The sequence below is a fragment of the Mastacembelus armatus genome, chromosome 24 (assembly GCF_900324485.2).
Source record: "Mastacembelus armatus chromosome 24, fMasArm1.2, whole genome shotgun sequence".
In the NCBI taxonomy this organism is placed as follows: Eukaryota; Metazoa; Chordata; class Actinopteri; order Synbranchiformes; family Mastacembelidae; genus Mastacembelus; species Mastacembelus armatus.
The window spans coordinates 11,447,499-11,519,036 of NC_046656.1; the positions used below are offsets into that span (position 1 = coordinate 11,447,499).

The 71,538-nt window shown below is 39.9% G+C and overlaps 4 protein-coding genes across 8 annotated transcripts in view; 3 read left to right on the forward strand and 1 right to left on the reverse strand.

Annotated features, from left to right (window-relative positions):
- Positions 1-8,536, forward strand: part of tmem63a (transmembrane protein 63A) — an 11,863-nt gene extending 3,327 nt beyond the window's left edge. For both annotated transcript variants that reach the window (XM_026318641.1, XM_026318640.1), the window contains 17 exons: positions 157-208; positions 339-447; positions 595-665; positions 793-873; positions 1,404-1,518; positions 1,750-1,883; positions 2,454-2,597; positions 3,228-3,381; positions 3,473-3,579; positions 3,667-3,753; positions 3,928-3,993; positions 4,673-4,835; positions 5,319-5,424; positions 5,621-5,788; positions 5,952-6,067; positions 6,155-6,205; positions 6,612-8,536. In XM_026318641.1, the coding sequence (XP_026174426.1) occupies positions 157-208; positions 339-447; positions 595-665; positions 793-873; positions 1,404-1,518; positions 1,750-1,883; positions 2,454-2,597; positions 3,228-3,381; positions 3,473-3,579; positions 3,667-3,753; positions 3,928-3,993; positions 4,673-4,835; positions 5,319-5,424; positions 5,621-5,788; positions 5,952-6,067; positions 6,155-6,205; positions 6,612-6,749 (1,862 nt within the window). In that variant the 3' untranslated portion in view covers positions 6,750-8,536. The remainder of the gene's footprint in view (positions 1-156; positions 209-338; positions 448-594; positions 666-792; positions 874-1,403; positions 1,519-1,749; positions 1,884-2,453; positions 2,598-3,227; positions 3,382-3,472; positions 3,580-3,666; positions 3,754-3,927; positions 3,994-4,672; positions 4,836-5,318; positions 5,425-5,620; positions 5,789-5,951; positions 6,068-6,154; positions 6,206-6,611) is intronic.
- A 2,986-nt stretch (positions 8,537-11,522) lies between these two features.
- On the forward strand, positions 11,523-16,733 carry rsph9 (radial spoke head component 9). Its single transcript, XM_026318992.2, has 5 exons — positions 11,523-13,560; positions 13,646-13,814; positions 14,152-14,281; positions 14,448-14,594; positions 16,423-16,733. The coding sequence occupies exons 1-5, from the start codon at positions 13,334-13,336 to the stop codon at positions 16,581-16,583; spliced, it is 834 nt and encodes a 277-aa protein (XP_026174777.1). The 5' UTR covers positions 11,523-13,333; the 3' UTR covers positions 16,584-16,733.
- Positions 16,734-16,817: 84 nt separating this feature from the next.
- On the reverse strand, positions 16,818-19,409 carry mrps18a (mitochondrial ribosomal protein S18A). The gene is made up of 6 exons (XM_026318993.1): positions 19,233-19,409; positions 19,008-19,039; positions 18,189-18,293; positions 17,963-18,086; positions 17,443-17,515; positions 16,818-17,332 (listed from the first exon to the last, which is right to left on the reverse strand). Exons 1-6 carry the CDS (start codon positions 19,378-19,380, stop codon positions 17,188-17,190), a joined length of 627 nt encoding a protein of 208 aa, XP_026174778.1. The 5' UTR covers positions 19,381-19,409; the 3' UTR covers positions 16,818-17,187.
- Positions 19,410-59,135: 39,726 nt separating this feature from the next.
- Positions 59,136-71,538, forward strand: part of vegfab (vascular endothelial growth factor Ab) — a 14,383-nt gene continuing 1,980 nt past the window's right edge. Inside the window, exons 1-7 of one of the 4 annotated variants that reach the window (XR_003296317.2) lie at positions 59,136-60,648; positions 62,547-62,589; positions 63,550-63,746; positions 64,632-64,708; positions 67,030-67,062; positions 69,533-69,607; positions 71,198-71,341. Coding sequence is in view for 3 of the 4 variants with exons in the window: in XM_026318166.2 (XP_026173951.1) it covers positions 60,595-60,648; positions 62,547-62,589; positions 63,550-63,746; positions 64,632-64,708; positions 67,030-67,062; positions 69,533-69,607; positions 71,198-71,341 (623 nt within the window). In the remaining variant the exon portion in view is untranslated. Of the gene's footprint in view, positions 60,649-61,938; positions 62,072-62,546; positions 62,590-63,549; positions 63,747-64,631; positions 64,709-67,029; positions 67,063-69,532; positions 69,608-71,197; positions 71,342-71,538 lie in introns of those variants that run through there. The other 3 variants (XM_026318166.2, XM_026318168.2, XM_026318167.2) reach the window with 3 other exon arrangements.

A 71,538-nucleotide genomic window follows, 5' to 3' on the forward strand; every position in this document is an offset into this window, starting at 1 on the left:
GATGTGTAATGGTTAGAAATCAGATGTTTATTTAGTGTGGATTTAATGATAGATCTGAATGTGAATTGTGCAGGCAAAGCTGGTGATTTTGTCTAAACTCTTACTTAGTCTGTGCTTTTGTCTTTACTTATAAATAGTTATGTTTATTTCTTTCAGGTACTAATCCCCTGAATTTTGGAAGGACAACTATTGGGAATCTCAAAAAAGAGTAATTATTGCATAAGACTATGAAATAAGACATTTTTTTGGATATATAAGTAAAGCTTTGTATTGCAGAGGAGCTTTGGGGTTTGGTCTTGATGGAAGTTTTTTTGGTGTCTGTCATTCTTTGCTTTTAGTGATTACCTGTTATGGCTGCACACAGTGTTTGCAGTTCTATACTTGATCCTGACAGTTGTTCTGCTGCGACGACATACATCAAAAATGAAAGGCGTGCGTAGAGAGACGGTGAGTTTATGACTAAGACTAGGCTACGAAATTTTTTGACGTTTAATATGCAGTAGTTGGACTGTACCTGTCTGTGCAGTGCACAGTGAAAGCCATATTCTGTTAATCACAAAAATAGAGTGTGTCACTTTGGCTTTTGCTTTGTAGGCCAGAAACACCTTGTTAGTGTGTTCAATCCCCAAAACAGCCACAATGGAAGCTGTAAAGACCCATTTCACGTGAGTAGACAGATTTGTTACATTTGCTGTTTCCAAACTGTAAACTTGACTTTTAATCCTGATTCAACCTTGCAAGTTTTCAAAAATACAACCTCCATTTTTCAATGTCATTGTGGTTTTTGTATAGAGAGGCGTACCCTACATGTCAAGTGTGTGCTGTGACCCTGGGCTATGATGTGGCCAAGCTCATGCACCTTGATAAGGAAAGGTAAGAAATCAAGAGTAGCTGTAGATTAAAAATCATGTGATTTCTGCCCTCTGTGCCAGTGAGCACATAGCACCATGCACAAGGGAGCAGGCTACAAAGTCATGTTTACTAGCTTGCTGTCTACAAAGCTGCCAGTTGTACACAATTCATTGCTGGTTTGTGTTACACAATTCATCTTACTTTAAAATTTCATTATTGAACATTGCTATTCTAACATTGAATCTAATGACTGTGCAGTGTGAAATTGGTTGCTTGCAGTTACAAACACATAGAGACAATTGCCATCTAACAGTTCTGCTGAGCTTTTTAGCCTCGTTTTTTTAGTTTACAGCCCACAGATTTACTACAAGTTACAGTTTCACTCTTGCCTTTAAAATTTTTAATGGTTCCAGACACTATATGCATGTCTGCAGAGGAAATGGTTGCAGACACCACTGTGTAAGGCATATTCCAGGTTTAGATAGAAATATTTTTTAAATGCTTTGGTTTTAGTAAATGAAACAAACTTGTATTTGTTTTTTTCTCCCCAGGATGCGAGCTGGAAAAAATCTGCAATACTATGAGCGTGTCCTACAGAAAACAGGCAAACAGGAAGTGATTAACCCTCGATTGTGCGGTCACCTCTGTTGCTGCGCCTCTCAGAAGGTGAGCTGGACCACCAGAAGCTGTGCATGTTGTCTGGATACTTTTTTTTTTTTTTTTTGTGTTTACATTTTTGTTAAATGTTTACTCGACTACATTAATCCTGTGATGAAATGAAAAGTGTTCATTTATAGACATATTAAATAAGGTAAGCTTGTCAACTTTTTTGCACCAAGATTAAAATAATGGTGTAAAGCATTTAATCTGTGTATGTCTGTGTGTATATTTCTGCAGGTTGATGCCATAGAGTACTACAGTAAAAAAGAAAAAGACCTGCTGGAACAGGTGAGAGAGCAGGTGGAACTGGCGCCAGAGCACCCCCTGGGAATTGCCTTTGTCACCCTGCAAACTGAGGCTATGGCCAAGTAGTGAGTACTTATTTGTTGTTGTCTATACTCACAAATGTATTTATAGGTGGTGGAAACACTAGGACAATCTTTTTTTATTTGCTGAAACACTAGAGATGTGATAAAACAATCCAGTCTAGGAGTAGAGCAGCTTTTGTGAAATTGTTGTTGTTGTTTCTGTGCCAGAGGCATTGATCTAACTAATATGTAGTTATTTCTTTAGACAGTTCCCACAGTTTCTATTTTTCAAATTATGTTTCCTCTTTGAAAGAAGGGCACTGTTTGTATAATTAGTTCCTCATGAGCTGCTGTACAGTATCTATTAGCTAACAGTGAATGTTTATCAGTGACAGCATGACTCTCACTATATGTGATTGGCCATGCTTGTGTTTTCTGCCCTGAAAAATTGTTTCACAGCCTGGAAGCAGCAATATTACAAGGTCTGACCATGCTGGTCCTCTGGCCTGATAAGGAATGCCTTGACGCTGCCAGATGTCACCACATGACTTTTTACTGGTACCTGGCCTTTGGGCACCTGTTAGCAACTGGTTAATGTTTATCTCTAACAACTTTATCCATAACCCTCTGCAGCATTCTGAAAGACTTCAATGCACTGGAGTGTGGTAGCAGAAGCTGCTGCTGTGGGAGAGAGCCCCAGCCTTCATCCAACAGTGGCACTCTGAATGTAAAGAAATGGAGGGTCAGCTTTGCACCCCATCCCAAAAATGTGTATTGGTAAGGTCTGAAACGCCAACATTTCACACAGTATGTGCTCCATACAGATCGTATGACTTGCTATTTATAATACTGTTGCCAATTCAATATTATTATTAAATTATTCAGTAGAATCATGTGCTGCTATTTCTGATGGTTAAATTAATAATGTCATTTCAATCTGATTAATGTAAATTGCTGTTTGAACTTTTGCCTGATATAATGCATGTAATGCCGCAGTGAGAATCATCTCATTGCAGTAAACACCAGGCATTTTATGTGATCTTGCACACATTTGGCATATGGTGACCATATCGATACCATAAAAATATTGTTAATAATATTAAGTATTGACAAGGTACTGCAGTGATCACAGTTTAGCATGCAACACAATTATTTGTCCCAGATTATGAACCCCGTAGTGTCCGTGAGAATTCCTTCTAACCTACTTATTCGCTATGAGTCACTGTGTATAATGCCATGTGCCAAATTGTGAAACTCTAACACAATGCCAAAATATAAAAATATTTTGACTTGGCTCCTGAGAAAGAGGAATAAGAGTGTAACCCATATCGTCATGCTTTCTTTGCACTTTCCTTTATGTGCCAATGTCCTGTTACTTCTGTTTAATCTATTTTCCCCATCCTACAGGGAGAGTCTCTCAGTGCGGGGTTTTCCCTGGTATGCACGCTATGTGATGATCAACTTCTTCGTTTTGTTGCTGTTCACCTTCCTCACGACTCCCACCATCGTTATTAGCGCCATAGACATGTTCAACGTGACTAAACCCATTCAATCTCTCAACGTGAGACTTCATAAGATGTACACGCACATGCTTGTCAGAGTTTTGCTTTCAGAGCTGTGAATGTGCAGTTTGTTTTGTTTTTCCACCCCAGAGCCCTATTATTAGTCAGTTCTTTCCCACTCTCCTGCTGTGGTCCTTCTCTGCATTGCTGCCTACCATAGTGTACTATTCGACACTAGGGGAGGCACACTGGAACAGGTATTACACGCACACACAGTAGAAGTGCAGTGACTGGTTTGTTTTAGTATAAAAGAGAGTTTTGATCCAGTGCCCTCTCTGTGTCAGGTCCAGTGAGCAGCTGAGCATGATGCATAAGCTCTACTTCTTCTTGCTCTTCATGGTACTTATCCTTCCCTCGCTGGGACTCTCCAGGTAATTTGTGTTGGCATCTTGGCGTCTCTTTAAATAAACAGTAGTTTATCTATAATCTAGGTTAACTGTGTTCTTGAAAAAAAAAAATTAATCTCCACTGAAATGTCAAATAACAAATAAATGCCAGCAAGCAAAAAATGAATTCTCCCATTTTCTCTCGTTCTCGTTCAATAGTCTTGCAGTGTTTTTCCTCTGGCTTTTTGATGAAAACTTTTTGTCAGATGGGAAACTGAGATTTGAGTAAGTAATCACTTTTTTTTAAGATGTAATGAAAAATATATTCTTCTTCTTTTCCTTTCGGCTGCTCCCTTCAGGGGTCGCCACAGCGAATCATCTGCCTCCATTTAACCCTATCCTCTGTATCCTCCTCACCCACACCAACTATCCTCATGTCCTCCTTCACTACATCCAAGAACCTCCTCTTTGGTCTTCCTCTAGGCCTCCTTCCTGGCAGCTCTAACCTCAGCATCCTTTTACCAATGTATTCACTGTCCCTCCTCTGAACATGTCCAAACCATCTCAATCTGGCTTCCCTGGCTTTTTCTCCAAAACATCTAACATGAGCTGTCCCTCTGATGTACTCATTCCTGATCCTATCCATCCTCATCACTCATATTAATTTGTAAAATTGGTAAAGTATTGTCAGTACAGTAAATCTGATTTATTGGTTGCATGTAACATCATGCAGATCCCTTATGTCACCCTATTTTCATATTTTATATGAAAGTTTGGGTTCGTGGTTTCTGAAGTTGTAAGTGATGTTTGAAGCTGACATGGCCAGTCAATGCAGTTTTTATAATTGCTAATAGGACTGTTTTTTTATTTCTTCTTGTCATTTATATCTTGACGTCACTCATATTATCTTTGTCCATCATCTTTATTTTTGTTTGTTTGTTTTTCTTTTCTCTCCTTATACCAGGTGTGTGTTTTTACCTCATCAAGGAGCATTTTTTGTCAACTACGTGATCACAGCGGGCCTGGTGGGCTCTGGGATGGAGTTGTTGCGGTTGCCAGGGTTACTGCTCTACACCATTCGGCTTATGTTCGCACGCTCTGCAGCTGAAAGAAAATATGTTAAACAGGTTTGTAATGGCATTTTCTTGTAAAGGAATACTGTAACCAGGCATCAGCAGATATCATGTGTCTTTGTCTTAGACATTTTGGTAAAACTTTGTGGGTAGTATTTTGATACTATTTTACATTGGCATCTTTATTGTATTATAAATATCCCCTGCTTTTATATTGGGCTTTCTCTATGAAGCCATATATGGAAAATCTTTATTCACTTGTTCCAGGCTATCCAGTGTATATAGAAACAAGTATAAATAAACCTGTAAGGAGATGGACAGTGTGTCATAGAAATATATATTAACTGTTCTGACCAAAGAACAATGCATTTATTTTTAACTAGACATATTTATGCGGTGCTGTCTTTTCTAATAAACTGAAGCCAAAGAAAAGTTAAACAAGAAGAATATAATATTTTTTGTACTTTTCTTTATTCTCAGCCTCATTTCAATGTTTACAAGTAACCTTTCTTTTCTTTGTTGAACATCTGTTCACAGAACCAGGCCTATGAATTTGAATATGGAGCCATGTATGGCTGGAGCCTCTGTGTGTTCACTGTGATTATGGCTTATAGCATAATTTGTCCTATTATTGTTCCTTTTGGTGGGTACTTAAAATGTCTATGCACAAGCATGAACACACACACACACACACACACACACACACACACACACTTAAAATATTCCATTGTGTTAGACTTTGTCACAGATGCCAGTGTCCGTTATACACTCTTATACATATGTCATATTCCCAGTCCCTTTCATGGTGCTGTTCTAAATGGCTGTGTTACGGATGGCAGGTTTGGTGTACATGCTGCTGAAGCACCTGGTGGATAAACACAACCTGTACTTTGCCTACTTGCCTACTTGCCTAGACCGCCAAGTCCACTTGGCAGCTGTCAATCAAGCTTTGGCCGCTCCCATCATCTGCCTAATATGGCTTTACTTCTTCTCTGTCCTCAGAACAGGTAGGAAGCAAGTTTGGGCTTAACTAGAAAAATACTGCAGAAAAGTGGCCACTCATACAGAGGCCACTCAAACATTTGTCACCTTAAGGCACAATGTGTAAAAGTAAAATCTTCCTTGTCACTTACTTAAACTGTCCATGTGGGTGTCTGTGTGGGGTTTTAGGTTTCTGGACTTCCACATCACTTTTCACCCTGGTGGTCCTGTTTGTCACTATTTTCATCTGCATCAGCTACACCTGCTTAGGCTTTTTCAAGTATCTCAGTCCACACAATTATGCGGTGAGTGTTAGCCTCTGTGTGCATAGGTCGTACATATCTTGGTCATCCTTCACACTGCACCCTCATATGGTTTGTGTTCTTTTGTAGGTGAAAGAGGACGATGAGGATCCAGCAGAGGGAGTGGAAGAAAACTCCATGGTACGGTACTTGTTCTGTGTCAAACTCCACAGCATAAATAAAAATCAGGCATTTTTAGAAGAGGCCTGACCTTCAGTTAACTTAACAGTGTGCTGTAGTTGGCCTACTTGTCATTCTCATATGTTATTTATTAACAAAGTAATGATTAATTACCTTGGCAAAAGAAGTGGTAACAGTAACACTACAAACTAGCTGATTGTAGAACTGAGAAAAATGTAATGGAAGATTACCCGGTCAGTGTCATCCTTAGCATTCTTTTCTATCAGAGTAATATTTTGGCCATTGCATGCAATATTTCATCAAATGCGTCAGAGAAAATAAAAGGATATACAAAAAGGAGAATTGAGAAACACTCCCTTTTTTGTTCTTAGCACTAATCTCTTTCTTTTGTACATTATAATCGCAGGTCTACCTTCCCAGAATGCTTAATCCCAAATCACCTGCCAGCACCACACATGGGTCTAACAGTCGGTCTTATGGCTCGTCAAACAGCAGCCCAGTCTGCAGCTTCAGCCCAGTGGAGGAAAGCACGTCAGATGGCTGAGTCAGTTTATATTAACAGTGAGTCAAAACTCTGGAGGAAGAATTCCCTTTAGTCCTGATTGTAAATCTGCGTCCTCCACTAACCCTTTTTAATTTAAAGGTACCACTGAGGAAGGTTAATTCATTGTGAAGTGTGTTTTATAGCAAGGATGGTAAAATGAATTTATTTGATATTTGAATTGCGTGACCAGGATACCACACGCATCTTTCTGCACCTGCCAAGTTTTGTATTTTAAATGTTTCCACCACAGTGCAGTCACATGTTTAATCTTTCTGATAAGGACCAAATCACCAAGCAGTGTTTAGCCAAAACTTGCATTTACAATCAAGTCATGTTTGTGAGAGAGAGTTATGAACGTAATTTCTTGCACATGCTGAAACCGATTATGCAAGAAAAATAATTAAAGCAGAAATATCTAGTATAAGATAATAAATCTAGCACTGCTGGTGAATAAGCAGAGCTTGCTTGTTACTTATCTAGATTTTGTCCTGTTTAGATTACTCTACAGTGCCTTTTGGTGCCAGAGGACAAGTGCCAAGGGAATAACCTATTGCATAATGTTAATAATGTACTTTTTTTTAGTGTTAATTTTTTTTACTTTTGTAAATAAACAAGACAGAATACATTTATATCAGCATTGCTGGAGTTATGTAACCAGAAACCTTTTGTAATCCATATATTGCAATAGTTATGCTTGTTTGCCTCATATTTTGAGAATGTATTTCAATGCACTTTAGAGTTTTTGCAGCTTTTTTCATTTCAGATTTTTAATGAGCAAATGAATCAAAAAAGGAAGCCTGTACATATTCAGTGGTCGGTTAAATGGACAAAATGTCTTTGGACCTTATTTTTATAGGACCTCAGCTTCGCGTGTGGTGACACGTTTTAATTCTAAGCGATCTTACATTCAATTTTAAAAGACAGAAAGTGACAACTTTGAAGTTGTGATTTTTCTGGCCATTCGGGGGCACTGTTGAGCTGCCTAAGTATTCATACAGTCCTGAAAAAGGACACAGAGTTGCATTGAAGATTTATAACTCATTCTGACATTGGTATGAGCCAGTTTACTGGGTGACAAGTCCAGTTGCTCCACCTCCTCACCTGATCTTTCACTATTGTCTCTCTTTCCATTCCCTTTTGATTCCTCTTTTTCTTGCCCTTTTCCCCTTTCTCACCACAGTACAAGAAAGACCTGTTGTTATTTAAGAGCCTTCAAGTGCTGTGCTTAATAGCACAGGTGTTAAATATGGGTAATGAAGTACTAATTTAACAACATTGTAAAAAATAAAATAGAGGGGTTTTGGCTGTTGCATGAGGATCAGTGCACTCTAGTGGGAACTTCACAACAAAAATCAGGAACAGTAGCAACTGAAATTGTTCTTGGCAGCTTCATGACAAATGATCACTTGAGTGTTCAAGCATCCATCACATTTTTCTCCACTTATTCGTTTACAGACCACCCACACAAACTATCTACATACAGAAAACAGTAACAGTGTAGTAAAATAAAAACAGTTTCACCTTTTGCAATACATTGGCTACTGCTAATAACTTCATATTTACTCAGTGGTCACGAAAAGTTTGAACATTGTTGATACAAACCTGCACTTGTTTAAATGTTATTTGGAGCGTTGTATAATTTCGTGCACAAAGGTAATTTACTGTTTTACTCCTAATGTAGGACAAAGAGAAAGTATTACAAAGCTATCTTTGACTTGTTTACTCTGTCTGAAGTATCATTTCATTGCATGTGTGATTAAGCAATAAACACACTTCTTATTACTAAATCATCTCCAGGATACTGAAAGTGACATACCCTGATTTTGGAAGAAAGTATCATAGTCACATCAACATACACTAAATGACTCCCATGCAAATAGATTGGAGACAGATTTGAACAGACATAACTCTACAAAGTCACATGAGAAAGCTGTGCAGAGTCAGGATGCGGGGGCACTAATAACTTGCAGAAATTCTCAAGCGGCTCCAAAGATGAGCTGGGAAAGAGAGGAGAACTGGATATTAGACACCTGATATACTGTCAGTGGGTTGTGTCTATATATGTGTGTTTAATGCATGCTCGCTGCTGGAGAGACTGGTCTTCTGCTAGCTCAGTGGAGCCAGAGTATTGTGAACGTTAAGGCAGCAGGAGCCTGGGAAGCAGCTAAATCCAATAGCAGGAGCCAGAACTACAGTATACAACTTTCCAAAACCACACTTTGACCTAATGTTATACACACCACAAATTCACTGGCTCAGTTTCTGCACACATGGTTCTGGGCTTCTAGTTATGGGTGTTTAAAAGTCAGAAAGATCAGAATACATGCAAACTGGGAGCAGCTTGCTCAGCTTGCATGTTGTTTTGCACAAAGTTTCAGCAGTTTCTACGCTAAACCACTTGATCCTTCTAGCTGACCCACTTCACATGCAAACTACTTCCCTCATTACCAAACATGCTTTTCCCTCCTTAGCTCTTGCATTAAGTATTAAGTGGATACAGAGCCATTACCAATAATAATACTTGGTAGTTATAAAAATCCCAAATTTTTTTAAATGCAGAAACACATATACATATATTTTTAGAAATGATTCTTTAAATTACTCTAATAATGGGTCTGTAATTTTCTGACCATTTTCTAACAATTTCTAAGACATTTCCTGAACAGAAGTTATAATGTTTGGTATAAATTACAGGGGAAAATAGCAATTTCCTTAGGATACATTTAAACCCAAATACTGATTTGGGTTTAAACCTATACTAACCCTATTGTTTGAAACTTATTCTCCATATGTTGGGAATGCATTTTTACCTCAATAAATCTCCTATTTTTTATGTGTGGCCAACCCATGCATTGACATTCGGACTCCAGGTTACACTACCAATTAAAAAGTTGGTTGGAAATGTACTGATTGAATCTTCTCCTAGTTTATTGATAATTAGGATCAAAATTGGAGTTATTTCCAAGAGATCTATTGGAAATTAGAGCTCTGTAAAATGTTACTGTTTATTTTTTTAAAGAAATATTGTTCACTTATCAAGACTTAGATAAGAAGATTGATACGAGTTCAGTGTATACTCAGTATGAAGCTCCAGCAAGGACAGTTAACTTAGCCCAGCACATAAACCATTGTAAAGTCACAATGTGTCATTCTTCGACATTTTGCTCACAGATTTAACAAATATTAATGAGACATTGTTTTTAAGTTAAACACATCTTTGGTATTTCTGCAGTGGAATTTCATGTATTTATTAGATGACACATAATGTGATATAAAAACTTTCAGTCTGTTTCTATTCTAATTTAAACTGAAAAGTGTGGATACTGAATAGATTTAGAAAATACATAAAAGTTAATAAGCATTTCAGTTTTAGGTGTACAGATAAGCCCTGTTGATCATAATAATTACTGCTTTTGAGCAGTTTGTTGGCACTCCAGTTCAAACAAAACAGACCCAACACAGCCTTTTCTGGATCAAAACATTTACCGAACGTTAATCCAAAACCTCTGTGACTGCATTTTTTGTGTAGTGTGCAACCCACTGAACTCAGTGCCCTCGGTGCATTCTTGGTGTTGTTGTCTGTGCTTTTGTACAGCACAGACACTATTATTTGATCACTTCACTCCCTCTCTCTTAGTATTCACTTAGTTTTGAACTCCCAAGCCACTGAAGTTAAGAAAGAGCGGCTGTTTTGTGTGTGTGTGTGTGTGTGTGTGTGTGTGTGCTTGTATGTGTGTGTATAAAACAGGAATTAAACCCACTTAGAGTTCAGAGGTTTTGGGCTCAGGTTTCCTTCACATCACCACCAAGATCGATGGAAGTGACCTCTGACTGCTCCAATTTGTATATAAACATGGCACTGGCCAATCACAGCATCGCGTGGGTTTGTGCCAACCAATGGGAGGCTCTGGCACCATCGTGCTCTGTGGCACTCCCATCTTTTGTTGTCAGGATTAGTACCGTGGTAACACTGGTCGCCTGGGAGGTGAGTTTCCCATGGTAGCGGGGACCAGGACAGAAACAGACTGCTTCATTCCAAGTAATACTTCTTTCCCGGTCAATTGGGAAACACAACTGGCGTGGTGTGTGTGTATGTGTGTCACTCTGTGGCTTCCAATACCAAAACTTCCACCCAGACCGCCAACTCTAATGAGGTGCCATCCAAGGCAACAAGCTCAAAGTGTGTTTGTCTGTGTGAGTGAGTGGGAGGGTTGGAGAGGGGCTGTCCTTGTGTGTTCTCTTCTGTATGGGGTACTATATGGAGAAGTCACCCCATTCTCCCTCCCTTTCCTGTTGGTGGACTACATTAGCCAGAAAGGCGGAGGGCCAGGCAGCTGAAATCACCGCTGCTGATCAAGCATGTGACTCTAGACCAAGGCCCTTTTGTTTGGACTATCGCAGCCAACACACAGAGCTGGAAAAGCTGTGTTGCATGGGAATAGAATCAGAAATGATTAAAACCTGCTTGTGGGTTTTTCTGATTTTCTTGAGAGACAATAGGTTTAAAAATTTTGATGAAATCAAGCTCCTTTTTTGAGATTATTAACAGTTAACATGTTTTTCTACAATAGAGGTTCAATCTATTTATATTGACCTCTGTGAATATTAGTGTTCATTGTTACTGGTGAGGCCCACCATCTCAGACTGGGTTCAGTTTGCCTTCAGAAGAACTTTGCATATCTATAATCCACATTTCCTGCTGCTGCTGTTGAATGTGAAACAGCTGATTCATTTAGCATTATCAGTAGGTTTATACAACTGCTATCACTGTAGCAGAGCAATCAGTCGAGCTGATAACTTAAAATGATGAGGACATGAGGGTAAGAATGAAGAAAAGGGTGAATGACATCACAGCTCTGTTTTTGTTGTAGTGCTTGTTCTTTTTTCTTCTTGTTTTGTTCCACATAAATGACGCTCCCAGTTCAGAAACTGTCACGTACTCGCCAGTGTAAGCCAAGACTGTCCATCAAGGTGAGGCATCGAAATAATATCCTTAAGGATAAAATTTGGCCAACGTCGCAAACAACAGACTGTCCAAAATCATTTTTTGGACAGTAGCCAATCATATTTTTCTCAGTGTAACTGAAGCCAACTTCACATTGCGTACACTGGCTTAGACTGCTGGATCTGAGCCAGGATAAACCAAACAGCCAGGGTCCATTTAGTGGCATTTAAACAGGATTCGCTCCATATGCTGTTAAAAGGAAGTGATTTCAACATTGTGTTTTTGCATGTAATCAACCAAATGGTAATGAAAAAATATTTCCAAAGGCACTTACAGAACGACCAAGATAGATTTTGACGCTTTTAGCTCTATGGTTAAATGTTCAATGACATCAGGTCTGTAAGAAACTGGTGACTGAAAAGAGTTTTCCACAGCAAGATAAAGAGAAAATAACGAAATACTCAACATTTCTAAATCTAAATTCAGGCAGAAAGAAATTTTCACCAGTTTGAGAGTTTCCTTTTCTCCATGTGAAGCTTTTCCTTAGCAAAAGCTTAGCACCTGATCATTTGATAACCTATTAAGGTTTTAAAACTCCAGTTACCAGAGCACAATTAAACCAAGTTGCCACGACTATCAAAATAAACTCACTTATAAAACAGCCAATTGCAAATATTCAGCACAATGACAGTGGCCTGTCCCATCCATCTCTCTCATGCTAGATCATGTTTCAGCTATTTCAATTGCAGCCTCTATAACCTCAACACTTAAAACAGGCACACATACATGCACGCCCTGTGCCTTGTTTTCCGGCCCTAAATCCTATTCATGTCATTGCAGTAAGCCCAACGGAAGCAGCCTACAGTGATCTGTGAGTTCATGTCACAAGCTGGTAAATTACCTTGAATTATGACCATGGGTGGATTTAACAAATGTACCTCTTATTTATGCAAATACCTGTTTGCTACCAACTCAGGTTGAGCACTAATGCTGTTCCTATTCCCCGATATACAAATAATAATTGTGTAAACATAGTAAATGCACACTAAGATGGTTTCCAAACACTCACTCCTATTCCCATGTGGCACGCAGTCATGTTAGTGGGATCTAAGTGTGCATCCTGCCAGCTGTGCAAAGGGCTTAACCAGTTCTGTCTTCCAGCCAGTGTGGTCCAAAACTGTCCTTCCCTTCCTCCTATGTTCCCTTCAGTGTCTTGTAATGAGCTTCATGGGAGTAGCCTATCAAAAGAGGGCAAAGATCACGCATTTATTCCACAGATTACATCATTTCAATTATATAATATATAATTATTCTAATCAATGAGCAACTAGTACTTTTCCTGCTGTGAAACTTAAAATGAAATGAGTCTATTGTTGTTATTATTAAGAGCTTTGGCAGAGCATCAGTATTGTCATATGAAATGTTGTCTTCTTGCACATACACCACCGAGCCATAGAGTGACACACACACACACAAACACACACAGAGGGGCGTTGCCATGGCGACCGTAACAGGGTTTGTTGTCATTAGCAACCAAAGTACCGTTCGTACCTACAGGCTTAGCTAGCTGCTACGTTAGCTATCAGGCAGTTAAAAAAGAGCAAATAAATAGGATAGAAAGTCATTTACTGCGTAAATAATGGACTCAAACTCTTTGTACTATTCTTTGGAACTCGTCGCAGGCAGCGGACATACTTTAAACCTCGAGCAAAGAACCGCTCTGCAGACTTCCTTGGTGATTCTGAAAAAAAACTACAAGTTCCACCGAGTCTTGCTTTGGGGCAAAATATTAGGATTGAACAACGATTATTTTATCGCTCAGGGGAGAGGAGAAGATGAGATGGAAGATAAGAAGAACCTGTACAGGCAAGTGTGTGATTCTGATTCATTTCTGTTTGCCACTGATTGTATGAAATGCTGGTTTGGGTGTCCTATGCTTTGTCATCTCCAGCTTCAACTGCATGGACTGGTTCCTGCTGCCCCCCGTCACAGACCAGATGATAGAAGAAGTGTCCAGAGCTGCAAAAGGTCGCTTCATAGGGGACCCCTCATTTGTGTATGAACATATTCAGACCCGCAAACATGGTAATGGAGAAAAGGCTGAAGAGGAGGAAATAATGGTAAGTTTGATCAATAATGTGTGAAGGGTGTCATTTATACATAAACACCAAGTTGTTCCAAGTCATACATATAAGGTGTTATATGAGTAATACTGCAGTACTGCATCTTAGTATAAAAATATGTTAAATAGTCCTGTAGGTAGTTTATAAATCCATCTATCAGCATTAGGCATCGGAAATATAACTAAAGTCAAAACAATGAATGGATGTGGGACCAAAAATAAAAGATGAGGACAGTCTTGCAGGGACAGTGTCCTACTTTTAATGACATACTGTTGTTCACAAAATCTCAAGCCAGTTTTCTCTGCAACAAACTTCTATTCATATTCAAATTTAGACCAAAGTCACTGAGGAGACCAGGCTGACAGTCGTCGTTCATCATATCGATGAGGAAGTGTCTGTGGTACCACGTGGCGCCTTCGTCCGGAATCCACATGGCCTTGTCCAGATAAATCGCAGTTTTGATGGTATGTGTGTCTCATTGTGGAGTGTTAATATTTTCTTCCCCAGATGAATGACTTTTTAACAAATATGGCATTAATTTCATTACCTTTTCAAAGTTGTTTGATTAAACTGGCTAGTCCTGCTATGTAAAAGTTTGAACATCTTGTCTATGTGCATTTTTTTCCTTAGGTCTGTCTCACTCAGAGGCTGGGAAGCTCGACAGTTTCCTTCACTTCAGCAAACCAAAGAATCTGAAGAAGAAATCCATCCTGGAGATGGGTGAACTGAACCCAGCCATTGACTTTCTGGATGTAGTGAGTGATGACATTCCTAAAGGTGAAACCACAGATCTCAGTCTACCCCTACATTACAACATATCATTACATTAATCTAAAAAAACAAAAATCACATCTTACAGTCTTTTTGCAGGTTTTTAGGTACATGATCAACCATCTGAGCTGTTTCATTATTTCATTATTACTGAGCTCTAACAGGTTTTGTAAAGATGACGACAGTGTATTAAACTGTTGCAGCAAAAGGTGACCCTATAATCTGTACACATTAGCACACAACTATTGAGAGGAAAAGAAACTGTTTAATGAGGCCTTCACAATTTCCGAGATACATCATGAGGTTATTCACGTTACATGCATTCCAACTGTCATGCTACATCACAACTAATGATGTGTGACATTAATGCACTTCATTGGCTTCAGCTTACTGACAGTAAAGTTTCTTCGAAATGGAACAACTGAATCATTTTAACTGTAAAATGGTTGGATGAGCAAAGCTACAATGATAAAAACCTGTCTAACCACTGATGGATGGAATATGGTTTCTGGGAATATGTTGGGACATTTTTCTTTTAATTCAAGCATCAAGTTTTTATATGCAGTGGCCTGACAATCCAACTATTGCTGTTGGATTAGAAATATCTCTTGATCCTGAATTCAGGGCTCATGTATTGTGATTAAAAAGAAAAAAATAAACACAGCAAAAAAATGAAGTTAAATCATCCCGTTGCTTTTGATATCTACAGAAAACTGAGTACATGAGAAGAGGCCCACCAAAAACCAATCTGAATTATAGGATCACTTAAACCTTAAAGAAATTACACTAAAGAATTCATGGAATTATATATGTTTAAGTAAGCTTTGGCTCATTTATTACTTCCAGTTACTAAGCCAAGTAAGCCAAATGTTGGTACAGTATTAGAATTCACTCCTTAAGGGATTCTGTAATGTGTTTAATATTTTATTTAATAATCAGCTAAATATTTTGTTGAAATGTCTATTGAAAAAGTCTAATTCAAGAGGTTAGCAATAAGTAGATGTGAATAGTATAAAAAAAATATAAGTTCCAGTAAGTGTGTCGCATCTATGGCCAAACATTCAATAGAGGTCTGAGTTAAGAGGGGTTCCTCATGAGTATGTTTGTGTGTGATAAGAATTTTGGCCATGTTATCACTGCAGCACACAACAGCTGTCTTAATGCCACACTCATTGCAGCCATCTTCACATCACCTCGCATGCATTTGCCGAATAGCGTAAGGAGTTGCAATTTTATAAATGGGTCCCTGGGGAAAATGCCTGTATGATGTATCTCCACCATAAGACACGTATTTTCCTCTGAGACCTTAAGCTGGGCTTCCCCTCATTTCCACAACAGCCCTGCAAACTATTTCCAGCTCTTGATTGATGACTTTAGGTGTCTCCTCCAACAACAGTACAGTTGCAACCAGAACATTACATATCACATGCCACATACCAAACTTTCACTCTTTTTCGAATCATGCTTTATCGGGTAAGGTCAGAGACAAAAGTGGTGATATAACTGTTATTTTGTAAAATCGCCTCCCTTTTGTGTGTAGGAATCAGACAAATGGCTTGCATTACAGAGTTTCAGATCCAGTTTTTGTTCTCTGTTCCCTTGGTCTTGGGTTCATGGTCGCACCCAATCATATTGTGAAACAGGTTAGACTGTAGATATCAAAGGCAAAGGGATGATTTATTGAAATGTCCCTTGGCAGTCTCTATTATATGAATATAATGTTCTTGGAATGATAAGTAAAGATGATTTCTCTATTTTGCAGTCAGTGAACATGACGTGAGAGCCTGTTGAATTTATTTATTAATTGTTTACAAAAACCTGTGTTTGCTTGTAGGATCGTGGAGTCTCCAGTTTGAATGCGCCAGCAAAGTATGCGTGCTTCGCAGCCTGCTGTGGCTTGGCCTGACTTTCTATCATGTGCCAATGACGCCACAGCATGGATACATCTACATCGGTAATGGGTTAAAGAACTTGGACCTTCCGTTTATGCTATAAAGAGACATCTTAGACTTATTTCAAGCTACAAATATTTCATGTTTCTCTCTTATTCGTATGGTTCCTCAAAACCAAAATGTATTATATGAAATATATTAGTACATTTTGTTTGTCTTGTCCTAAAACAAACTAAAATGGTGCAGTCATGCAGTTTGGGTCTAGAAGCTTTTTGTTCCATTTAGTTCTCATGCACAAAGCTCTTCATTTACAGTAAACACATGTTGAGAGGCAGAGTAAACAGACACATTTTATTTGCACATCTGTATTGCCTTGAGCATCCACAGTCAACATGCCACCTACATTGAAAGTGTAACACTGACCTTGTTGTTCATATTCATTTATCAGAGTTGACTTCAAAGGCAGAATAGATGGTTCTGGGTGGGGCTGACCATGAGTCATTGAAATCGTGACACAGCTTAATAAACAAAAGGTAGAATAAATACAGATGGATGAAGCTTTTAGGGCTTTTCCCAGGGCAGTGTGACAAAAGTCAGATTAAACAGCAGATGTAGTTAAAAGATGATGAAATCCAGTGCGTCTTTGCATAATTGGTCCACCCACTACTCCTGCAGTTGCTGTAAGGATTCATCAGGCTTTCTGTCTTTCAGTGTTTTATGTAAAGAGGCTTGACACTGTAACGGATATTGTTCTGGAGCACGGGGTGGCCAACAACCATGCGTTTCTTACACCACTTCAGTCCCTTTTTATAAATGGGTTTCACTGATTTAATAGACCAGCGACTGAGGTATCTGTCCAAAAAAAATAAGAAAGATTAATTAACTAAAAGTCTGATTTGTGCTGCACCTAAACTAACAGCCAGATAATGAGGAGACACAAATAAGCAGACAGACGTCTTCACCTGTTAAGTTGTGGCTTGGGCTCCTTTGGGACATGGCCCTCTGGAAGTTTGGGTCTGTGATCAGGAAGGAGACCTTAGACATGGCAGAAAATGAAATGTCCATTAATTTAACTTTAAATATATTTAAATATAGGTAAATATATTTACCTTTTTGATACAAAATGGTACAAAATGTAGACACATTTCAGATGGGTTCTATTGATCCTGCCTGCTACAGTTCACTCATCATTGTGACCGAAGTTAAAGTCATCTGCAGTGGTTTGTTCTGTAATGCGTAAACAGCTTGGAGCAAATGCACAAGTAATCAGTAACAAAATAATCCTGTCAGCTCTTGGCCCAGTTTGCACACCCTTTTGCCAATTGGCATTATGTGCTTATTAGTCTCTGCACCAAACTGTATCTGGAATTTTCTGGAAGCCTGCGCTAAATGTGACATTAAAAAAAGTATCAAAATAAACAAAGTGAGGGTAATGTGACATTAGAGCAATTGCACAGAAAAGGAGCAGGCACTAACACTGACCTGCTCTGTGAGCCATCTGCACACAGATGGCAATCTTGTGATGTTCTTCTGGACATAGACCAGTGATTCTCCTGGGCAACATCCCTCCATCTGACCTGATGAACTGACTCAGCAACAAGACATCCTGGAGGAGGTTAAATTTAAAAATAAGAGAAAAAAAACAGGTGGTACACTCTCTATAATATCTGAGATAATTTGTTCACTAAAAGTCTGTGAATCCATTTACTGTGTAGTTGTATTTGTTCTGCAGGTTCCATCTGTAGATAGGACACTTGGCTGCAGGGTTTGGAGGCTCAGGTGCTGCTGGAACATCCACGATTTGACCCTCAATCTGACAAGACACGAGCATTGATATAGTTAGTCCAATAATAAGCTGTTGTAGGTTTACTGAATATTTCATTAAAAGAAAATATTTTTAATCATGAGTCCCTCTCGCCCATTATGCTTTCTAACTGTTGGTTGCAGGATGCACCAAGTCAGATCATAGGAGTTGCTCTTGGTGCATTTAATCTTCGAAGATTAAGCTGAAGCATGTGCTTCTATGCTCTCGTGGTTCCAATAATTTACCCTTAACACTACATATGATGCAAACATTAGCGTCACAATGACAAGCCAAACTATACAGGATGAGAAGTTACAGTTAAGCTATAAACTGCACGCAGTGTTTTGTTATATAAGGTGTTCCAGGCCAGTGAGAAGCCATTGGTGAACCTGCTTCTCCGGCCACTTTTATACTGCACAGTAGTCATCTATCCCATTACCAATTAGACTGTTTATTTTTATGATGAATTACTGTTAAGCTTTATGCAATGTGTAATTAACACATATGTACATATTGAAGTATATGTATATATGAGACAGAGCATAGCAAACAGACATCATGTGTTTATATGGCCAGTGTTCAGCACTTGTCCCATTAAAAAAGCTTTTGATGCATTTTATGACGGCTGGGAAAACACCATGAAACAGTTAAAGAGAAATATATATTTAGATCACATGTAGGATTTTATTATCAGCTTACTATCAGCAGCATTGATTTACTTACCGTCGTTGTTTTACCTTCCTGCTTCTCCAACACTGTAAAACACACACACCGATGTCAGGCCCCGATCATCATCATAAATATTACTATTGTGTTAGTATAATGTCTTCACTGCCTGCCTTTATTCTGAAAGACATATTCAGACATTACAGTGCCATTCGTCCCTGTTAGTTTGGCGCTGCCTGACGTTAACAGGCGAATATCGTCAAATTTGCAGAAATGTCTCACCTTGGCGGAACCCTCTGCTCTGAACCGTTAACGCAGACAGCTGGGGAACATTTATCCTTTGGAGAATTGACAGGTTGCTACTTGTGACACCTAATTTTATGCCCGTGAGCGAGGTCCAAACACACCTCAACACACTACCAGCCGCCATGTCTACTCCTTGACCTTCGTCATAGTCGCTTCCTGTCTGATAATCTCGCGAGAATGAAAACAGCGACAATCCCGGTAAAGGTCTGTTACTGCAGCCTTGGTTGTAAAAACCCACAGGACCCTTAAAATAACAAAGTAAGTTACACAAGTGTACAGATTATTTTAAATGGCCATTTCCGTGCATAGATTTAGTTGTATACAGTTTTATAAACTCACTTGATAAAAGCTTTGATAACAAGCTTACATAGCAAGAGGAAATTCCTTTCAAAGTCCATAGCTAGGATTTATGAACCTTTACCAAATGTTTTTTCTTAAGAGTACAATAGATTATGAGTCGAGATCTATGAATCTTTAATTAACCACAAAAACACAGCAGCACAGTATCAAACAAAATTAAACACAAGAGGAAAAAACTATGTACAAGAATGTATCTAAGACAAGGGAGTACATCTAAAAAAGTTTAAGTGACTTCCAGATAGAGTTAGATATATTTTTATTTTCTAATCCTGTAGAGATTCAATATAAAAATAACAATCACATTCACTTTCCCTCTTAAGATTTAAATATGATGAGCTAACATTGGAAAAATACATCCTGCAGTTTATACACTAACCTACAGGATAAATTTTTGAATCCTAAAGATGCTTGTATCCTTGCGTTGCTTTTGTCGGGATGCTTAGAGTTCATATCAAAGACAAAGTCGTTATTCATACCTCTACCATGCTCATGCCTTGCTCATCAGATGAAGGTTTGAGAAGCACCTAAAGGAGCCGGGTAGAAACATGCCAAACTTTTGTTACAGAAAGGACAAGATACAGGTAGATTCTTCATGCACAGATAAAGAGGCTCAGAGGAGACCAAGACTTTGATGTGAGATAGTGCTATCATGAGAACACTATGCCATTGTCTAGTTGTCATGTTTTTGTTTGCTGTTTTTCAGGAATTATCTCGTGGCTTCATCTGTACAGAGAAAGCATTAAGAAAGCCGTGGCATGCTGCAGAGATCTGCTTACAAATCCTTCTTTAGATACAATGAAAAAGAAACTTAAACTTAAAACTAAATAATGAAGCTTAACCATCTTTTGCAGGATCTCTGGCAAAGATTATTCCTCACTTGTTTAGTGTGGTGCCTGGGAATCAATATATCCCCAACTAAATAGAAACTTTAATCTGGCCTTTCGTTTACGGGGTCCTCCACTCAGAGATGCCACAATACCACAAGTGAGTAATTGATAGTAATCCCAGATTCTTTTGGAATCAAAGTCCCTGACCCTGTTTTGTTTTAGTCTAACCCAGGCAGGAGGATGCACCTGCATGAGCGCAGATGCACAAGCATCTTAAGGAACAGCAGCAATTCCTCCCAAAAGGTTCACATTATTTTGCAGTAACGTGCAGCAAACAAAAGTAAGGAATAAGAAACTAACAAACATGGATTTAACCAGATATTCAAATTTCAGCTTTGCAAATGTTTTATCAAGACAATGTGTTGTTGCATGTTTTTTTTTTTGGACTTGAAGGATACACTCTAATTGTTTCTTTGAGTAACAGCAGCTTAAGATTCGATTCTGTGATGTGTGTGCTTTGGTACGATATAGTTAATTGTGAGCACTGTGTAGTCAATACAAGTAGAACATGTCAGGATGTGCATCTTCGTGGTTTCTGGGGTTCAGGGCCAAAAATGTGAATAATTTTTCAAATGCCACCTTAAATGTGGAACCTGAAAGAACTGCACACTGAGATGCAAATGGACTTCTCCTGTGATTGTTTTGTCTACAGAGCAAAGAGTAGATAAATAGAGATTACTGTCACCCTGCCACCACAAAGACAGCATTGTCTCAGTGATCAGGTCCCTTCCTTAAGAACACTTAAGCAGTCACATTCCTCGAGGGAAGCACAAAAAATTGCATTTAAAGTGTCTGACCACCTCCTCACTGGCTTTGATATTCAAATGAAACATGGCCCTGTACAAACAGCGCCTTAACTGAGGAAGAGGGGGTAGAGTAAATCAGATAGGATTTCCCTCTGATGAAAAGAGCTCGTCTGACATTTTCACAGTGAGCACTGAGGGACACTAAAGCAATGTTGGGTCAGTGTCATGGTGGGAAGTTATTGCTGTGTGGAAAAGGTTAGCGTTTTCACCTCTGCCTCCCTGGATAAACTGGTAAAACACAGCATGGAATGAGCAGAAGAGCTGAGACTGGAGTGAAGATGAGTGGATTACACACACACACACACACACACACACACATACATACACACACACACACACAAAGAAATCCAACCCGCCCCCACTGCTTTTCCCCTTCATTGTCACACTGGTCAGTTTGCTTTATTGTTAATGTTATGGTGAATGCTGAAGGGCCCCTGGTGATAGCTGCTGCTGAACAGTCTAAACATAAAAAGATCTGCAAGAGGGTCATAACCGCAAATCCATGGAATCTGCGTAATTGAATTTGGGGTCATAGCTCTAGTCCATAACAGTGATTTACCAACCTGACTATTGTATGGCTTTCTGATGCTTGGCTTTACTCTGTGCCTCCTCAGAGGAAATCTCTCAGTGAAAATCAAATATATTTAACAATGTGTTATTCCCAGATGGAACGTGTGGACTTGCTGCCATCCAAACTGATGGGCACAGTCTGGTATGCAATTAAGGCATAGCTGTCACTAAGAGGCTTTCCTGGGTGATTAACTTGTAAGGGCTGTTGCATCTAAGGAAATCAACTGAACACAGTTATCCTATTTCGAGTGTATGAGTTTGGTTAAAGGCCCCCACTGCTTTTAATGTGAGGTGAGAAGAACAAAGCTTTCTAGAGCAGACAACTGGAAACGGAGAGGTGTAATCGACCAGGGAATGGAGCTCAAAGTCCAGAGTGGCGTTTAAAGCACATTCATTTCTCTTCTTTCCTTTTTTTTTAGTTTGTTAAAGCTTTCATCCAAGTGACATGACTCTTTATCCATCGAAGTATCAAGAAGCTCCCCACCTCTTCTCTTTCTCAGCCCTCTCTCAGTACCTTTCCTGGATTTTTCTGGTGTACGTGCTAAATGGCACCAGCTCCTCCAAGAAAATCACTGCTTCTTAAAGAGGCTCTCTTTCCTCCACTTGGCCCTCAGTGAGTGTCGGCTTCTATCCTCTCTCTCAAACACGCATACTCACACACATACTCAGTGTGCACGTACATACACGTACACACGAACATACCCGTACACACGAACATACACGTACACACACGATCCACATGTTCTCTTTCGTCTTGTCTTTATTGTGAATGAGCTTCATGTATGTAGCCCACTGAGTCATGTCATTTTTCATGCAGGATGCATTGCATATGATACAAAAGCTCCTTGGCTCCTGAGTGGTCCTCTTCAAATGTTTGAAAACATTTTGTGCTCTCCCTTTGCAGTTTTCTTCCTGCTGGGATGTGGTTTTTGTTTTAGTTTGGAACTGGTGCGGCACCTCCTGAGGTTCAGTCTCCTTTGGTTGAGTTGTCTTTGTCTGACCTTTTGAAAGGGTCAACCCCAGTGGTTAGCAACAAGGAAGTCAATTAAAGCAGAGGGGGAATAACGTCTGAGGAGGATACAGAGACAACAGAATTGTTTTCATTACGATCAATGTCGCCGACCTGGAATTCTTCATCTGTTTTAAATGATGGTATCATGCCTCACCTGTAGAAACTACAACCAAAAACTGGTAACCTGTGGTCCGTGTAAGCTCTGAGGGATGTTTTAATGTGACACAGGGGTGTCTCAGGCGCTGATTTGCGCAGCACTCCAGATTAGTTTCCCACCATGGCTGCCCCCTGCTCTTAACTTCCTCCTTGTGCATGTTGCCATGACGCCTGCAGCGGCATTCTCACATGGACCAGATGGTTTCCAGTCAACTGCAGTCCACTTCACTAAAAGGCTGACTGCAGGTGGTCATGTGACTTATGAGGTGATCCTTGGCATTAAAGGAGCTGCCGTTCTTTTTCTTTATTTGTTTAAATTTCTTAACTTTAGTAACTTACTTATCTTGGTTTCCATATGCAGTAGTAAAACTGACCTTTTGCTGATCTGTTTTGATCAGGCCTGCATTAATTGAGAGTTTAGGCATTGGGGGGTAATACAACCAGGCTGTGTGTGTGTATTACTATCAGTGATCTCTTTCTGCATGCAGTCACACCATATATTACCAGTACTGAAGTATTGACTAGAGCAGCTTTAAGGCAGCAAACTATTACTTTGCTGTTGAAGTCCTGCTCTGACAAGACAGCTTTGGTTTGCTTTTAAACCACTTTAAATTGCGAGCTGCGTTGCCATGGTGCTTTTGAGTAAAGTCTTTGTAGCTTAAAAAAAAAATACTTCAGTGCAGATTTTAGTCCATACTACTTATTTTTATCCATTCATATACATGGAAAATTCCTGTTTGACAGTGGCATCTCACATTACTCTGATCCTGCAAATCTCGTGCTTCTTTCACCACTGCACATTTCATCACAGTCATGCTTATCTTGACATAGTCTCAAAATGTGCTGTTCTTTCTCCCTTTGTGTATTGAGAAATTTACGTCAGACTCCATTGTGAAATCTGTCAGTCTAATTTAATGTTGCTTTGCTTATCTACAGTAGGCACATTACACCACTGTTACTTTCTTCAGCAAAATGTGAACTGGTTTACCACAATACACAAGGGAGTTGGTAGCATTTTTAAAGCTGATTTTTAATTTTTTTTTTTTATTGAAATGCTGTTGATGCTGCATTCACAAGAGAATAGTTACACTTTGGTCTTTAAAAGGTCATAGCCATGTTTGTAGTCAGGCAACATCTGAGTACTACGCATGATGATGTTTTCTCCAGCAGACGAGAGAATGTGAGAACAGCATACGTCTAGCCAGTCCTTTATGAAAACCACACCTGGCTTGTAAAGAAACCCAGTGTCACATAAGGTCACTGCAGCATTTTTCTTTACTCTCATTAGTGTGTCTTTTATGTGACTTTTATGTGACTGAAACAGGGCAAATGTATTAAACAGTACAGACTGCACATCGGGCTGCAGTGTAGACAGGTGAAGCCCAGCAGGGGGCAGTGGTGATTGTCACGTGCAGCGTCGCCTCCCACCTTCTCCAGACTGTTGCCTGCAGCAGGCAGACAGTGAGACCTTCAGGATTTAATAATAGAACACTTTCAACTAGATGTTATCAGGGACGCTAGACACAGATTTCCCAACATTTATGCCTACGGGTTATGTTGTCACTACGGGCTGGTTGGTTAAGATACTGCGCAAATATGTTAAACTTTAGATAAAGAGTTTGGCAAATGTAAAAAGAAGATTATAATGGCAGAACGAAGGTGAATATACAGAAAAAATAAAAACCGAGGCAGTTAATAACTTTTCCTCTACAGTAATTTGTTTTCTTTCTCAAGAGATGCCTTCTGCCAACAAGACACGTTATGTGGACTCCCTGATGGGGAACATGATCTTTGTCCCATGTTCCCTTCCTTTCCCAGTTGGGGGTCATTCATGGAAACAACTTGAGACTGTCTTTTTTTATTTTTACTACCTTCTTTTTTTGTTGTATTTTTAACACCATGTCCAATACATCTTATCCTCTGAATGAGAATGGAAAAAAACGACTTCCCTCTTTCTCTCTGACTGTGTATGTCCAGTCTGCCTTGTACTGGTGAGAAGAAGCTGTATGGTGAAGGACAATCAGTCAAGAGTTTCTCCGGTCTTTATGCATCAGGCTTAATTAGGAGACATTCACTTGCACAAAGAGACATGATGGAATAAAAGAGTGGATGCTGAAAGAAGAAAACCTGAAGTCCTTCCATCTCCTATTCATTCATATGTATAATGACTGGCCAGTCAAACACAAGGCAAACTCTCCAGTAAAATTCCATCACTGGCAAACACAAGACTAAGAACTGTAATAAAGGAGGAGCTATTTTTTTCCAAGAGCTGGGAGTTTTCCATCAAGTGGGAGTACGCTTACCTGGTTATTTCTTTCCATTTACACCAAATAATGACATTTACAGGAGAACCATTACAACCAACTGTATGCTTTATGTTCAAACACTGCAAACGGATGTCAAATTTCATCTTTGAAGACATTCACTGACAGATTGAGTTTTGCTTTAAGGAGGGGTCTATGTGACTTTTGAGGCCACTGTGGCAATAAGTGCCAATTAAAGGGACACTGAATTTCACCACATTTCTCCAGTATGGAAACAAGTAGGAGATTCCTCTAATGTATCGGGGACAAAGTCAGTCCAGTACGTATGACCGCTGCTAAGTCTAAGAAAGATGAGGTAGATTTAAACAGAGTAAGACTCTGGATGGTACACGTAAAAGAATCGATGGTGGATGAGCAGTATCAAGTGGTGGAATCAGGTATTATCATAAAACTGTTTCAGAAGTATGAACAACAGAGTGAATGAGGATGAAAAGCATGTAAGGCGGTCAGCTTTAATCTGGATTGAGTGTTTGGTCCACACCGGAGCAGAAGGTGGCAGTAATACACCCACTGTGCCAGTTGACAACTTTTGTTAAAAAAGAAGAAGAAGCACAAGACGCAGAAGAAGATCTAAAAAAAGTGGTAGTTTTATGGAGATTTCTCAAGGATATGGTTTGTTGGACTAAAAGTTTAGATGCATCTTGTTGGTTGGACTGCTATGGCTGACCTGGATCTTTCTGAGGGGCACACAAGAAAATCTCTCCCAGTATGACAGAGAAGGTAAGACATTACTGTTTCTCCTGTACGCACGGGAAAAATTAAGAACTGGGCTTTCTGTGATATTACGACATTAAAATTGTTTACACAGTTACAACTGTGAGTCTTTGTGTTCTCAAACAAAGTGAAGTTTGTCACATTTGTTTCAGTAGTGACCAACAACATCAACATTCCCAAATACAGGCCAGAAGAGGTAAAAAGGTTATTATAGATCAACTGTCTGTGGGCTGGACTGGGTTGTTTTGTAAGATTTTGTTTTGAAAATGATTTCAGGAGAGAATAGTGTATTTATGGGCTTGTTATTTCAACAACACTGACCTATTTTTGCGTCATTATCTGGTATTTCTCAATAGACATATTGAACAAAGCTGATGGAGATCAAGTAATTTAGGTAGACTCTCAAGAGTCATTGTCATAATCAGCGGGTACAATTGCTAAGTCCCAAGTTAGTTTCTAACATAATTGTGTGGCATGTGAACAAAGTAGTATGCCTTAAAGCACACTTTGCAAAAACTGAACAGAGGTTAAAAATAACCTGCACTGTTTCTAGAGCAGTTGAGTTTGGTTCTTCTTCGTTGTTTTTCTTCATGACTCATGAAGTTATACTGACTCAGAAATGCCAACAATATCAAATCGAAGTTTTCTAACTTTAGCTCCTGTTAGTCACTATTTTACTATCTGCATGGCATGAAGTATGTTCATTCGCTGAATGAAAAGCTTGTACACTTTGGACTGCCTTGAAGTGAAGATCACATTGTTGGCATTTAGGTGCAACACCCACACATCTTCTTATTGTAGGTGCTGTGGATGAGTATGTATTGTGTATTGCAACCTTGGTTCTTCTGTTGAACACTGAGTTTAACACTAATGTATTTGAGACGTAGGTGGCAATGATAGTTCTGGTATAGAGCTGCTGCTTTTATGTCTTTTCATAATAATGATTGATTTTTAACTGATTATCTGATATGTTCAGGGGTTGGCAGTAAAGACGGGAAAACCAAACCAAGAGCAATACACTGTCCTTTAAAAATGATCCATATTTATTTGGTCTTTGAAAGGTGCTTGAAGTTAAACCTCTGGCTGACACTGAAATAAAACATTAATTCCCACAAACGAAAGACAAGCAAGAATTAGTGTCCGAGGGGAAAAAACCTGGGAATGAAACAAGTCAGTGTTATGATTAGTAAATCCGATGCAGCTCCCAGAAAGTGCAGGGTGATAAAAGAAATCTTCACCATCTCACTCAGCACTCAAAATCTGTACACAGACATAGAGAAAGAGCTTAGAGGAAGACATCAACAGGGTAAAACATCATGAAAATTAAATTACATTGGATTGGATGACATATTTCACCAACAGCCCACACTGCTGGCTGCTTGGTCTAAGAGGAGCAGACTTCCCTCCCCTACTGAAAAGCTTGTTTAAGAAACTGTCCAACTGGCAGGAGCCCATTTACAAATGTGTGTGTGGGGGGGGGGGGGTTTCCTTGTTGTGATAAGCACAATGCTCACAAGGGACCTTTATGGGCTGTGATGGCGGAAAGAAAGAAAAGGATTAAAAGGGAGTGAAGAGCAAGAAAACACAGCAAAGTGCCGCGAAAATCGTCTCAGCTGATTTAAATGTCTTTATGTCTGATAAACACCCTGTTGTCGGAGTCTCTCCATATGCTCGTACAGGAAAAAAATCACCACAAAAGCATCAGAGGCTCTGGTCCCTCATGTCCCCTACATTTGAGCAGTGCGTCATGTGCACTTTCATGTTTTTGACCCCACAGCTGTTGTGAGACCTTCTACCTGGGCTTTTTCCAACAAGGGTGATCAGTATAATCTTTTTACTGTCACCAGGCTAATCACTAACCGCAAACTATGTCTGAGGCTGATGGGAATGTACAAAGTGTTGCAAAAATGGAAGTTTTGTCTGATGAGACTGGCAATAGATGAAAAGTCAGTAGAGGGTTCATTCTCTGTACGTCTGTACAAAACTAGTCGTTATCTCACCCTCAGACTAAGTATTAAATGCAACCATATTAATGGAGATTTTGCAGTGAGTCTGTGTTTGAACCACAGCCCCCGATAACTAACCTCAGGCACAGCTTGTCTTCAGTGTTGAGTGATGCTTTTCCTAAAATTTGCTTTTCAGCTGCTTCTGCATTAGAAACAATGAAAAGTGTTTCTATTCTTTAACAGGTATTATATCACATACTCATCAGACAGAATCTTATTTTCACAGATTCATATGTCAACACCAACAATGTCTATTACAGTACATGAAAAAGCATTTTTACCTTAGATCCTTTTCATCAGTAAATACTGGTGTGTCATTGTTTTACAACTTGTTTTCCTTCTCCTGGAGCAAATTGATGTATGTTTCATAAATAGTGCATGATACTTATTGAATGAATCTTTATGTAGTGACGATTCCACCTGTTAGATGTTAAGGAGTTCTGGCTGTTGTTTGTGTTAAGCATGTTCTGTATGATTCAGCCATTATTGGAGCTCATCTAGTACTGATCCCCAGGAAGTCTGAAGACATTTGATCCTACGAAGATCCCTTTGAAAGAACTTGTCTCATTGCTCCAGCAGTGCAAAAAATAATGAAATGAAAGCTGGTAAGCTGCTCATGATCCATGCCATTAGTAGCTATCAGACACATTAACTAGATGCTTGTATATCATCTTCTATGTACACAAAGCCCTGATTTCATTCTCTAGTGCATTTTCTATTGTTTTAATGGTAACTTAATCTAAGAATTGAAATGTAAAGCATTTTGCACAGTTTTTGTGGGGAACTACATGAGAAGATGAATACTAGCATATAAACTAGAAAAGTAAAAAAAAATCCACATAGTAACAAAGATTCAACCCATGTAAGTGGATTTTTTTTTTTTTTTACCTTTAAGAGGCAGGTTTGTTCTAGGAGACTGTGGGGCAGAGAAGACGTATCCAGTGCAGTTTTGACAGTTGATCACTATTTGGGGCTCATGTAATCCCAGTCCAAAAAAGTGCCCTCCCTGGAGCTGAAATGTGGCTCTGATTATTAGAGCTGCAGGCTGAATAAGATGCAGGGTAAACTGTGGGAAACACATTATAATAGGAAACAGATATAGCTTACTACGTCTTACACAAAAGTCCACATTTATAACGAATACATACCTTACAGAAAATGATGTTGTAATGACTCTCGGCTGTGAACACTGGTGTTCAAATCCAGAGAGCAGACACCAGCATCTGAGGACATGCACAGTATTACCTGTTTTACTTTGCCAGAGGCAATGGAGCATTCATTGACAGGAGATAAAGAGTTTGCATGCCACTAGTAATAGCAAAGTCCAACATCATTAAATTCATGGACAGTTAAAGTATTTTCAGCTCTATTACAAATAAGTAAAGGCTCCATGGCATATTTGCTGGGATTTACTGTTTTTCCCCAACTATGCTTGGTCCTGAATCAAAAGTTGTTTTTGCTGTATCCAAAACCTCCTGAGCAGAAGAGAAAAGAGGCTCAAGTATAATATCATTATGCGTTATGATATTTTGATCATGCTGATGGGAAAAATGAACTCCTCAAACATGTATTTCATGTTTTTTAATTATAGGCTCAGATTATAGACAGATTTAATTGGTCTTTAATCTTTTTTTATCTTTTGAAAGACTTTGAAGCAAGCATTGTCACATTGGCTCATAAATTAATAACACTTGAAATGACCTGACTTAGCCTCCTACTCTGAGCAGTCTTAATGAATATGAACCCAGATGTAAAACATCTGCCTTGTTCGTCTCTGGTTATGGTCTCACTCGGTCACACTACAATATCTGACAAGCTGTATTTGACATTTAAATGTGTTTTTGCATGATTTTGCAGAAAATCCAGCCCAATTCTGTCTGTCCAGGTGCTAATTCTGTTGAACAAGACACAGACAACCTCTAACCCAACCATATACAGCAAATGAAACTGGTCTCTGACCATTTCCTTGAGACTTGTGCCAGATTGTAATCACCCTGCTGCCAATCAAACCAAAGACCCCAGAGGTCTGCTTTTTGAAAGGAGTGTTTGTGAGCCATGTTTGTGTTATCTTCAAAATACATATTCTTCAGACACACAGAAACAGAACAGCTTACTTTATTATTCTAAAGTTTTACAACAGCCAAAATCCTCGTAATATCTTTATAAAGCTCATTCAACAGCCTGTTGGAAGCTCTGTATCCACCGTTATCTTAAGTCCCACTTGGGGTATATAGTTCTTACATCATTTGCAAGCTATGGCTGAATCCCAGCAGTGAACTGAAGGATAATGAAAATCACAATAACCTTTATCCCCACTGCCTTATTAAGACGTACACACGGGAATGTTTATGTTGTATCAATATTAAATCAGTTAGTGATGCTATTAAAGTTTAGTTGGACCTCAGGGCCCATGACGAGGGGCTCAGCTTTCACATCCAGGCTGTAAACATTGAAGTAAAACTATCTTTGTCATGTGATTGCAGGTACGATAAGGACATGAATGTCATTACTAAAGGCATGTAAGCAAGGTAAGACGCGTACTGTGCTGGTCTGTGATCTTTGCATCCTGGCAGGAGATCCTAGTGGATCTGCTCCAAGCAGGGTACACCTCTGTGGGTTGGGGCCATGCTGGAAATTTAATTATGTCTTAGTATTACTTTTTAGATAGCTTTAGATAATATTGATGAATAGACACACGCTCCCTTTGGCTGTTGCAGTGTGTTTTGTTAAACACCAGTTTGTGTTACATGCTCAATGAAACATACTGAAAGAACATTTTGTCTGGACATCATAGAAAGGAAAATTCTATTTTTCACGGATGTTGCTCTAACCTCATGCCTGTTTCACAGCAGTGACTGTTTGACCCTTTTAAATTGAAGAACCATGCCCTTCTCCCAAAACACATGTACTGTATAATGTATGTGCAGTCATGCGTCAAGCTTGTATTCACTATCTTAATTTTCATTGTCAAAACCGATTTGGGATTTTTTGCTGAAGAACCAAAGGACTGCTTTGCTGCTGGGGAAAGGTTTTGATGTGGCATGATTGTTATGATGTTTTTTAAGCACACTGGCCATGTGGCTCTCAGGATGGCAATGCCAGTCAATCTGTTGGTTCACCACTTTGATACAGACTAAAACATTTCAACAACTATATAATACAGGCTTTGTACAGAGGTTTATGTGCCCTGGAAGATAAATCCTACTGACTTTGACTTTTCAGTTAACACTATCATGAATGCAAAAAGTTTGACAAATATTAGAAATAAATATAAGAAATAGATCAACTGATATCCCACAACTTTAATGATGCTCTGACTTTTCATCTGGCATCACCAGCAGGAATTGTCACTTATTTACAGACGTATGATAATGTGATGCATCCTATTCTGACGTTAGTGATGACCTGACATTTCATCCAGTACTACCAGCAAGTTGACACATTTGCTTAAAAAGGCTCTAATTATATTCTAATTAAAATAATCGGTAATGTGCAGAAGAAAAATTATAACTGAATCAGCTTTTTCTTCAACGTTAGATGACATTATCTGCAAACTTGACCCTAAATATTGCCAGACCAGCAATAAAACATGTAAAATCATGTCTGTGACTGTTACAAACCACTGTGTTGGGTTTTGGCATCTAATGCACTAACACATAAATTTGTTTTCCCATTTGGATTGTCGCTACTTGAAACAACACGCCACGATCCAGCGCAGCCCCCTGCATATTTTAAACACAGGACAAATGTCTGTCTGAATGCAGCCTTAGTCTTGTTTCCGAATAGCTGGCGCTGCGTGGTACATCAGCTTCCAGGCTCATTTGTTTGTTTCTCTTCATCATCGAAACATTGTGTGCTTGTTTAGCTGCTCTGTTTGGGAAGAGTTGTCAGTATGTGATGACCAATGAGTTGCAAGTAATTTCCGCTGCAACCAGCAGGCAACGTTTTGTCACGTTTTAAAGTTTAAAGGGGGTTTAGAGTTATAGGAGAGCTTGTATCAACATCTGCAGCTGCTCCCATCTCCTCATTTTTGTGGCGATTAAACTGTTGTTTCTCAGTCCTGCCTATACAGCTCTATCAGTGACCACAACACCAGAGCCATTTGAATTGTAGGAAAAAACAGAAATCTGGGCAGGGCACTTGGAGGTCTGGAACCAGGCTGGCCTTGAATAAACAGTGACATGTCTTCAAACAAAACAACAGTACAGTGATTTGGACTGAGTCTTCTCCAGACATCAAACCAGCTGGAGTGGAACACCTTCTAGGAAGTTCACATATAAAACAAAACAGCAGAAGATCCTCGTTCAATAAATATTTAATCTGCATCATTAATCTGAAAGATGCAACTAAGATGTGCTTGTCTTAAACCAACTCGTACCTCGTCTTGGCTTAGAGTGTTTCTCTCCAACTTTCTTTTTCTATTTACTTTTCACACACAGTGTTTCTGCTGCCTGCGTGTTGAGTAGTGAGCAAACATCACAAATTGTATGAGTGATATCCTGATTGCCAGGAAGCATTAGCAGAGTCATTTGCTTTCATTTGGGCAGAGTCATTCATGGATGTCAAAACCACATCAAGGCAACATGTCTATTACCCTGCAGCTACGAACGTTTTTTTATTTTTATTCTCAGACATTCAGGCCAGTTAAATTGTGAAATGGATAATGTTTCGGTTGCCCTGCTTGAATCTAATCTTCCGTGATTGTTGGTTAATTCCCTTCCTTCCCATTTAGTAATGGAAAGAAGGGAATTGCTGGAAACTGAGCCAATGCTGTGTCTGAAAAAGAGACAGGCCGCAAACTGAAACGGGATGCCAAATAAGTCATGTCTTTGACAGAATGTGAAAAATGCTCTTTCATGTTGTGCCTCAACTGTGTCCGAGTTAGTGGTGCTATGGAGTGTTTCGGCTGTCTGTTTGTGTTGGTTAGGGGTTCCAAGTCTGCTTTGGCTGACAACTCATGACAGTGACATACACAGTTTCCAAAGTCACCACTCTCGTGTGCGTGTGTGTGCGTGTGTGTGTGTGCGTGTATGTGTGTGTGTGTGTGCGCGTGTGTGTGCATGTGTGTGTGCTCTCTCCATGCCTTTCATTCTTTTCCTTTCAAATATCTTTGCTCAAATGACAGAAAGGATCAGTGACACTCAGCTGCCCATTTATCTGGTAGTCTTCGTGCTGCATCTGTTCATCAGCCCACTGCAACACATCCAGACACAACAAAATGCAACGCACTGTAACTGACTCAGTGACATCCCAGCAACCTTCACAAACCAGACAAGAACAACATTAATGAAGGATTTTTAAAAAATCCTAAACAGACTAAACATGCCCAAACACACACAAGAATGATCTCTAATTAACAGCTTATGTTAAATTGGATAAAGCCATAGTTCCTATTTAAAATTAAGAAACCTACAGGAACGTCTGAAATGAGAGCATTTGTATGATGCCCTGTGGAAGAAAAAAATGATTTACTCTCAGTCTGAGCAGCAGAGGTCATGGATTCTCTGGTGCATATACTTTAGAGTTTATTGTAGTTTGCAACAATGTCTGGCTGGCTGCCTCTGGGCGATCCTGCCTGCACTGTATTTATTTCCTGTCAGATGCTCGTCCAAATAATTTTGTCATTCCCTGTGGTCCTGCCACCCAGACAGCAGAGACCCCCATCTCTCTCACCTCTGGCCCCCTGCCTCACCCCTGAAGGCTCCTTACTCACCCCAGCATATTCTCCGTCTCCATTTGACTCTCTTTTTCTTTTCAGCACCATTTTCCCATCTTGTTGCTGCACCTACTTCAGCCACACCCTCTTCTCGCTGCTGACTCACACATCTGGGAAAGGTTAAAATGGTAGAAATGTTGGCTTTGTGATCATTCAGGTTCGTGATGATGCATAAAATAAATGGAACGACTCTTTGCTCATAAAAAAATAGGAGAAACCTATCAAAAATCTCCAAAAATGTCACTTTAATTTCTAGATAAGCCACAACACTGGTTTTCATATTGTTTTGTAGCAGGAGTCGGGTCAATTTGTCAAATAATCCCCACCTTTTAATCCTCCTAAATGAGATTAGTGGTTTGTCAATAAATGCTCAATGATGTGTGACCACCAGGTTAGGAATTTGAAGGAAAATGTAGGTATAAAGAGACTATAGATAAGAAGGTATGTAAGGGTCTCAGTGCAGCAGACTTCAAGTACTGCAATAAATCATACAAATGGTAATAATGGCACACTTTAATGGAGTTGTACTCTGTTGCACATATTGGAAAGCAGATATTGTTGTGTAAAATTAGTACTTGTAGGAGACGTTGAAACCTTTCTCATCTCTGCACAGCTGCTCAGATGTTGGATGAAATAGGTGGAAAGTCCCAGAACCACCCTAAACCAAACTTGTGGTTTTTATACTTTGGTTTTTGTATTTATTAAAGAAATTCATTAGTGAGTCTTGTGGGTGCTGACAGGCAGGCTTTTTTTTTTTTTTTTTTTTTTTATACCTTTGGACAGAGCCAGGGTAACTGTTTCCACTGTTTCTATTCTTTACGCTAAAGCAAAGCTAACAATTGTAACACCATATTTTAGATATTATTGTGGTATCAGTCTTTTCATCTAACTCTCACCAAGAAAAGAAAGACATTTCCCACAATCCTAAACTATTCATTTACAAGGGGTAGTTTGGCAAATGAAAGTAAAAATCTATACTGGATTAATTTAGAAACTTTGAAGAAGATTGAACAGTGGATTTTAGTCTTTTTGTTTTTGTCTTTTTTTTTTTTTTGAATGAGGAATCTAAAGTATTTGAAAACAAGATTATCAGCACATCTGTGTGTGCTTTTGGGTTGAGTCTTAAGGTTGGACTTTCAAGGTGGATGAGTTGTGAAGAAAAGAGTTTGGAATAAACCAGATGGAGCGTGAGGTTATGCAACCGTACATAGGGGCAGGATAAGAGCTGTCAGGTGACAGGAGAATTTTGGGTACTTAACAGGCGTGGCAAGGACCTCCAAGGTCTTACCTGGCTGAAAATCGAGGACCACCTCTGACGACATAAAGATAAAGTGATACTTTAGCAGTCTATCCTGAGGCTGCTGAGCACATCTGGTCACAGTTGTCAAAAGCAACCTGTTAAATCTATTATCATGGCAGCGAATCTTAAATTACAGCCAGAGAAGAAGAAAAAACAGCTGTGAGAGTGATAACCTGTGAGAAAAATCCCACTAACTTGCACTGACAGAGGCAGGCAGGTTTACAGGGTGAGAGATTGACTACCATTTGTAAAATACAGTGAAGGAGGGTGTGTTTCTATGTCAGTCAAAGTGTAATGCAATCCGAATGTCACAAGACACAAGGGGGAGAGTGGGCATTGTCCCCCTGAAGACAGTTTTCCATGCTGAAAATCTGTGTGTGAATATACAGTTGCAAGATTGGCAGATTGTGCAAATTTCACTCCAGCGGACCATGTTTGGGTATATTTTGTTACTTTGGATGCAAGGGTGCTTGGAGAGAACTAAATCTCTGAGCTTGCATTGAGTAAAAGTGCCCTCCTTGGAGACGTGCTTTCCGGGAGAAATCATGGGGCCCGACTAGAGGCCAGGGCTGAGACCAGGCTCTTAAGGGGGCCCTTTGGTATTTGAAGGATGGAGTGATGACAGTGGGACGTTGTTTGTGTATAAAAAGGAAACAAAGTGAAACAGCTCTGAACATGTCAGCCCCTGTGCATGTCACCTCAGAAAGAAATGTGCGTTGACCCGGCACAACTACAAGCCTGGTAACCCCCAAACAGCGCTGCTATAGTGTGGTGAGCTTTGTGTGTGATCTGCTAGGGTAGTTTGCTGCCTTCAGTCTGGGGTTTGTTTGCTTGAATGTGTTTATTTTCATTTGGCATAGCTGGATGCAACACAGGCAGGATTTAAATTAAAATGCCTAAATGAGCTTAGGTCAGCCAGCTAAGTATTTTTTCATGTATATATGAAAACAAATTTCTGTCATCTTTATGTTATACTGTTCAAAGTGCTTTGTTTTATTACATCTTATCTCATTTCCTGTATTTGCACTTGCTATTTTTTTTATTGTACTGTTTATTGTTGTTTTTGTAATTCCGTGTCATGGTTTTGTAAAGTGTGTTAAAAGCGTAGTTTTTAGGAAATATGCTTAGAGCTGAAAATCATATGAGACGGTCAGTCTCACCCCCTGCTATGCCAGGTTAGCATATTTCAATGTAGAGACATGAATGTGGTATTGGTGTATTTCCTAAAATGTCAAACTCTTCCATAAGTTTAACATAGTGTATACTTTTCTTATGCTATTAGTTGTGTATCTGTGCAGATCCCTGCTACATTACGATTTCTGCAGCGTGCTCTACACATACCAGATGGCTTCTGTCCCAGCTACCTCATGGTGCCATACTGTATATGCATAAACATATTGTCCACTAGGCAACAACGGGGATCACCCCGCCATCCTGCACAGCAAGTCCCATGACACATCTTTTGACCGCACACTTCATTCGGGTGGCTTGTTTGTCGTGATCTGACAAGGTTAGGACTGTGTGACCATGCGGGTGTTGGCAGATACGGGAAAGGGCATGGAAATGTCACAGTGCTTTAACAGCACTATTAATGAATACTACTTGTGGCATCCATCACTCATTCCTGTCCCTCATACTTGAAAGGAACACACAGTGCACAACACAAACACACCTCATTGAAATACTGTACAGACCCCGTGCTCTGTTACAGTGTGCTGCAGGGTCACCTGTGTTGTGAGGTTGCTGGCCAGGTCGGGCGGACAGCTGCAGGCCTCTATTTTAGTTCAATAGCACATGGGATGACCTAATATAGGCATGAAGATAGGGTTTGCCACTGATACTGAATGTGGTATTAGTGTCTGGTGTATATCTAACAAATTTAACAGATCTGCAGATATTTTTCACCATCTGTTGACAGTTTAAAGTTCACTTTTGGCAAAAGTCCTCACATACTCAGATAACTGAGATACTGCACGAGAACACAGGATCCTACAATACACACACACACACACACACACACACACACACACACACACACACACACATATATATAAGGTGGTCACAGTGTACTTGCTGAAGTCCTAACTGTTCATCTTGTACCTGCTGGTTATCTGGCTGACTTATGTGAGTTGAGCTTTGCTGAACAAGGGCTTCCCCCAACACACGTAGCCGTCCATAGCATCAAAAAGATGTTTTGTACATGTGATCCTCTACAGACTGCATTCCAAAATACTTTACAGGATATTTTCCAAATGAGGTGTCCTTTGGCCTCTTTGTGAATTTAAGCTACCCACCTGTGCTGGCAATGATAGCGTGCCCTTCCTCCCCAGTTTAGGGGGTGGAGCTGCATTTGTTTCGTCCTAATCCTCCTCATGAGGGAGCCAGCTTTGATCCCCAACAGATGAAGACAAAAAAATACTTAAGCTGCTTAGACAGCCTCCCTTTTCTTTCACTTCCTTCTTGTCTTTTGGCTCATCCTTCGCCTCGCTCCTCTGAACCTCTATAATATCAAAGGTGGAGGTCAGTGAGGCCGTGTCACCTAAATGTTAGCATGTTGTCGATGAGAAAGATTGAACACGCTTGCTCTCTAAATCAGGGCACAGGCATTGGTGGTTTTAACATATTTATGAGTTTAATATATTTTAATATACACAATACACATAGACCCATACAGGGTGTTTTGGACCTCTTGCACTAGTTGGACACTTGATGTGTTAGTATAATTTGTTTATCGAATGAAGCTTAAAACTAAATAAAAAAACAGCTGTGTTGAACCCAGACATGTGCAGGTCTGATTGAGTGTGTGAGATCAGGCGATGTGTTTCATTCAGTTGTGTTTACTCTTCTAAATATTTAAAAAGCCCAGTCTGAATCAAAGTGTGTCTTTTGAAAATGAATCGACTAATGTGTGTCCTATTTTGGAATAGCAGTCTGTGTGTTCCTTCATTTAACGTACGTGCTTCTCCACAGCACACAGTAATGATAATGAGCACAATCATGTGACCAGTGCCAGAACCTGCTGACAAGAAAATGATCGTGTGTGTGTGTGTGTGTGTGTGTGTGTGTGTTTTCCAACTGCAGTGGCATGAAGGACCTTTGCAGCGACCCTTAAAGTGAAAAGTACATGGATACAGACATCCTAAACACTCCCCAGGTGTCCAACACGCACCAACACACATGGAAAGGCATCATGTGTGTCCACTGATGTCTGGGAATACCTTACACATCGTTCCTTTCTTAGCCTTTTTTAATACGGACATATTATCGTTCTAAAACAGTTTCATATTATCCCAGACTCCTTTTTAGTAGTCTCACTTTCTCTCACAAACACAGACACACACTTACACAGTTTTTTTTTTTTTTTGAAGGTTAAAGAGTACAGCTGCAGGACCTGTGGCCAGACCCCCACCCCCCAAAGCCCCCTCCTCTGTCACTCTTAGTAATCAATCTGTCAGTATGATAATTAACCTAAAGAGTAAAGTAAGCATGGCTACTGAACTGCCCCACTCAATCTAACATTCCTCTCCTCCTCCCTCTGATTCTCGCTCATACTCCCCCTCATTTTGTGGCAGGCACATTTGTTGATTGTGAATGGCTGTGATGCGTTCGAGTGCTAGTGCAAAACGAGGGCCTGTTGTTTAACACCGTTGCTTGTTCAGCTACGTCGAGCTCCGATTACAGCTTATTTCACAGATGGCTTCTTAAAAAATAATTAATATAGTTATAGTATATAGTACCTTTTTAAAACAAAAAACGATCCTTTAAAGCCGCTGTAGTCAATACTTTTACATTAAAGATGGATCAAACGACTACGTATATGTGAAGTCTCTTTCACCTACACCTTTAACCTTTAACTTCATTGTTTTAATTTTATTTATTCATTTATTTATTTCATTGTTTGGTTAATTTTCACAACTTCATCAGTCCTGTTTCGACTTACATTAGACATTTTGTGTTCACTATTTAAAAAAAAAAAAGCTCTAGAAACTCACATTACACTAAAGGGCAGACAGACATAATTTATTTCCAATTCACAGGCAAAGCTGGCAATGCTGGACAGAGAGCTTTTACCAAGAAACAGCCTTTCTCAGAAACTACTGCTAAGCTGACCAAAGTATTAGAGTCATTTCTGCAGCACAGCTGTTCGCTCGAAGCTGCTGCCCACTAAATGTGAGAAATACTCACACAGACACATTGAGATGGAGAAAAAGAGCATGTATCAGTTGACTTCCCTGGATGAATGAAGTTAAGAAAATGCTCACAGAGACAATCTGGGCAGTCTGCCTGTGGAAATTACAGTCCAAAATGGAAAATGAGCCGTCTTCACAGAATAGTGTAGATTGTTCTTGGACTTGGCAGTGAGGTTCAGGTAAAACTAGTCTGCATGCTCTTGGGCCCACATACCAACATCAGGAAGTTTTTGCAAGAGTCTATGCAAAATGAACATGTTGCATCTTTTCTGTGTTACACGATCTACAACTAAATCACTTAATTTTACTGCCTGAAAGACTGAACCCATACAGTCTAGCAGCAACCATGACTTGTGGTTACATTTTTAATCATACAAGCAGCCTAGCTCCACAGATGGCAATGACAGCTGGTTCAGCAGTTTGTTCCAGACTGAATGACCACCTCAGAATTGTATGTTTTCTTTAATGCCATTATCAGGTTAAAATGTCATTTTACTTAGCGACTAATGATATTGCCATACAAAAAAGTATTAAACTGTTTTCTTGATGTTCTTGAGAAAGTGTAATGATGCATAATAACCCTGGGTGGACTTGAATCAGCTAAATTGTGATTATAGATTACAAGATTTCTATGACTGAGTTTGTGTTTGTTTTTTGTGTACATAATGATACAACTCCACATACTGGCATTTAACCCATGCCATTTTCAGACTAGCAGTTTAAAATTGGACTGGAAATACTATTTATATGAGGAAAAAAAAATAATTCTGTGACTAAAATAAAACCCAGAGCTCTCACTGTACTTTTTTTATATAAGTAACTGTATCTTTGAGTAACAAAAAAGCCTAAAATTCCCTCCTGTCTTTCTGTGGTTGACTTTAGTCCAAAAAGCAGAGGTGGCTTACAGCTGGTGCCACGTGGGTACTTGAGAAGAGTGATGACAAGACTTTCTGTAATTGGAAAATTGCTTTTGCTAGTGTTTCCTGATGACCTGCCAGTAACTGTAGACAGTCAGGTCTTAGTCTCTTCAGGGACTCTGTTTCTGAGTTTACCATGGGAACTGATCATATATCTTACATCTGATACCTTCCTTGTTTGGCGTTGCTGTTGCCCAACACAGAAGGCTGGTGTTTTGAAAAAGAGCAGGAAGTTCACGTGTAGATTTGACATGGAAAAGTGGAGAGGCCGATTCTTTGGAAAACACTCGCATTCATTCATTTCTCTGTCTATGTGTGTGATGTGTTTAGGTTCATTGGCTGCTCAGGATAAACCCTCCTCCTACTGTTTATAGACCATTATCTATATTGTCTCCTGCAGTGTCTTGGAGCACGGGGGTGTCTTTGAACTGTCTTTAGTGATCCCAACTGACTTGAGTTTCACAAGTTCTAGTGCTCAGATCCTCAGCCAGGCTAAAACAGACAAGCAGATTATACAGAAACTCCCTCGACTCAGTGTTGGAAAATATTCCCAAATGACGTAAAAGTAAACCTTAATGGAATAACAGTGAAGATAAATTGAAATAATTCTTGTCTGATTTTTAAATAGGTATGCTCGTACTTTGGAGGTAAAGTTGTGCAGGATCATCCAGCAGCACACTGCGATGCCTAACGAAATACATGCAAATGCCTCTCGTGATAGATTACTTTTAACATGAACTGTGTAATTCTACTGTTTACCTACAAATGTTGAGACGGAAAAAAACCACTGAACTTGTACAACCCTGCGTCAGGGTATAAACAGCTGGGGAAATTTGTTTTTTTTTAGCATGTTTATCATTCAAACTCTTGAACCATTACATGGAACTTTTTAAATGTTCTCACCCATAGGTTGATTTTTTTTTTTTTAGGTTTATTTCTTACAATTTGGGTCCACATAATTTTATCAATTGCAGATAACCAGCAAATTTTTTTGCATTTGAAAAGCTGCTGAATTTAAAGTTTAAATTAATTTAAAGTTACTCAAATTATTAATCTATCAGAATTTTTGCCAATTATCAGTTAATTGTCAGTTAATTAAAATAAAAAGCTTTTGAGTGGTGGTTGGTTTTGACTTTTACTATAAGGTTCAGGAGAGGCCCAAGAATAGGTTTTTGCCCTGAAGCCCCTTTGGTCTATGCTTCATCTTTTCAAAACTATGATAAATTTTTCATGTCCGGTCCTTTACTCGTGCTACATTGAATGGTAATGTGTTGGAAAGCTAACATTTTTTTTCCATTGAAGAATATTGAACTCACATCACATTCACTCCGGATTCCTTTCATTCTAATGAAAGTCAACATTGTCTTATCAGCAGTGGTTGGATCCTATGAATTTTTCCACTATTTTTCCACTATTTTTCCACATTCACTACTTCCTCTTGGTGGGAGCAGCACAGCTTGGTTCAGCAAAACCAGGGCACTGACTTAATTTTACACAAATTCAAACCAGAGCCAGAATAGTTAGCGAAGTAAAGCACAGCGCACATCTGCTGCTCTGAGGTACAGAAACAAATTATTGCTACTTTATTTGCCACTGACCTCTCCTGCCTGCGCCTCCTAGTCAGACATCCTCCCTTTTGGAGACAACATGTTCACTTGTGTGTTTGTTGACACTGTAGAATACACACAGATACATCTGCACATTCCTCTCCCACACAGAGACTGCACCTGTTCAGTGCTGTAATGGAAAATCTGATGGGGGATTCTGCTACTGTACAGTAACCCAGAGATAAGTTCACATACTGACTGAATACTGATGCAACTTAGACTTATGACGATGGTATAATCAGGTTGTCAATCCAATACTTTGTGTCGAACACAGGAGTAGTTCTGCCAGTGGTAACAGCATTTGTTTTTAAAAATATAAATATTTGGAAAAGCTTAGGTTTTATTTGTGTTTTTCCAGGCAGTGTAAAGCATTATCCTTTACTGTGATTGATTGGCATTCAGATTCAGCTCAGTGAGTCAATAACAGTCAAAGAAGACACATGGCGCACACACACACACACACACACACACACACACACACACACACACACACACACACAGCAGAAGTGTTGGTCGTCATGGTAACAGCAGTACATCCCATACGACCACTCCCCTGGCAAGTGCACCACATCTTTGTTGCTATGGTAATGATCGTAAACTCTCGATGAGCGGTTCAGTTCGTAAAAACAGGGGGTTAAGGTCATGGAGCATTTAGTTAACATACAATTAGACTATACAATAACATTTATAGATAGAAGCATGTTTCTCAAACAGCAGCATCATGTGGGAAATTTTTGTTTTCTGTTCTCTGCCTCCCTCTAACATGTACTATGTGACTTCATCTTTGTGTCATAATTACTATGGCTGCTAGAAGTAACTTTTATTGTATCAAAAAGTATTACAAAAAGTATTACACACAAGGTCGTAAGACTGTTACTAAATGCACAAATGTAAACACTGATTGTTCACGATATTTTTCGAAGATGTAGATGAATCCATTTGGTGACTTGGCAAATTCAATGCACGTCCAATGTTTCCTTTCTGAGCTGAAGCAACAAACTTCAATACAATGTTATAAAAGCAGTGGGAATTTTTTTATTTGCCTTTTAAAGCTAAAGGGAGCTGTTTCTGATGATGCTGTCACAAAAGATGGAATTCATTAACTTTTACTTGGAGAAGACTGAACAAGTCATTGCTTTAGGATAGAAATACAGATTCATTATATGGTGCAGTGTTAAACTTGACAGCATCTTTCAAAGAGGATGGTATTACTTCTCCACCTCCACTGTGTATTGTACTACCCTTAATGTCACAAATGATCTAATAGAAGAGCTTACATTTGGACAAGCGGCCAAATCACAAGTTCAGTATTTATGGATTGTGACACTTGCCTTGTGTCTCAGAGCGTTTACTACAGCAGGTGGCCAGTCATGATGCAGGTATTACACATGAACTGTCTATAACACAAGGATAACCAGAACACAGCCAGCTGGGAGACACTCAGCTCTCCCCTGGAACACAACTTACACATTTAATTGCAGCTCAGTGATGTTAGTTTGGTTTTCAAAGGAAAATGATGGTAATGTGCTAGAATTTACGTAGGGCTGATTTCCCGAATGGCCGGTTGTAAGTATGAACGCAAGAGTTAGAATTACAGATCTCTTCCAATTTCACTGTAGACTGCTGTTACCTTACAGTAATGGAGTTATTTTTGGAAAAGTTTCACATTTGAAAACTGGCCTCCTTTTAGGAACCTTCCACTTTCCACTCACCCAGAGTGAACAGGCGTCCAAGACAACCTCACGAGTTCGCTACTGTTTCTTTAAAGTTAGAAAGCACCCGTTTGGGAGTAACACTAGCTGTGTGTTTGTGTTACGAGCCTGATGCCACCCCCAGTTGTCTTTGTATACTCCTTTGTCATTGCTTTATTATTTATGTTTCATATTTAAAACTACAAACAGATGCCTTTTTTTTTTTTTGTGGCCGATGTAATGAAACATTGATGAATATCTGGGGTGGTGCAGACAAATGGTTTTCTCTTTTAAGTCCTGCCCACTAAAGTAAAGTGCTGACAGTTTTGAGTAATTAGCCCAGTATGCCTGAGTCATTTCCACAAAACCTCTGGAAACATTAAGTTGACAGTGTAGGAGGCCTCATTGCCAGTTGAGCTAGCCACATCTGTAATCTGTCACTTATAATAATACTTAAACCATTCTGAGAGTCCGCAACCAGGTGCTCCACCTTTCTCTATTCAAGTGCCCTGTATTATCGCCCACACTGTCTACTTGGCCCTGCTAAATCTCTTCCATAGAGATAGAGAAGAAAAAGCAAGTCAGGTACAAACACATGGATAAGAGAAAGAGAGAGAGAGAGAGCTTCATCCACTTTGCTCTGCTTTGATCTCCTTAATGGGGTGCTGGCCTCACTCCAGGTTGGATGTGTCGCTAGGGGCAACAGGACAACAGGAGGCTGATAAGGCAGGCCAGGTCCGGGCTTTTAGGTCCACTCAGACAAAACACACTCTACACAGTGGCCTCCTTACTGTACAGTGACTATTGTACTTTACAAATGGCTACAAAACATTCAGCTAATTCTGTGAAAGGTTGCGAACTCTGATCAGAATTATTCCAGATGTTTCCACTGGTACAATCACAGGATAAACCTAGAGATGGTGGAGTCTGGTAAAAATGACCTATAATGTTATGAAAGAATTGGCATATATCTAAAAAGGACTTACAGAGTATTAGCTAATCCTGTGAGTAAAGGCTAATGACTAGTAATTGTTAGCTACTGAGCAAGTAGCATGTTACAAAGGGGTTTATTCTCTTAATTTTACACTTGAATTCTCTTAACTCTCTCCTGGGCCCTCCTTCTCTCCTTTTCTTTTTCTCCCTCCCTTCTTTGAACTCCCCTGCCTATTTCCTGACCTCTTTCCCTTCTTCTGTCTATCTCTTTTCCGCGGTCACTCCCTCTATCTCCCTCAGCAGGCTGGACTTCTTTTGATATCCTAGAGGATTAGCTCAGAGCTGTCCATGTGCATGTTTGGGTGTGTCTGATATATGGGCTTTTCTATAGATTCTCATCGCTGCCTATTCACACACAAACATACATTCACACAGAGGGAAGCCCTCAGCAGTTTCTGTGTGTGTGTGCGTGTGTGTGTGTGTTGTTTTTTGTTTTGTTTTGTTTTTTTTGAAAGATATTCCCACTCCCTGCTGAAGGGGGAATTGTGTTGTCCCATAAGTTATAAAACTATTTATATATTTCAAGAATTTGTAATTATCACTTCATGTCTCAGTGGAACATGTTTCAGGGATATTAAGTGTCAGATTTGTGACAATCCACCTGGTCAAACTCTTATCTATCTCTGTCTTATTAAATAGTCCATCCCAAATGGTTCTTGTATTAAATGTGACAAAAATCAAAGAGTATAAATATGTGGATTAATAAGTTTTGATTAGAACAGATTGGCCTTTGTAATACCAAGACTAGAGAAATTTAGCTCTTGGTTTTCCTTCATGAGCTGTTCTTACATTCTCAATTAACCCAAGATGATGCCTTTTAATGAGAGTCTGTACCAATGGCTAGTGGCTCTAGTTCCTATTAGTTGAGTGTTTTGAGTTAGGTTTCTCAGCTGCTATTGGACGGATTGCTGTGAAAATGTGTACGCAGATTTTTGTCACCTTGAGGATGTTTTGTGACCCTCAGGTCAGTTTTGAATTTCTCTGTTTACTTTGGATTATGAGCAAATACTTGAGAAACTAAATTTCCATCAGCCTTAGCTGTACTTTGACCGGCCATTGCCACTCTTCAAATTCTTATTGTCTTTCTTCTTACAGCTGCAAGCGCCTCTTTCACAGTTTCATCTTGATCATCCTTGCAGTTGTTACATTGTTATTCTGTCCTCTGCAAAATATTATTTTATTTTCTACAAGGATTCCTCAGAACACAGAGTAATAACAGCATGGGATGCTACAGAGAAGGGGTAATGGGCCGCATGTTAAAGCTCATGGGAAACGTATCGCCGGCACGCCAGGAGGCTTTCCTCACATTGATGGAGAGGGGGATGAGAAGAGGAGAGATGGGGGGGTAAAGCAAGGTTCACTGGTTCCCAAACTCCTGTGGAGCTTCAGTAGCCTTCACTGCCACCCTCAGACTCCTCTCACCCCTCCTGTGGCCCCTCTCTCTTCCCCCTTCACTGCCCTCCAGTGCTGCTCTCAAGCTTCTTGCCTTTCTTTTGTCTGTCCCCCCACTAGACGCTCTCACCTACTGGCCTTTAATACCCCCTTATTTCCACGAAGTATTATCATCTACTCCTTCCCAAAAACTTTCCAGAAACTCCTCCCACTCCCCTCACATCTTACGCTACAGTTTTTATCTGTAACATAACATAACCAAGATTTAATGTAAACTTTCGATCCACCCTCATATTACCCCTGATGGTGTCTGTTTATTTGTGTGTGTTTGAAGGTTTGGGCTTGGGGGCCTTACATCTTTGGCTTTTACTATGTGCAGTAAATTGCATTAGATCTGAGACGCCGCTTTATGACAGAATGTCAATATTGACGTTCTACAGAACAAGCAAGATAGAACAGACAGAAAAAGCCCTGAAGCTAGAGGGATGTCAGGATCTTCTCTTTCTGCTTGACTTTTTGTTTGGTTGTCCCTCACCTTAACGTTAGTGAAATTTTCCGTCCTTTATAAAAAGAGGCTGTTTATGTATGAAGTAAAAACCTCCAAAGGTTGATAAGGCAGATAAGTAATGATTAAAATATGTAATTACATATGGCACAGGCTGCAACTCGATTGATTCTAAATGCCTGAGTGTTCTCCTTTAAGCTGCAGGAGGAGGGGTGCTATGGTCTGACAAAGAAAACTAATCAAATGGAGAAATCTGTCCCTTGAGGCCCACTGTGTCTTGTGCATGCAGAAATCACACGCATGCAAACACACACACACTTAGGCCATATGCTCGCGATGTTGTCAGGCCTGTCGTCTGTCTACATCACATACGAGTTTTGGCATGCAGCCTTCATCCGGGTGACAAAAAGCGCAGTCTTTTGTGTGTCGACAGCTATTGCTCACATCCCCACCTGGCCCCAGCAGGCCTTTTTAGAGGTGCAGGCAACCAAAACCACACACACCCTGTATGTTTTCCCAGACCTTTTTTTTTTTTTTCCTCAAGCTAACTCTTTTTCCTCCTGCATTTCCTCCTGCTTGTAATCTTCATTATCCCCCCCCCCCCCGTCTTTCTATTGAGATATAGAGATAAGCAATAGCTGTATTACTCTTCTAGGTACTAGAATTTTTAACTTATATTTTTTGTCATTTAAAAAAAAATCCATATAAATATTTCACATATTTATTTTTACAGAAAAATTATTTGTGACTTTATTCATTTGTGCATAGCCACTCTGGCGGCAGCACTATACTCAATACATTAGGTATAACATAACCACTTTTAACATGAACTTAATCAAAATCCTTCAGTCATGCTCCACCTGTCAGGCAGTGCTCAGGGCAATACACTTTATCATACTTTTTTTTTTTTTTTTTTTAACATGTTATGGCTCCTTCACAGTTAATCCGGGGTCAATTATTTAAAGCACTTGCAGTTTTTCCACGACAGGATTTTAATGGCCTTATATTTAGTTTCACCTTAAAAAATGAATAAAGTAAAGCAAAGATACAACAGAGTTGCTGTTTAATTGTCACATTAACTCCCAAATATATCTCTTACTTGGATTTCTCAAGAATTAACATTTATCATTGTCGCTCCATTTTAGGTTCAACGCCTCTACGTCTGTAAATATAGAGGTACCATCTTTGTTTGTATGAGTAATGACTGCCAGAGTCAAATAATCTTATACTGACATTATTTGAGTTTAGGCTACAGTCCAAACAGTGACTTTAATTTGTTGCTGTGTCAGCAGTAAAAGGAATCTGGTAGATTTTTTTGGGTTGCTATATCAACCCTTATATGCTCTGCCATTGTTTTTATCATGGAGAACTGCCATGACACTGGTGAACTTGATGTTGTTGGCTGTTTATCATCAGAGTACAAGCTACATGTGGTTTACTTACTCTTTTACGAGAACCCGCGGCCGAGAAAAACTCTGGCATTTCACATGCCCGTGTGGTCACACATGGTCAAGGGGTAAGGCACTTCTGTGGCTTACGTCAAACATTTTGCATTGAGTTACGAAATTTTGTTTTTCTTGTGAGTGCGTGTGTGTGTGTGCGTGTGTGTTTTAGGTGGTATCCTCCTGTCCTTAAATACCTCTGGAAAGAAAAGCAGGCATCCATCAAGCTGACCAGACTGCCTGTTGGTTTGGTTGTGTTTGAGAACTTCCTAAACCACTGGTGGTTGGTTGCAATATCTAAGGTCTGAAGGTGACCACAGTTTCCGCCTGCGTTGTTTAATTGCTCAAATGATGTATTTTTTTCCAAACAGGAAGATCTAATTGTGGCAATGAGTGGGGGATTTTTAACTAAAGGTGATGGAAATAGCTGAGCCAGAGGATGTTTTTGGTGACTTGAATGGCGACAGGCGCCTCAGTTAGACTCACCTGTTGGATGTCACATCAACTGACCCAGTGTTTTTATTAGAAAATCCAAAACTCAAGGGTCCTGCCTTTATTTGCTACTGCATTTGTTCATGCATCAGCTTTTTCTGTTTTGGTCGATAGTGTTCGGCTTAAGGCATCCCTTCAAAAGAGTTCATCCACAGTTCAGAGTAGTGCAGGGTCAGGAAATAGTCCTTTCTCCTGCTGTGTCGTCAGCTATGTGTAGAATGCGGGTCGTCTTCAAAGAAGCTAAAGTGTGAGTGTTTGACATGAAGCACAAACGGCTTCTACGCTACAGTACATTCTGACTTCAATAGGTAAAGTAACACGTGAAAAGGATTATAAGTTTAAAACCACCACACTAAAAGGACACAGACTGGTGCATATGTGCTGTATTATACTACCGATCTCCTGCCCTGACTATAAATTCTGTGCGTGTTGTAATTTCAGGTTACCATTATTTAGTGCCAATTTTCCACCTGGAATTCAACCCATTGACTTTGCCTGTATGTACTTGCTGTGACTTACAGTATCTATGCACTGACTGTGTGAGAAAGGTCTGGCCAGTACATTTTCAATTTTGTTGCAGTTCCTATTGTTTTCTAGTGAGGGTTGATGTAGGTCAGTCCCCATCAATCCTTAATTCTCAATTATTTGACATTTTCATGCTGTTAACTACAGTGTAATCGTAGTCACCTGACATTTTAATTCATGTCTGTTGTTGATCATTGAAGATGAACTTTCTTTAATTAATATGTGCCTTTACATTTAAACGTTGACAGCAAGTTTAGCATTACCTAGAATCATCTGCAAGTCCTGTCAAACACCCTTCCAACAAAACCAGGTGAGCCTAAACATATATAAAATAGTTTCCTACTTTTCCAACTAACTCCTGGTGAGACCTTAAATTGTCCAAATAATGGAGCATGATTAGTACTGTAATGTAATGAATTCCAAATAGTAATCCCTTCCTGCAATGTACTGTACTGTGTTAATGCCTTGTCCTGAATATACTGTGTTCATCCTGATTGTGAGTGGTTTTAACTCACTTCCTCTTAAAAACTGTGACTTAAAATGAAAAGCCAGGTCTTCCACATTTTTTGCTTTCTCAAGCTGGTGAGGTCATTCATAATTACATATTTTAATAAAACCACAGTCTTGCATTTCTTTCTAACTGCACATGAATGTATTTGGAGCCCACGCTTGTTGCTCTCCATCTCCAAGAAGTGTCTCCACTATTTGAATCAGACTTGGTGGGGAAAATGTGATTACATCAGCTAACAGACCTCAGTTACTGACACTGTCATACATACACCTCATCTCAGTGGGGATTTCAGGAAAAGTGACCGTTTGTTCCAAGGAACTAGTCCTTATGTCTTTTCAGTTTTGTTCTAAATATGAATGACTTGTTTTTGCTGCTTTGTCTGATGCAGACTTGTGGCACCATGTTAGCACAAGCCAGCTAGCCTCCACTCCTCACTGTCACCCATTGACTGCAGATAGCTGATCACGCGGCCTCCTGAGGTTTATGGAGTGCACTGTTATATTGTTAAGTCTGTGCGCGGACCACACAGAGCCGAGGAGAGTGTCTGTGTCCTCATTAAAACTCTGCCTGGGCAAAGCAGACACAGCCAATATACACAGCAGATAAGACAGCAGGTCACTCAGATTTACAGCCGCTGCCTCGGGGAGCAACAGGCAGAGGGAGAGAACATGAGTCCCTATATCCTTTAATGTCTGGGAGCCAGATGTACAAACTGAGGGCAATCAGTGATATAAAATTATAAAGAGACACATAAATTGTCTGTAGAAATAGTGTTTGACTAATAGACAGGAGGTGTATTGGTTGTACAGGTGGTGAGTGAGAGTTTAAAGAGCAGAATTGATGCAGGGAGGCTGGTAAATGAGATGGATGGAGTGGGAGAGATGAGAGATGAACATGAGGAAATTGGGGCAGGTAGCAACTTGAAAAGCAGACAAAAAAAAAAAGTTTTATTAACTGAGATGTCAAATCATGTCAGTAATACTGTGCTGTTGTTTCACCAGTGGAAAAAAACACATGTTCGACAACATCAATCTGTTAAGCACATCATCGGAGCAGCTGAAACTGAAATACTACAACTCTCCAGCAGCAAACTCCAGTTTTACACCAAATGTCAACGTTTCGTGTCAACACCAGAAATCAGCCTCCCCATAACCCCAACTCGATCTCTCACCTTTCGCGCATAAATAACCCTCCCTCAAGAGCAGAGGTAAACTTTGTCTGATCCCCCTCTACTCTCTCGTTACGTCTCTTTTCTCTGCCTTTGATTTACATCCACCATATAGGTAGATGCAAAAACACAACCTCTTAATTTCTTTGAGTACATTTTAAGTGGCGCGGCCTGGTTTGACGTGTTCAGTGTCAGGTTTTGCAGCTCGCAGGCCCACCTAGTGTGACACTGCACATCGTAAAGAAATCAAGCCAGAGTTTGGGGAAAGGCTTTTCTCCCCAAGTGAGTGTTGGGTTTCACTAACAGTCTGCAGATTCAATCCCAGCGCAACAAGCTGTGCTAACAAAGACAAGGCAATTTGGCCACCTGAAAGAGGATATACACACACACACACACACACACATACACATGCTGCTAAGTTCCTCTGCTTTTAATCACATACTCTGTGTTAACTCCATGCATTTAGCCTCTCCTATATCATTTTCTTTAGATCATGTTTTTTTCTGACAATTTTTTTTGAATCAAGTAAGCTTCACTGTGAGTTTGTGTTGGATTTAAAATAACATGGCTGTTAAAATGCACACATTGTTTTAATAAGATAAAACATGTACTTTTTTTTTTTTTTTTTTTTACAATCACATACTTCCCATCGAGTGATGTCCCTGAAGTCTTTTCGGAGCCAAGTTACTGGCACTGTTAAGAAAACCACAGATGTCACAAGCATGTACACACGAACCACATCAGTTCTCTGAAATATTATTGTTTGAACTTTTACCTTTGAGTAGAAACACCAAAGGTCTGGGTGAGTGGATGCACCGGCGATGCAAAATGATCTCTCAAGTAATGCACTATTGCCAAGAAGATAAACATACTCAGCAAAACTTTATCCTCATCTTTGCCTCTTTAGTCTTCTTGAGAAAACTGAAAACCCCATCTGCCTCCCAGGCATCAGAAGAGGTGTGAGTGGTGAGCATGTTTTTAGTTTCCTCCCACAGCAGGCGTCTGCTCCGCTGAACTGGCCTTTAACGAAACTTACCAGTGTGTAGCTGGTGTAGGCGATCAATAGGTGATCCTGACCTCTGACCTGATGAAGTTCAAAACATGTCAACAACTGTTTCTGGTTTGTTTTAGATTATCTTTACTACTCCATCCTTTTTTTTTCCCAGGACCTCGCAACTAAATCAATACATATGCCTGTATGTGTACATCTATGCATTTTTTTTTTTTTTTTGTTTGCTATTCATTTAACACTTACCAGATTTTTTTTTTTAGGGGAAACCCTTGTATTGAAGTAGGTGAACAGATAGAACAGATATCTGTCTATAAAGAAAAGTATGAGGATATTGTATTGTGCAGTGACCCTAACTGAGCATAGTATTGTGTTTATTAGCTTGTGAGGAGCTGGTGAGGAACCATGTGGCATACAACTTTATGGGCAACAATGTGCTCTCCTTTTGACATGCATTATTTATAATATTCATTAACTGTCTCAATAATAAATAAATATATAGAAGTAAATTGAGCCCAGTTCCTCTACTGAACCAAAAACAATGTTTTTGACTAAACTAAACTGTTTCAGTTCTAGTGTGAGTGTCTTTTTCTCCCAGGATTCAAGTTCTGTGGCTCATGTACTTTCGGGCAATTAGTCACTAAATTATCCTTGTTTGATTATAGACTACAGTATTGCGGATACATCTTAGGGTATATTGTGTTTTCAGCTGAGAGTAATGATGACATTGTAGAAAGGCGAGAATAGGAATAAAGCCGATACTGATTTTTGTTTTTAAATTCAAAGCTACAAAATGGATCTTGAAAAAGGAGTGATTCACATTCAGCTTCATCATTTCTCATCATCACTGACCCACCCATCGGGTTGGTCTACTATTCCCACTGGTGCCATGAGGTCAGACGTCAACTGTGGAAAAAGTGGACGTCTGGAGCGGAAGTGTGTGGGGATTCATGAAGAAAATCCAACAATAGGGGAGATGTGTAGGAATAAAAGTATCTCCACAATCCCACTAATGGTAACAGATTCTGGACTCTGAACTGAAGTCATCTGTTGTTTGAAGAAAAAAAAAAACAAGTGAACAATGGTACATTTCCAGTGTAAACTTTACAGGAAAAGGCTTCACTGTTGTGGTGAAAAAAACAGATCTCTTTTCCCCACTGCCTGATTGATTAGGACATGTAGCAACAAGGATTTCTTTGGCAGTGTTTTTGTAAGATTCCCACTCAGACATAATTACGGATGCAAATGTCTCCTAGAAATGTTTTTTCTGTGATATGTTTTTCCTTTTAAATAAATACTTGTAGCAATACTTGTGTGAACTTTTATATGACTCATTAAATAAGGTTTTTTAAAATAACAGAACATTCCTCTTTGAGTGAAAGATACCAATTAATTCCGTAGGAAGGCCTGGAAATCCCGCTCTGCTTTTGTAAACTTCTTATGAAGTACATTGCTTCCCACTGACGGGAAGCTCATTTAAAAAAAGCATCAATTCCTTTGAATATGTATTTGTGTATATGCAATGATTAATTTCTCCCATGACCAGAAAGCCACCACACTAGTCTGTGAATGTACCTTCCCCCATCAATTGCCCTCACAACGCCAACAAACCCATGCTGAATGACTTGTACTTGCACTTTCAGCATTAAAAACACAAGAAAGAGGTCATATAATCTCCTGATCTCACTTTCCAAACAAACAGAAAGGACTCATGGCATTGAGCATGTGACTGCCAGACAAATTGTGCGATCATTGTTAATTGCAGGGTACTCCTTGGCACAACAATATACACAGTCCTATTGGCAGGATGTCTCATACTGTGATTATGGTTTAAGGCTGAACCTCTTGCTGGGAGGGAGAGGTGGTATATCATTATAATGCAGCATTGTGCGTAGAGGGAAATGGTGTGACTTAAGGACTTTTGTGCATAAAGGTGTTTTTGAAGCTATGTTTATGCGTCCATCATATTGTCTTCGGCTTTTCCATTTGGACTGTGATTCGTTTATATTTGGTTTCTTTGTGTATGGGCGTGGATGTGAATATGTGAGTCCTTGTGAATTTGTGTGTGTTTTAATCTCGCACTCTTGTGCTCAGGAATGCAGTGAATAGCTTTCTGCTGTGGGAGGAGCGTGGTAGCAGTGTATTCTACCTGCCTCTCTTACCTTGCGGCTTAATTTCCATGCTTTTTGAGTAGCTGCAATTCCACCTCACATAGTGAAACAAAAACACACACCTACTGAATACAGTATAAACATGTTTCAACAGCATACACAGCTATACACCTCCCATTAATTCCACAAGTAGTTAACAAACAAGAAAACCTTTCAAAGTGGTCTAGGTGCGGCATCATAACAGTCTGAAGTTTAAAGAGCCAGTTTATGAATTAAGAGGTTTATGATGCAATTGTGAACCATGTTGCATTTTATGGGTTTGGCGTAAGGGGAGTAAATACTTGCGGAGTGAGTTCATGAGTGAGGACATGATATTGTATTCTTCGTGTGGTTTCAGAATTGCAAATGTCAAAGTTACACATTCAGATTAATCACTACGACTTGAGACAAATTTACAATTCTGAATTAAAAAAAAATAATACAAACTGCACATATTTTCAGACTATCATAAACCATGTTACAGAGTAAGTGTGCACGTTTGGAAAATTCAAAACTCACTAAGACATACCAACTCTACTGTACATGAACCGTAAATCTTCTTCTTTTCCTTTCGGCTGCTTCCTTCAGGGGTCGCCACAGCGAATCATCTGCCTCCATTTAACCCTATCCTCTGTATCCTCCTTACCCACACCAACTATCCTCATGTCCTCCTTCACTACATTCAAAGTCCTACACTCCTGCCCTTCCTCTTAATTAAATACAAGGCAATATTGTGAATTCATGTCAGGGTATCTGTCCTATCTGTTTTTGGTTTTTTTCCCTTTACCTCCATGAGATTTAGTATGACTTTAGTATAATTAGCATCACAGTGACAATGGTAACACGTTGATGTTTAGCAGGTCAAATGTTTACAGTATTCCCCATCATAGTTTACTGTTAGCATGCTAGCAGTTGCTAATTAGCACTAAGAAGTAAATACAGTTGAGACTAATTGTAATTGGTCCAACACTAACACTCCTAGAGCCATGCTGATAGCATAAAATATGAAAAACTGTCCCCTTTTTGCTGGATAATCAAACAGCACACACTGTTAACACTTTTCATAGGGTCTGTTTCTTTGGTGGGAAGTATCCTCTGACACGGTTTAGTCTGTGATCTGCTACATTTAAAGGTTTAAAGTGGCCTGAGTTTGTCTGGGTTGTTAGATCAGCTGGCATTGATCTCCGCTTCACAATGCACTTATTAACTTGAGGTCAAAATCTGAGTCACGGGTCAGTGTTTGTGAGGAGCAGTAGTGTACCCTGATAAGTAAGTAAATGCGTGTTTGTGTTTGTGCTTATTAGGATGCCTGTGTGGTCATCAACATACCGGGATGGGAGAGTTGTGACAGGCCCACAATGAAAGGTACACACTGATAAGAAAGCGTGTGTGTAAGGTAAGCTGCATCAATTCAGAGTCTTCAAACACACCTGTGAGACCATCTCAAGAGAGAGAACAAATCTGAAAACATCTCAAGTAAATATTGTTCATTAAATTGTTTGACGTTTGGAATTAGACACGATTTTACTTTGTAATCTTCTGGGTACTGTTTAGACAAAGCAAGACAAACTCACCGATGCGGTTTGAAGTTGTGACGATACAATAGCATTAGTCATGCTTGACTCGACAAATAAAGACCAGAGTTGCCTTGTATTTCTTACTAACATTCAACATTGGTTTTCCTCAGCTGTGACATCAGACCTTAAAGCTACAGTAAACAATACTTTTATGTTAACAAAATGACAACATGTGAAAGGGATCGACAGAGAATTTATCCCACAGCTCTGTGCCGTGTTTTAGCATCTTTCAGCTCATTGTTTTTGTTTTAACTTCACTTTTATCTTTTCATCTTTTCACCTTCGTTTTCCTGTTCCTGCTGTGTGATTTCCTGAACATGTGTTCCTTCAGTGCTAGTCCCAAAATGTTGGAATATGATCAATGTTGACAGGACAAGCCTCTGGTTGGGGGATTCATTATTCTTCTTCGCTGACCAGATAGACTTATGAACTCTTTGAACCGCTTGACTGAGAGTACACAAAAAGCAACTCACTTACAGGAACTAGCCAAAGGATATAAACTGAGAGGAGAGAGAGCAAAGTGATGAGGGGGTTGGAATACAGAGAGGAAAAGGGGAACCCATTTTTCTTCCTTGTTAAAACACTTGAACCTTAGCTCTTACTTCATCTAAAAGCTTGTACTTATCTATGAGAGAGCAGGATAGAGGAGGAGGTAGTGAGGGCAGTGGAGATTGGGTGGATGTGTGCTGTCCGCCACGCTTCTCACAGCTGGCCAGGGTCAGCGGTCACAACACTGATTGGCCGATGATTCATACAATCACTATCAGGAGTGAGAGAAGTCATCTGTGGCACTTCGAGGCCAAATGAGGATTTGTGTCTAAGGTATTTTCTGCAAGGAATGGATCAACTATAACGAAAACAGAAAGACCCGCTTTGACTTTAAATCACAACAATTCCTGTAAGAGCATTTTTTTTCCCTTTTACTTAAGAAAGAAAGCACACTTTTATGAGGAACTGTGTCAGCATCCGGGGCCTGCAACATTTCTGTATCAGATCACAAAATCATTTACTGGTAAATTCCACACATCCCTATTCTCAACAGATGTAGCTAATGATGTTTCATTTTCTTGAAAGCTTATTCTGATGCACAAACACGTAACGGCTCCTCTGCTCTGCAGCTCAAAAACAACTTTTATGACCCATGTGCAAATGTGCAAACGTATAAGCAACTCAACCACACGATATTTAACAGTGAATGTTATCAGAGCACATTATCGGGGCAAGCAGTGAAGGTTAATTCCTGGATAATTTATACAAGGCTGGTGAAGAGGTCGACTGAGATAACTCGGTCAGAAGCACCTTACTGTGCGAATCACTCCCTTCCACAGCAGCCTGCGCTCTCACGAACTCATGCCAAGAGGCAAAGACTCACTTCTTATAAAAAAAAAAGGGAGTGTAGAACGCGGGAAGGAAGAGAGAAAACAGAGTGGAATAATGTGTAATTTGGCGCCAGGTGATAAAAGAATGTGGCAGTCTGCCATTGGGCCTTTGGTAATGGAATGCCTCTGTTACATTATACATTTAAACAATGTGACTTTCATCCTCACATGCACTCACACACCGTTCTTTCTGTGTAAATCATTCAGTGTGTTTTTAGGTTTAAAAATTATCATGTAGCAAACTGATTAAACTGTGATAGGGCGCCAGGGTGAAAATCAGCTGCTGAGCTCATACAGAGCCTCTGAAATTCTTTTAGGAAAATCTAAGTTCAAAAGAAGCCAAATTAAATGAAGCTAAGGTGAGCGGCTCATGACAGCTGAGGAATAGATGAATGGATCCGTAAAACTTCCATGAACCCAAATACTGTTATTAGTTTTATTTGTAATTGGTGGTTTTTGGCAGCTGCATTGAAATTTATTTCTATTCTGTACTTCTTTGATCAAGAAGTTATTAATGGGGGAGGGTGTTTATTACTTCTGCATGGGAGTTAAAATTGCTCATCCATGTACAAGCGATTCATGGGAAATGATGCATGCATGTTATTCAGCACTGTTTTTGTGTAAACGGCCTTAGCGTTTGAAATAGAACAAGGAGGCGCAGCATAGTGAGGAACAGCTGCAGGCGATGGGCTCCACACAGCGAACATTCAACAAGGTAACCAAGTCTCAATACTGTGTCCTGCTCTTATGTGAAAAAGCACTTGGGCTGTTGCAGCATGAAATCACACTGTGGTTGCTCATGGCATAATGGAAAAAAGCCAAATATTGACTGACTTAAAGCAACGTGACTTTAGCTCTGCTGTGAACAGACACAGCAGATACTGTTTTTTCTTACTTTCTGACAAAGTTGCTGTGGTACAGTGTTCTTGCTATACCCACAGCATAAACAGCAATCAGCGTGATTTTCTGTTACCATGATGTGTCAATTGGCGCTTCAGTATAGGGGAGGCTGTTTACTGTACTTTTAGGAAAGGATCATTTCATTAACGTGTGTGTGTGTGTGTGTAGTCAGCATAAAGTGGGATGCACACACTCACATGAACACATGTACACTATCCAATGTAACCTTGCCCAGTTGAGTACACATACACACAAAGACGCAAACACACATACACTGAGTCAGCAGAAAAAGGAGCCCGGTGCCACTGCTAATGAACCCAAGTGTTATTCTTCAATTAAACTATGGATGTGTACGGAGCCAAGAAGCTCCTCTCTGGACAGCTCCAGTTGCATGACTGAGAGTCTTTACCACTCACCCCCCTGCTTCACCTCTACCCTCCTGCTTATTCAACACTTACTCTGCCTCTCTTCTTTCTTGCTACATCATGCCTCACTTCTCTCTGTCTTAAAGTCTCATTGTCCCCCCCCCACCAACAAATCCATTTATATATGAGTTGCAGGATACATGGCTGTCACTTTAGCCTTTCTATTCATTCTGTAGTGACCTTTTGGTCCAGCAGAGGGCATCACCACTACGTGGAGATTTCACCAGCATTAATGGTAGTTCCTAGAAATGTAAGACGAGGCATCTCAAAAAGCATATGAATCATCAGGTTGTAAAATGAGACATTTAACGTTAGACTGTTTAAGAGATGTTAAACATTGCTTATTTGAGACAATGGGCCTTGCGGGTTTATATATTTTAGGCTGTTGTTTCAATCAGATGTAAGGATGTGAACCTTTAAACTTATTTTAATGAATATCATTTTCACACTTCAATAATCCATAAGTGTTGTTACTATGCACCTTTCAGATTTGACAACATATGATCAGGTGGTTAAAAATGAAGACAGTTACATGTAGCTCAGCTTCAAGCAGCTACAATAAAGTGTTAATCTGTCATAAACCACTGACATCACGAGTAGTGCTTTGGTTTTTCATGCTTTGTGCACAATACTTAACATTTACTAATGTAAACGTGTTAATGCAGTTTTTTATGATTGGCTGTTGCTATTTTACTTGAGTACATTATATGAATATCGAGTCATCCAGCGTTAGAGAGAAGAAGCTTTGAATCTATATTGTTCTTGGTATCATCATCATTATCAGCGACGTCACTATATGGTCACTTCCTTTATCAATCAGACTGTTTGAATCCCTGATCATTTCTTCTCTCTCTCTCTCTCTCTCTCGTTCCCTCTTCTCTTTATTCCCTCCTCTTTCTCGCCGTGATATCTCAGCTGTTGTTCGGAGGGGAAAAAAACACACACACACAGCCTGACCGGTGGTCAGCCTCCGCCGGTCAGGTGGCTTCTGCTGAATGGGGCATCACACAGAAAAGCCATTCTCTAACACTGGAGAGACCGGGAGGAAGTCACGACGCACAGATTCCTATTTTCCATCATTGTGTGCGTGGTGGCGCACGAACACCGGCGCGATGCCGTAACAACTCATGACTTGCGACGCGCGTCGGATCAGAGACGGATACGTTGCACGGAGCACGCACACATATACACGTATAAGCTTATAGGCTATAGCCTACGTGTCCGGACACACACTTACTCTCTTAATTCAGCAAGTTGGGTTTCCTCTTTCATGGAAACCAGACGTATTTGGAGCACAACCCAGCTGACTGGAGGACTGGAAAATATTTGACCTAATATCGCCAGGGCAAGTGGAAATGAGAAGGTGTGGCACTCACCTTACATCAGCCTGAGCGAATGCACATGTGACCATTTTTTTATTCAATATTTCATAACATCCGCCATGAAAGTAATTACCTTCAATGCTAAAACGCACAAGAGCATCCAAGGTCATTTTTCTATTACGTTTGTGAGCTAGGAATGTGTTTAAGAGTAATTTCGTCACAAAGACTGAGTTCTGAAGTAGCCTATTGAGGGACTTCATTTTCTACTGCAACGGTATAACAATAAAGTGCGACTATAATAACCCGAAATAGCCTATAGTTGCTGTATATTAATAGATTGTCCATCCTTGACAGAGCGTTTCAAAGCTGTACAAAAGATGCATGACATGTGGAGGTGAATGGATTAAAAGCTTGGACACGGCGGATGGTGTTTCAGTAAAAAACATAACGGTCACGACTTTATTTATTCTTTTTCTCAAGTGAAAAATAAATGAAATAACTCGGCGCTGCTTTTAACCGCTCGCCGGTGTTGTGGTCACATGAGCCGACGATTTAATAGGTACAAACTTTTGAAAAGGACTTCGGAGGAGCGCGCAGTGCTGCGTATCAGCCCATAGAAGACACACCTACCCTGCTCCAGTGATCCACCAATCATCCACGTCCTTGTAGCCATCACTACAGAACCACAGTATGGAGAGCCTGAGAAAAGAGGTAGACGCGTTCTCTCTTAACGGAGGCAGCTGACCTGCTTAGTGCGCAGTGACAGAGGGAATTAAACAGCCGGAGCAAACAGACAAAGTTTTGTAGGACGAGTGCCTCTCAGCGCTGTTTTTTTTTTTTTTTTTTAAACTGAACGTCGTCGTGCTCCAAGGGCTCAAGTTGCACATAGGAGTAGATCACAAGTTTCCAATGGACAGATACTTGGAGACGGCTGGCGCAACAAGCATGGGATTATTTTTGTAATGTGGATTGCTACTCCCTTGCAAGAAAATAAAGGTCTGCTGCGGAACAATGTGACACGCTGTGCGTCTTGGATTTTTGTGTTTCTGGATATCTTGAAAATCATTGGCAACAGTTGAGAAGGAAGAAGTTATGCGCAAAGGATTGTATGCTCCGACCCTGGGACCAACATGGATTTGCCATTACACCCCCCTACCACTTATTTAGAGAAGTTTTAGCCGGTCCACTTGTATTGTTGTATTTGTTGTAAACTTCAGATTGAAGAACAACTAGCCTCATTGGCCTGTTGGATTTTAAAACGTCGCTTGTCCTTGGATTGGATTTCCAACACCATGAACTTTATTGACAGTTTGACACTATTATTTTTGACGCTGTCAGCTGTCAAGGTGAGTCTACTCTTCCAGAATATCAAAAAGCATTAATCAACCTCTATTCTGCGTCATGTACTTGCGGGTCATTAATGTGTGGCTCGTCCTTGCCTTTCCCCTGGCTAGGTCATCGCTCATGTTTAAACAAGCTCAAATGTTTAGTGGCTCTGGAGAGATTCAAACCATTACGCATAGCCGACACCACAAACCTAGCCCGCACACTCGCGGGTGATGCCTTTTTTATGTTGCAAATGTGATGATTTTTCAATAATATTGTTAAGTTTGACGCTGGGTGGTCGCAGGCCTGCTCTAAAACCACCTTGGAGATATTATTACGCTTTAAAGGCGCAGTGGCTCCATTCTGAATTAGGACATAAGAGCAGGTTCACTCCTGAGACTGAGACTACGCTTTTGATTAGCACGTTTCATAAGAGGAGGCACCAGTTTTCATAGTGAAATTGAACAGTTTCGGGACAAAACAAAACAAACACAACTTCACATATTAATCAGTTCGACTGGAGAATTTAAATGGCTGTTTAAGAGCGCACTGTAAATCGTTTCCCATATAATCATTAATCGAGTGTAACGTGTTCAGGGAGGCTGTGAGCAAAGGTTTCAGGGTAAAAAAAAATAGAGCAACACATGACTTCAGCTTGAGGCTGCATATTTTCCAACAACATCATTGGATTTTTAGGAATGATTTCTAATAGGAGTTTGCCACTTCAAAGGAGGAAAATGGTTTATGCTGCAGCATAGTTCCTCTCCGGGCATGTTACAGAACTGAACATAAACCTCTGCGGAATCCAATTAAGTATTCATTGAAGTAAGTGGTTGATTTAATAGCAGTTAATCCACCCAGTCAGCGCGGAGTAGTATCCCGATGACTGACTGGCCCATCATCACTTAGTTTAAGGGCTTGTGTTCGCAGCCTGACACACATCCCTGAATTGCACATATTGTTTTAGAGGACTGGGGTCCCACGGCCCCACATGTAGGACCCTCTGACGCCACAGAAAGGGATTGGAGACTGCACACAGACATGTTTTTACCTTTTCATTTAGGGATAGGAAAGATATTCTACTCTTCTTATCAAAACGCCTGACTGACATACCGGTGCTATAGGACCGGCTTTCACAACGTAATGGCGCGATATTGCACGAATTTGAGCGCGCTTGTCATTGGGGAAAAAAGGGAGAGAGGGAGACAAGGGGGCGCGCGGTTAGGCGTGTGTGTGTGTGTGTGTGTGTGTGTGTGTGAAGGCGAGGGGAAAGTTGTGCGTAAAACGCGCACAAATGGAAAGTTGCCAAAATCCTTTGTGGTCCGACTGGTGTGGTGACTGCTACCCCCTGTGAGAGAAAGTACCCGGCTGAAATTCTTACCGGTTTAATGGAAACAGTTATTAATCCGTGTTGCCCAGAGGCAGTGGAGGCACATATTAAAGGTTTGGTAACTGAAACAAAACCACCACAGCAATTCGACAGTTTCTGACGTTTTGCCACGTAGCTGATTTGTAATGTCTCCGGTAAAATATTTAGCCATATAAGGCTTAATACACAACACATACTTGGCAACATGGCAATTATCATACACACAACTTCATTAAGGAGTCACATGGTTTGAATTATTTCAGAATTATGATACATTTTTATTTTGTTTTATTTATGGACTTGACTTTTCCTTAAAAACGTGACAGCCACGAGGTGCTGTAGGATATAGCCCCTCATACTATCCATAGGCTAGACCAAAATAAGATACATGATGTGGTTTTTCATATGCTGGCTGGGGTCACCAGAAATGTCATAACGCAGATATATTTTTTGCGCAATTATGGATAAGAAGCATGGGCAGTGCTTTTCCTGAGTTCTTGCACAACCTACTGTAACTAACAGATTGTCTTTTTTCTTTTCTTCTTGCAGAGTGCCCACATACCGAAGGAAACAGAAAGAGGTCCACATGACGGTAGGTTTCCCGCAGGGCACCGTGGGAATACAGGCTGCATCGGGGTCCCTGGCTGGCACAGGGCCAGATAGAAAAGGGCTGGTTTGAGGTTCACTTTGGCATTAAAGGGAAATTATCGCCTCCTAGTGGACAACTTTGTCGTTTGACTCTGTCCAGATGTATCACCCCCCCAACTCTTTTAACTTTTTGTAATTGAGAGCAATTTCACTCTTAACACTCAGCTGTCCATTTGTACAGCATTCCTTCTTGTTTGAGGTTAAGCGGGGTAAATGTTATGGTGGCCAGACTCTTTTATACAATGGAATTTCACCCTCTTGGCCCACGACTTGATTTTGCACAATCCCAGCATTGCCCAATCTAATTTGGACAATCAGAAGCTGAACTTCATGATACTGTTCAGGCCCAATATGTTTGGTTTGGCTTCCCAGTGGGCTGTCAGGCAGGGGGTTGTTTTAAACTCTCTAATGCTCTCAGTGAGTGATATTTCGGAGGTGTCGTCTGTGTGTGTGTGTGTGTGTGTGTGTGTGTGTGTGTGCGCGCGCTAATATCTTTCCTAAGAGCAGCTCTCTTGCAAAGGGTGAAGGGGATGGGGTGAGAGGGTCCAGGGGTGGGGGTGGGGGAGGGGGTTCAGACTGAAGGTGAAAAAAGAAAAGGCTTGAGGCATTGTACAGCTGTAGATGAGCTAAATCATAATGCAGCAGAAATAGAGCTACAGATTTGTAGATAGAGTACTAAGTGCTTCTCAATTGAATAATGTAAAACGTGTGTGTGGATGTGTGTATATATTTCTTCTCTTTCACTGACTCCCCTGTGAGCCTGCCAGCTTTTTTTTTTTTTAAATTCAAGTCTCTTTTTAGTCGCCTGTTATTGTTACAGCACAATAATATTCAGCAGTCAATGGTTTAGTCTAGAGCTTCGCTGCCATTTTGTAACCACTCTTGCTGTGCCTCTGTCCCACAGTGATCCCTTTAATGGAGGTGTACAACAAGAGTTTGTGTCAGCCTCGGGAGCTGCTGGTGGAGATTCTGCAGGAGTATCCGGAAGAGGTGGAACACATCTTCATCCCGTCCTGTGTGGTGTTGAGACGCTGCGCCGGCTGCTGCAATGACGAGACGCTGCAGTGCACGCCGACATCCAGCTATAACATTACGATGGAGGTCAGCAGCCATTCTTTGGGTTTTTTTTTTTTGTTTTGTTTTGTTTTTTTTTCTTGTGCAGTGGTGTTCACAGAGGTGGGGGGTAGGTGTCCCTCTGATTGGCTCTCCTTCTGGTTAGTATAAGTCCAAGTGCAGTTAGATTAAAGGCTCCTCAGGTGTGACCTTTGGCCAAAAATGATTTCTGTCTCTGCATGGGAAAGAGGTGCCTGTTTTTTAACTTTTACCTCTGCTCCTTTGAGAGTCTGGTGAAAAAGCAAAGAGAAAAGCTGTGCACTACTGAAGCGTCTGCTCTTGATTTAAAAAAAAAAAAAAAAAAAAAAAAAAATTCTCATGAAGGGTGAAGTTTTTCCACTTTGTTATATTGCTCCTGGTTACTGTTCGATTTGATAATCTGTGACATTATAACGGCATGTTGAGCATTTCAACTTTAACATCTTGAGACCCATAGTCCTGCTTATTTTCAGTCCACTTCCCATCGTACCACGCACGACAAATTAAAGTAGATGTTTTCAGCTGATCAAGAGTTGGTGCCTTCAAGCTCTTGATTTGCCGAACCATCTAATCATCCATGGAACGGGGCTGGAAACCCCAGAGCTTTTCCGAAACTCCCATGATAACCTGTCTCAGGTTTTGCGTACAAGACCCTTAAAGGTGAAATTTTACCCTTAATACAGAAGTAGATTGGTTTTCCTCTGGTGTGGCACTGCACATGTTGACCTTTCTAAGTAACCTTTTGTTGATGCTCATCTGTCAGCATCGTGTCTGAATTTATTTTGTAAATGTTGTGGATGTAACTCATTGCATAAAACCAGTAGGGTATGTAGAAATGCTAGAGGTCAACATGTGTTTCATTCAACTCTGATCACTTCTCTTTTTGTTTTACAGATTAAAAGAATAAAACCCCACAGGCAACAAAATGATATTTTCATGAGTTTTACAGAACACAGCGCATGTGAGTGTAGGTAAGAAACTGAACACACACACACACACACACACACACTACCCAACTATAACACTAAAACACAAACCACTGTGCCAATGCTGAGCATAGGTCATGTAAAGTTATTTCTCTCAGTTTACCTCTGACATATTTAACTGATCCATTTCAGGTAGGTTCATATCTTATCTCTGCTTCTTTCCCATCACAGATCTTAAATCATATCCCAGCATACATCCTCCTTGCTGCTTTAGTTTATCGTCATTTAATCACACTGCACATGTAAAGCAGATACATTTGTGTGACTGCAATGGCATCTAATCATTTGTTTTCCTTTTGTGGCATGCAGAGGTCATTCCTGGAACTACATAGGTGTGATAGCTTTAGTTATTGATCTCCGAGATAAGTACTGTGTGTCCTCATTGTGGCCTCTAGTCACAGTCAGGTGGTTTCCTCTGACTGAGCTGACGTTTGGTGGCCACATATTTGTGCATTTTATGGCTCATGTTATAATTTCTTTCTTGTTTAGCAAGACAGCAAAAGTATTTCTAATCAATTCTGTTAAAGCCTGTTGACAGACAAGTGCAATCACCTAAACGTGGATCAATCATGCTTAATTGTTTTCTCTCATTTTCATGGCTTTGAGCTTGTCTCACATAACAGAATTATTATCTGCAACAAATGATGTAGTAAATGATGACTCTCTGGGCCAGTCATCAACAAACATGCCACCTTTCCTTGTTCTTTGTGGCCTCTGTTGAAAGCTGGAGTGGTGAGCTGTATGCTGGTCTTTTATCAAAATCAGATTAATATAATGGCTCAGAGTTAAGCACTGTTGGAGATGAATGAGTAACAGTGACACAGCAGTACAGCGGGGACATGCATCATCCTTCCACGTTTAAGGGAAATCTACCGTGCAAACAAACAATCCAGGAAAGACTATTGACCGAGGGCCAACATCAGCTGTCCCTTCATGCCTCTTTTCTGAGATATCAAATCGAAAATACGTTGGTGCCTTGTTCCCTCTGTACTAGACAAACTCTAAATAAACAATTGTCTCCTTAAACTTAATGCTCCACTGCTTATTGCTCTTTATGACCACTCAATAAAAACTGTAAAATCCTTTAGGTACACCTATAAACTTTAAGCTTTCCTATAAAAAATAGAGGCCGTAATAAATCTGTTTAATTAACAGATTTAAATATGTGACTTTTGTGTTTGGAAAATGAAACACAGACCTTCAGTGCTATTAACAGATCTGCACTACATCACTGTCAAACTGATAACATTTTCCAAATAGTAACACAAATATGTAACATGACACAAGATCAGTAGTGCAAAGAAACTAAATACATTAAATCTGACATTTTGAGGTACTTGTATTCTTTCCAATTTATGTAATTACTACAATTACTACTATTAGCAGTAAGTTAATACAGCTCTGACACAACTTTAGGAGAGTAAACAGTGAGGCTGATACAGAGATAGAAATACAAACACTAATACTGTATTTCATCGCTGCATCGCTTTCCTTGAATCTCTTGTGTGTGTGTGTGTCTTGGCAGACGCTACCACTAACAATAAATACTACTATATAATAACATCAAATAGTAATAGTAAAGGTAGTGTTTACATATAAAGCTTAAGGATTATACCTTTAACCAAATGCATACATACATTTACCTTCTGGTATTGCTGCTACCTTTCACCTCTGCAGTTACTGACACTGATTTCAGTGCAGATGTTTTACAGTAGTGCATATGGTATGAATGAGCTAATAAGTGATTGTCAGACATTTCATTTAACTGTTTACACGCACATCCTCATGCCCATCAGTTTTGTTCAGCATTTTTACGTTGAGTTCTGCCACTCGGTCAAATAGAAACTTGGCCATGTTTCCATGAGCTTCTTGAATGACGCAATTTTTCCCAACACTTCTGGCTAACTGTTGCTTCTGGAGTGTGCCAGCAGATTTATTGCTTCACTGTCATGGTCAAAGGGACGGGAAGTGAAACAAACCTAACAACCTGCTTTTGTAGTTGTGTTTGTATGTGTGTGTGTGTGTGTGTCAGTCAGTGAACACACCCCTTTGTGCGCCTGGGTACACAGCATTATGTCTCAACAAATCTGGTTCATTTATTAAGCCAGGCATTTGAAAGTGAAAGCCAATTTTATCACAGGTTCTGGTAAAGGACGATGATGTAACGTGATTTGAAAAGATTGATGTGAGCCCACCCATGCTGATAATGAGCCATTTGGTCTCTGATGATCGTGATATGTATCTGTTTACAGGGAAACAACAGAAGGCTGTGATCTAATGTCATTTGTTTTGTTCCTGCCTTTCAGGTTAAAGAAAGAAGTGAAAGAGACGAAAGAAAAGTGAGTACAGCACTCTTTCTGCATGGAGATTGGGTTTTACAACGGAGATTTGATCTTTTTTTTTTTTTTTTTTTTTCTTGTTTTTTTGCTGTTTTTTGCTGCAAACAAAATCTTACTCTAAGTCATCCTAGTCTCTTTGGTACTCGATTGATCTGTTATTTTCCTCTCTCCCTTCTCCATTTTCTTTCACACACTCAGGCACACACAAAACACCTGACAATGATAATGTTTCATTAAAACCCGAGCAGACAAGCTACTACATGAGATCATGTTATGCTGAGATTAGCAGCTCTCAGAAACATGGTGAATACCAACTGAATGCACTCAGGTGAATGAATGACACCTGTTGAGGTCTTTGCCCTCATTATATCTGTCCTCTACACCTTTCCTCCCCTTTCTATCTCACGTTCCTTTTCTTTTCTTCTTTGCTGTTTACATCCTACTGACCCTTTGTTAGTCCAGTTCCTGGCTACACTAATATAGATAACAGTGTTTTTGAAGACCTGTTAATATTCCTGTTTATGACCATCTTAAGTGAAGAACAGAAGTCAGTGTGCTAAGGGCCATTAAAACTCTTTAATCCTCCTTGTTGTTAATATTTCTTTATTGCTGGGTTGTTGGTTGTGTTTTGGTTTAATACATTGTCTGTCATTGTCTGTCATATAGATAAGGGGTCAGTTTTAACCTTGTTTTAAGTGTTTATGAGTCTTTGACATGCTTCTACAATTGAAGGCCTTGGGGTCATTCACCTCCTGTTTCTGATGTTTTTATACTTTCATGTCAGTTTTAATGTGGGCCAATGGTCTCTGCGTAGCATGAGGTGGGTCTATGGGTCTGTCATGATGAGTCATTCAGTTAAATTGTGAAATTAGTTAAGTTCAACTTTTATTGTGAAAAAGGGTATTCAAGAATGAAAAGACGAAATTGTTGGATTTACAACATGCTTGTTTCATCCTGTTCCTCAATGAATTGTGTAATTTGTATCACTGAATCTCACCTGAGTCTGACATAGCCCCATTTATGTCCTCAGCTATAGGACGGACACACATTGTTAGTCTGCAGATGATAAATTGTAATAGCCTGACCTCTGATAAGTAAGAAGTTTTTTGGTTTATGGCCATATACCTACAGCCGCAGCTATACTTTGCAATCAGTCCTCATTATTTAATGTGAGCCTGCAGTTAACAATCACCTTAAAGCTGCACTGTTTCTAAGCTGAGCTTCGCAGAGCCGCTAGCATGGTTGCAGACTGGTCTAGTTTTTACTTGTTATCCAGTAGGAGGTCCTGTTTCTTCAGAGGAAAACAACATTTAAATGAAATATCCAACTGGACTGAGCTGCCTACTTACACAGCCTGTGCAGGAAATTGAATGTAGCTTCCACAGGAAAATGGGCAGAACAAATGTGCATGGTTTGGTGCATTATTATTGATGGAAAAATACTTCTGAAGATGTAAACTGGATACCAAGTAAAAAAAAAAAGAAAAGAACTAATGCTATATGAGACTAAATCACAGATTAATGTCTGATCCAATGATGTGTGTGTACAGAAACCATCTAAAATATTTATTTATACAGTGTACTGCTAGATCTTTACTACTGATTTTCAGTATTGTATATACAAGAACATCAATATTATATGTATGTGTCATCAGCATTGTTTTCCAGTATAGTTACATATGTCTTACACTGCAAAAGCTTTTGGAACATAGGTTGTATTAGAGATATTTTAATCCAGCCTGCACCTGTGAAGCTCCAGGTGCATGCTTTCTAAGCATACACCAGTTTGTTCCCATTGTGTCGTGGTCTCAAAAACAAGTTGAATCAGCCATAAAGACTTGACCCAGATAATTTGAAAGCTCCAGTTTTGGGGAAGTCCAAGTTTATTGTCCTCTGACCATGTGGGAAATTTCAGAACATCTGCTTGAGCCAAACATCAAACTATTCAGACTACACTCTGCAGAATCATTGTTTGCTTTACAAAAAAAAAAAAAAAAGTTTTTCTTTTTTTTTTTTTTTTTTTAACCAAAGCATTTTTTCTCATGGAACATTTGATATTCACCACATTCACAAACTACAGGATGTGCAGAAACCTAGTATAGTATAGCTGCATTACTGTGGGCATGTCTTTACAAATCTGGACACATCTCAGCTGCTGCTTCAGCTTTAGAAAAGGTCATTTTTCAACACTTTGTGTATGGCACACAGACATCCACCATCTGATGCTTTTCTCATAGCATAACAAATTACTACCCCAAAGAAAATAAACGGTAATAATCAAATTAAAGAATAACCTGCATGAATGCGTGTTTGGCTCTTTGACTTATAGAAATCATAAAGGGATTGCTATTAATGAATCCTGGTTTTGGCAATCATCAGTTTAAAATTTTCTAAACATCATCAGCAGCTAACCCATCGATCCTTCTCTCTCTCAGACGTCTCTCTGCGTTGTTGTCCTCTTTCTCTTGCAGAAAATCCCGGAAAGGCAAGGGTAAAGGCCAAAAGAGAAAACGAAAGAAAAACCGTGACAAAACAATTCACGATGCGTATGTCAGCTCCGCCTTCTCTACTTACCTGCACCTGAGTGTTGCGCTTTTAATGGTTAAACTTATCTGGGAGGAGCTCTTTTGCCCATTTTAATCCACACCATTTCATTTGTCCACCCCCCTCCCGTTAACCACACCAATTAGCATGTTGCTTCTATGCATTGTTCTAACTTGTCAGTCATAATTTTAAAGATTCAGAGCATCAGTGTTCCCTAACTTGTTTTGCTAACATAGCTATAGCAAAACCTTACATAACAGTGATCCAGCAGACCTCCTATCCATATCCTGCAGAAACGAACAATAACCATGACCCCTGACACTCCCTATCTAATCTCACCAGCACAATGTTCACAAGAATGTCACTCCTTATAGCTGAGACTGGAATGATGTCTGGGATGAGATACAGCAGCGTATCCACAGCAAGAAAAAAAAAAACTGTAGAAATCTCAGGTACAAGTTGCTCCTAACATCTTGACAGATGATCGATAATAGACACGTTTAAAGAAGCTGAAATAAACAGATCTTAGATCAGCTGTTAGCTGTAACTTGAACCTTCTGTTGAAACAGATCACAGCTCCACCAGCATGGCTTTGCAGGCTGGCTCCTACTTTTCTGGTATCTGTACTGGGATCACCAGGATTGTAATCATGGTCCTGTGTTCGGTGTTGAGTCTGTGCCGCATTGCTGTGTCTCGTACCTGTCTCCTTTTTACTCCTCGTCTTTTCATCTTTACAAACAGGTTTTGCTATCTTATGCGTAGTGCTGGTATTTTTTTATGTAATGTGAAGATATGAGTGATGGCTATCTGTTTCCTCTTTTTTCTTTTGCTTGGGGGGATTTGTAAACCAGCAAATTGTTAAGGAAGTGCTGTTTTTGTGTCTTTGTTTTCCTGCTTTTGTCTCTGAAACCACACAAAAAGCAACTATATTTTATTCAACAATAATATAAAGATGATCTCATGTTTCTTGTATAGACCTACTGTGAAAGAATACATGTCTTTGTGTTCCTTTTATAATGTGTTTATGGAGATGTCAGTGCAGTATCTGAGCCATCATCTTTCCATTCTCCCCTCTCTGCTAAGAAATGCCTTTTAAACCACTTTCAGCCTCTGTTCTGATTTTTCATGTCTCGTTGCGGGTAACACTCTGTCACTCAATAAAATGAAATCTTTCTTAATGGCGCACCAAGCAGACCCTTGAGTCTTCTTTATCGACATTTGTAAGAGTGCGAGCAAGAAGTGTGCTCACAGTTCAAAACCAGTATGTGTTGTTTTGTGTTGCATGGGTTGGTCCAGAGCTTTGCTCACTGCATGTCTAATACGTACAAGGCATTTATGAGCGGTCCAATCAATGAGGGAGCAGTCGGGGGGCTTGCAGGAGAGTAATTTTACAGCTTAAGATCTTGCCTCTGTTTGCAATGTCAACCAAGTGTAACTAGCAATGCAAGGGGCGGTGGCTTGGATGAGCAGACTGGAGCACATGAAAGGGGATGACCTGAGGGTTGACCTTTCTCATGGAGGGTCATAGTGCACTGTGATAACCTGCCTTTCTCCTTCTTCCTCCCTGTCTCTGTCTGTCTTTCTCTGTCCAGTGTTTGTGAGCCATGTTGTGATCAATGCTCCGACAGGAGAAAGCGTTTGTTCGTTCAGGATCCAGCAACGTGTCGGTGCTCCTGCAAACACACAGACGAACACTGTAAAGAACGCCAACTAGAGCTCAACGAGAGGACCTGCAAGTAAGTGCTGTCACTTTAGAGAAACCAGCTAACTTATGGATTCTGACACAGGAGTTAAAGAATAAAACAAAATAACATTGAGATTTCTAATAATAAGGCCATGTGGTACTTTTTTATACATGGATACTTCCATTTTTAAAAGTATATATTAACTTTTGGAAACAAAAAAAGAAAAAAGCAATAGTGGTAGGGATGTT

What these genes read in the sequence shown, in the direction of transcription:
- mrps18a (XM_026318993.1), bottom strand. Translation starts at nt 19,380, where the DNA reads ATGGCGGCTGGTAGTGTGTTGAGGTGTGTTTGGACCTCGCTCACGGGC. An exon ending in AGGAAGGTAAAACAACGACG is followed by an intron (nt 18,294 to 19,007) that starts GTAAGTAAATCA and finishes GTGTCTTGTCAG; the next exon opens with ATTGAGGGTCAAATCGTGGA. An exon ending in CCCAAGCCACAACTTAACAG is followed by an intron (nt 17,333 to 17,442) that starts GTGAAGACGTCT and finishes TTTTTTGGACAG; the next exon opens with ATACCTCAGTCGCTGGTCTA.
- rsph9 (XM_026318992.2), top strand. Translation starts at nt 13,334, where the DNA reads ATGGACTCAAACTCTTTGTACTATTCTTTGGAACTCGTCGCAGGCAGC. An exon ending in GATAAGAAGAACCTGTACAG is followed by an intron (nt 13,561 to 13,645) that starts GCAAGTGTGTGA and finishes TGTCATCTCCAG; the next exon opens with CTTCAACTGCATGGACTGGT. An exon ending in CTGAAGAGGAGGAAATAATG is followed by an intron (nt 13,815 to 14,151) that starts GTAAGTTTGATC and finishes ATTCAAATTTAG; the next exon opens with ACCAAAGTCACTGAGGAGAC.